This window comes from Prunus persica, chromosome G4 (assembly GCF_000346465.2).
Source record: "Prunus persica cultivar Lovell chromosome G4, Prunus_persica_NCBIv2, whole genome shotgun sequence".
Classification (NCBI taxonomy): domain Eukaryota; kingdom Viridiplantae; phylum Streptophyta; class Magnoliopsida; order Rosales; family Rosaceae; genus Prunus; species Prunus persica.
Genome location: NC_034012.1, coordinates 19,677,628 through 19,744,935, shown reverse-complemented (window position 1 = coordinate 19,744,935; position 67,308 = coordinate 19,677,628). Strand labels below are relative to the sequence as shown.

At 37.8% G+C, this 67,308-nt stretch overlaps 3 protein-coding genes across 4 annotated transcripts; 1 reads left to right on the top strand and 2 right to left on the bottom strand.

The window, feature by feature from the left end:
- LOC18779885 (rho GTPase-activating protein 7) lies at positions 4,296–12,460 on the bottom strand. The gene is made up of 13 exons (XM_020563064.1): positions 12,051–12,460; positions 11,296–11,332; positions 10,008–10,084; positions 8,274–8,344; positions 8,120–8,198; positions 7,864–8,008; positions 7,658–7,777; positions 6,954–7,031; positions 6,699–6,754; positions 6,540–6,609; positions 6,105–6,192; positions 5,078–5,255; positions 4,296–4,821 (listed from the first exon to the last, which is right to left on the bottom strand). Exons 1-13 carry the CDS (start codon positions 12,102–12,104, stop codon positions 4,636–4,638), a joined length of 1,239 nt encoding a protein of 412 aa, XP_020418653.1. The 5' UTR covers positions 12,105–12,460; the 3' UTR covers positions 4,296–4,635.
- Positions 34,610–49,660, bottom strand: LOC18780095 (rho GTPase-activating protein 7). Its single transcript, XM_007213593.2, has 22 exons — positions 49,355–49,660; positions 48,600–48,636; positions 47,278–47,354; positions 45,544–45,614; positions 45,390–45,468; positions 45,134–45,278; positions 44,928–45,047; positions 44,223–44,300; positions 43,968–44,023; positions 43,809–43,878; positions 43,374–43,461; positions 42,281–42,524; positions 40,250–40,471; positions 39,254–39,601; positions 38,039–38,088; positions 37,645–37,705; positions 37,474–37,557; positions 36,616–36,729; positions 36,353–36,522; positions 35,909–35,978; positions 35,389–35,595; positions 34,610–35,132 (listed from the first exon to the last, which is right to left on the bottom strand). Exons 1-22 carry the CDS (start codon positions 49,406–49,408, stop codon positions 34,947–34,949), a joined length of 2,631 nt encoding a protein of 876 aa, XP_007213655.1. The 5' UTR covers positions 49,409–49,660; the 3' UTR covers positions 34,610–34,946.
- LOC18781059 (pentatricopeptide repeat-containing protein At1g62350) lies at positions 58,629–63,684 on the top strand. Of its 2 annotated transcripts, XM_020562582.1 has the most exons (4): positions 58,629–59,252; positions 59,971–60,007; positions 60,539–61,011; positions 62,675–63,684. In XM_020562582.1, exons 3-4 carry the CDS (start codon positions 60,634–60,636, stop codon positions 63,089–63,091), a joined length of 795 nt encoding a protein of 264 aa, XP_020418171.1. In that variant the 5' UTR covers positions 58,629–59,252; positions 59,971–60,007; positions 60,539–60,633; the 3' UTR covers positions 63,092–63,684. The 2 variants fall into 2 exon arrangements, with proteins under 2 accessions (XP_020418171.1, XP_007213347.1); XM_007213285.2 differs by lacking the exon at positions 59,971–60,007.

Here is a 67,308-nt window from a genome sequence, read left to right as displayed (position 1 = left end):
CGCAAAGCACGTGCGGTCTCAAGAATATGACGGTGCTTACGTTCGACAACACCATTTTGTTGGGGTGTGTAGATGCAAGAATGTTGATAAATGGTGCCTTGTTCTTTAAAAAAATCTCGCAATGAAGAAAATTCACCCCCATTATCTACCCTAATTGCTTGGATTGTAGCAGTGAATTGGGTCTGAACCATGGAAAAAAAAGATTTTAGAATCCCTTGTGTTTCATGCTTATGATGCATAAGGAAAACCCAGGTAAAGCGAGAATAATCATCCACTATAGTTAAAAAATAACGACCCCCAGAAAGGGAAGGAACTTTGTGAGGTCCCCAAATATCACAATGAATAAGGGAAAAAGGTCTTGAAGTTGAAATTGAACTAATGCCAAAAGGAAGGCGAGTTTGTTTAGAAAAATGGCAAGCATCACAAACATTATGGAAAGAAAATGAACAATTCAAATGTTTTGCTAAAAATTGTAAACGAGAGGATGAAATATGCCCTAAACGGCGATGCCATAAATCTCCAGGAGTTGTAACCAGGTGACAGGAAGGTTGGATGGTGGATGGTGTTCTGTCAGACGCCAACGCCACAAGGTAGTAGAGCCCATCACGCTCCTTACCCAAACCAATCATCGTCCTCGTCTTCAAATCCTGTAAAATACACCAAGTGGGAAAGAAAATTACTGAGCATTGTAATCCTTTCGTAAGTCGACTTACGGACATCAGATTAACTTTAAATGTAGGCACACATAGCACATCTCGTAAAGAAAAATATGAGTTCAAAGGAAGAGTCCCAGTAGATGCAATTGGCGCTGTTTCTCCACTAGGCATAGTGACTGGCAACATAGAGGAAGTATTCATCCTCTTGGTAAGGAATTTCGAATCTGATGTAATATGATGAGTTGCTCCACTATCAATTATCCAATGTAAATTGGGTAACAATTCAGAAATACCTGAAGAAGCTGAGGCGGTATTGGCTTGTGGTGCAATGTGGGATGGATTAGTGTTGTCACTCATCATCGCATGAATTTTCTTACATTGATCCTCGGATAAAGATGGCATAGCTGTGTGAATCTCCTGCAAGGATGGACCATTGGATGCCACATTATTGGCGGAACTGCTGCTACCTTTCCTGGATTTGTGAAGCCTGTGTCCAGGGGGATAGCCATGTAGCTTGTAGCACTTGTCCACTGTATGGTGATCCTGATCGCAATGGCTGCAGTGAAGAGGTTTGCGCCCAGAAGAATTTGAACGCTTATTGTTTCGAACTGCCATAGCTGCTGGTTCGGTGATTGCTTGGCTGGAACCTAAGTCACGCTGCTTTTCTTCTTGGGTGATCAAAGAATAAGCCTTGCGAACCTTAGGGAGAGGCTGCATAAGAAGTATTTGGCCTCGGATGGCGCTGTAGGACTCATTAAGCCCCATAAGGAATTGCATCAACGAGTTTCGTTCCTCCTGTTCGACATGCTTCTTCATGGCACCGCAAGAACAAGCTGGGACGTCGCTGTAAGAAGACAGCTCGTCCCACAGACTCTTCATCTTGGTATAATAAACAGCAACAGACATCTGCTCCTGTGAGAGGGAAGCTATGGTGCGTTGTATCTCGAAAATACGAGGAGCGTTAAGTTGGGAAAAACGTTCTTTAAGGTCCTCCCAAATCTCTTGTGCGGTGGAGGAGTATAACACGCTTTCTGCAATATCTGGTTCTATCGAATTGAGGCGCCAAGATAAAACCATATCATTGCAACGCTGCCAAACCTCAAAAGTCTCAAGATTAGTTTTCTCCGAAGGGGCTTTGATTGTCCCATTCACGAACCCCAATTTGTTCTTCGCGCTTAGGGAGATGCGCATAGAGCGGCACCATGTCGCATAATTGTTTCCATTAAGGATTTTGGAAACAAGAACCATTCCAGGATGATCAGAATGGTGAATGAAAAAGGGATCGGAAGCATCGTTTTTGCTTCCCGATGCAGCGGATTCTTGGTCTTTGGTCATGGTGGCAGCGTCAAGGAAAGGATGAAAAATTAAGGTTGAAAGGTGACTATTTGACAAGTGCGGCTAGAGCCAAGAGCTAGAGTTTCCTCTGCTCTGATACCATGTAAAATAGGTATGAAAAGATATTTGACCAGAATAAATCTTATTGATCGTTGATGTATGTTTATATAATACATTCCGTAGGTTTTCCCTACAAGTAAGCTAACTAGCTAGGAAAGAATATATACGGGAAATCAAATAATATAACATTCCTATTCTATTATACAATCCCTAAACTGAAGGGTAATCTTTGATTCTCAACAAAATCTCCATGGGAATTTGAACGGGGATGATGATGATGGTTATTGTAAATATGTTGTGGCTGCGGCTTATGAATTCTCGACTCCTGACGGACGCCCTGCTGGGTTTTGAAATTAGACACACGCCTAACGGTTGAATTAGGGTTTTGATGAGTAGTGGCGGCCGGATTAGGGTTAGGGAGGCGAAGAAAATGCATGGCGGCTACTGCTGCTGCCGCTTGCCTAAATTTTTCCTGCTCCTCAGTCAGATAGTTCGCAGGTACGTATGCCGAAAACCTGTTTGGCATGCCTTGGTGCTGATCATCAGACAGATCAAAGGTGGACGGTTGGAAAAAACTATTTGACATAGGTGCTACTACGTTTTTATACAAAACGATATTACGAGAAGGGAGGGAAGGAGAGAATCGAACACAGAACTTCCGGTGCAAAGATAAATTGTTTTGACTATGCGTCTGTATAATGATTAGCTTCGGCATATATGTAGGGGAAAATGGAGGGAGAGACTTGATTTGTAAGTCATAGGCTCAATCTTTTTTTATTTATGGAAGCAAATAATATATATTTATTGGACATATGGGCACGAATCAAGTAAACTGCTAAAATTTATGAATCTGTAGAGGGAAGGAAAAAACTTCCAATTCAATTCGCTCTTCAGAATCTGTAGTTTTGATTGAATTGGTATCCATCCACAAGATTTTATACATACGAATATATTACGGGACTCCAGCACATCATAGATACCAAATTAATAGTCTGAGGGAAGAGTCAAAGAGGCTCTCAAAATTCTTTTATTTATTCCCGGATACTTTTTTTATTTATTAATAAATAATAGTTCCCAAAGAAAAAAACATTAATTTGCTACAGTTGTAAAACAACGAATAATTTTGTATTAATTTTTTGTTTCCTTTTCTATTAGTGAAACTATTCTTAGTAATTTGTAGATTTTGTCTTGAGCCTCAAAACACACCAAAAGTATGAGTTTCTCAGTATAACTTTCTTTGGTTGCGAAAGAAAAAATCCGTGTAATTACTCCAACTACAGACCAACAAACAAAATGAAAACGTTTTTCTTTCTTCACATTATCAATTTCATAAAATATTTAATTTATGTCATTTACAAAACCTGACATACATATAATTCCAAACGTTGAAATTTTTAATTGTCAGAAATTTAAGTGACGGAGATCTAAATTCTGTCATTAATTCTATGCAATTTTCAATTTCTTCATTCAAACGGAGAGTTATTGAGTTGATAAGTTGATTGCTGAATTTATTATTTTGCTATTTTTTGTTCGGGATGCACAAGTCTGACTTCCACATCAGCTCAGAAACCGGTCCCGTGTTTGCCACATAACCTACTTGATGGATCACCAGATAGTCAAACAGTAAAAAGGAAAAATTGTTGCATGTCAAGACCTAGCGGCCAAATTGATGCAACACGAACAATTAAAGGGACATGATGTAGCGGGGTTTATAACTCAAGTAGTTAAGAGTATTTTGAATACAATTCATTTTAAAATGGCCACCAAACTTAGGAGATTTTATGTAAACAGTCCTAACATTAACCAAGCGTCATTTTATGTCCCTTAAAACTTTTTCTACACATGTGACAAGATTGTATTAACTTAGGGGATTTTATGTAAGCAGCCCTAAAATTTCCAACTTTTAGTTAAATTTCGAATTATTATTCCTCCGTTAAGCGTTGTTTTCTGATAAATATTGCATTGAGGATAGTGGGATAGAATGCTAAGAATGTAATTTGCTGCGACATTTTCTTACGTTTTGGGATTTTAAAAGCTTTGTTTTTAGGTGGGGCGCAGTCTAAAGCCCAGATAACTAGTCACAGGTAGTGGAGTATAGAATGGTAAGTCTCAAAATCAAATAAAGGTAATTAAGCAGGTGAGATACAGAAGCTTAAATTATAAACAATATCTTGTTAAACCTTTTAATATCTGAATAATCATAATCAGAAAGAAAATTTCTGTAAATAGAAATAAAGTACGCACTTCTGAAAATGGTTTGCTGACTATAAATATTATTGTTCAATAAGCATACTTCACCTATGGACACAACAGTGCATGGTTTGTTTACAGGGTCCTTGACAACAAAAACCAAACGAGAAAAAATCAATCAACAGACCGAAAAGAACACTTCTCACGAAAATTCCGTTCCACATCTTCACTAGAAAAAGAAAAAAAAAAAAAAAAGGAACTTTGAATATGAAACAAGAATATTAAAGAGTTCCACATGGGATACAACTATATGCAACATTATCAAAGGATATACAAAGAACAGGGCGTCTGACATTCTTCTTCCGACTCATTTGATGAGCATCTTCTCCGCCAATCAATTCCATGGTGGTGATGATGGTCTATACACAGAGTCTTGCAAAGATGTTGTGCCATAATTTAAATCAAGATTATGAAGTTGTTCCATCAACTGAGAGCGTCTTTCCTTGAAGAAATCAAGACGAGTTGTTAATTCTACTAAGGCAGAAGATGCTGTTGATGGATGCTTTGGGTAATCTACCACCTGGAACCATGGTCACAACGTCAAGTCTTTGTAATCGTTTGAATGACAGGAAGCATACAACAAAACGAGAAAAACTAACAAATAATATAGTAATAATTTGCATATAGTGAAACTATACAAGGTAAGATTTCAAAAAACTAAATAGCAATATTCTAATAGACTTTGAGCTCTGGAAAAAAATTGAAAATATGTATCGGGAGAAAAAGTCAGTCACAAACTAGAAACGGCACATTCTTAGCAGAAAAGGAGCACTTGCCTCTGCAGCAAGAAGCTGGGCAGAATTATCTCCATTCACATCAAACTCATCATCCAACTCACATTCACCAGCTAATAGAGGGCGTAAGAGCAAGGGTGCCATGCAAGCAGCAACTGCAGATGGAGTCATCCGATTCTCATGTGAGTGAGATGAGATGGTATGCATCATCTTCAAAATTCTGAAAAGAAAAGAAAGAAAATAGTAAGATGATAGACCGATATGATTGCTCAGTACAACTGGAAACAAAACGTATCAAGGGAAAGATTAATAAGTATAGTCACTCTACAATACAGCATGTTCAAAATCTACAAATTTTATTTTTCCCCAAACTGACAACTTAGCATTCAAGTATAAAACACAGGTTCTAGTGTAAATTTATGGCATTTTTTGGTATTACATGCTTATCAAGGAAGCAAGCAAAATGCAAGTCCCTAAACCCTAAACGTGCTTATTCTTAATAACCTTCCACGGTACAAAGTTCAAATGTAAACAATTGGCCGCAAAAAGATAGGCATAGCATACGAGTAATTCACTCTGAAAGGAGCAGAATTGGTAAATCATTTCTTCCTTTGTTGTCACGCCAGTTACAGAAATACAGTCCTCAATGAGGTGAACATCATTACGAACTACATACCAAAGTACCTTACTAGGGGTCAACCTAAAGGATAGTCTACCGAACCTAATATCAGTATGTTTCATTCGAAAATTCGATGTTCTAAAACAAGTATGAGTAGTTTGTGTAAATTTTACTGATATTTACATCAATATATCCGAACATCCGAATATCAATATTTCAACCGACACTAATACCTTCATCCTTTCTTATAATTATTTTCATGCATCCATTCACTACCAACATGTAAGATATTTCATTCCCACAAAAACTCAAGAATTTTTTATTAAGTTTATAACAGAAAATGAAGAATCTCAAGCAAAATGAGTAGGACTCAAAAGGCCACAAAAATTGTCTACTCAAAAGATGAAATAAGACATCCCATACCATGTAACAGATGGATATATAGGTTACCTCTGTAATAAACGGCGGTTTGGCTCAAGAAATGTCTCCAATATTGAAGAGCGCATTGCATTAATCCGAGCTTCCTTTCGATCAATTTCTAGTCAAACAGAATACAATGGTACAAATTACATACAAAAATAATATATGCTGATCATATACACAAATAAATTCAGAAACTCGAGGAAACTTTAGTGGACTTTAAAATTAATGTGGATACTAGTACAAATCTCTGCATCATGCATAAAGAGTATTAATTAATGCGTCAGATTACTAGACATGAGACTGATGGCCAATCTTTTTTTCTTTTTTTGCAAAGGACAATCAGATAACCTTAGAATGTTGTTATACAGTGTCACAGAACAATTCCAATTATTGAATTCCCAAACATAAAGAAAAACCAGATTACTTAACCTATGAACACGCATGACATTGAGCTAAACTTACTATAAGCTTCTGGCAACGCAGTGCAGCAAGATGCTGGTACTGGAGACGAGGGCAACTCTCTCAGAACATGCTGCAGATCAAACAGCTTGAGTAAATATTGATTTGAACTCATTATTCATATTAGTTAACAAATAGCATCAATTAGTTATGGGAAAGTACCTTGACACAATCACCAATAACATGAGCGTCCTCACCGGGATCAAATTCAGTCTTGCCTTAAAACATGAAAAACAGGTTAGGATAAACTCATTTGGAAATGCATGCTTCACAGAAAGTTGAGCGCATAAGCTAATAGATGGAACATCCAACTGAGGCATATAAAATCTATTCAGTGCTGGCAATACATCAAAGACATTCATAAGCAATCGCCCAATTAAATAAAACAGATACTTCGAACTTTAATAAAACAGATACCTTGTTCATATTCTTGTACCCTACGTTCTACCTCCTCAACATCCGCTGACTGTCGCAAAATTCCTTCAACTTTAGTACCTAGTGGACAAATAACTTACAGAGATTATGAAATTGTATGCTATATTCCTCAAAAATATTCTTTTATTCTATTTTTCTGTATCTCTTCAAGCATAACGAGTTATTTCCCAAAATTGTGTTTCCAAATAGTTAGGCAATTAGAATTAAGAGTTTGTACTGATAGTCTCCACAGTGTGGTAAACAAAGAAATATCTAAACTTCTGCATAACCAATATATGAAAAAAGATATCAATACTGTGCTTTTTGGAAGTAGACCAATTCCCAAAATACCAGACAAGAATAAAGACCAACATATATGTGAACTTTTCTTATTACAGTCGTCTATCCATAGATGGCATCTTTAAAGCACGGGTATTGAGTATCCGATACAGCCATAAACACCTCTACATGTATCAGATACTCCAAATTTCTATCCAGTTGACTTTTTGGAAAATCTGGCTTTTGGATATGGGATGTATGCACTAGAGAAACACAATAAATACGCAAGAGATACAGGATGCACATGGGGAGAGGATCTTTGTAATTTTTTTGTGAAAGGTCTGAGGCAAATTTTAAAATTTTCTGGAGTTAATACAGAATGTAATCGATTTTTTCCTTCAGTTTCAAATTATGTTATCACAACATACCAAACTTTTTGAGGAACCGAAGAGCTTTCTCAAGGAACGAAGGACCTCCATCAATATCTTCTAGCGCAAGCAGAATTGGTCTTCCAACAACCAAAGATTTAACAGGCCTCTTATCCCTCCCTGAAAGCCCAAAATTATGTATAAATACACCAGCTCCAGAGAGATTAAATCATGAAACATTGAATGGGTAAATACTGAAAAGTTACATTGATGGAAGGACCCTTCCATTGTATCATTTGTGTCATTTCGGAAAATCCCATTGTGTCCCATGACAAGGGCAGCACTTGGCGCTTGTGCAAGAGCATGTTCAAGGGCTGTCTTCCACTCATACAAGTCTTCTGATGTCTCAGCCTGGGATTTGGAGAAACACAGAGAATATTACAAATAAATATCAGCAGAAACTATGCAATTATATTATAAATTCAAATAAGACTTGGACAACAAAATCATATCAGCAATCACCTTAAGGGTGAAGGCCCGACCATCACATCCATCAGGAAATAAAACTGTCAGCAGCTTTTTATCTTCTCTAACAACAACACTACAAGAAACCAGTTGCATTTGTTAGATAGATTGCAGATAATAATGAAACAAACAGTTTAGTAGCCATCCATACCTCCCAGAATTGTTCAAGTCAATGCCCCCCAAAGTCAGATTTACTTCACCACCTCTTTGTGGAAGCGCACTCTATGCAAAAGTTAAAACAATCATTTTCATTTCTATTAACAATTAAAACACACTAAATTTGATGTATGAGTTAAAAATAATGTTAATCAGTTAATTACAGCTTGCAAAGTCTCAAAATACTATGCTAGTATTACACTCAGAAAAAGGAAATCATTTAACACAACCGGAATGACAATAAAGAAACGACCATTTCAATGCCTACGGTTGTGGTTAATTCCCGAACAAGCTATCTTTATATAAGCTAGATCCCCCAACTTTTCATTACCTTCCACACAAATTTGGGCACACAGAAAAACCAATAATGTCCTGCCTCTGTTTTCAAAATTTTTGCTTGGAAAATCAGCTAACAGTTTGCAAACAATTCAGTAAACTCTCTTCATTTAGGCTTACTGTATTTCAATAGCGTTTCTGATTTATTATGTGTGAGCCACACATAATAAACCAGAAACACTATTGAAATACCCTTTTAAATTGAAATTATATTCCCAACGTGACATGTTCATTAAGGAATGAAGGGATGCCATTCATTTTAGTGGTTTGTCTTAATAATGTACAAAGAAGACAACAATGCTAAATGAAGAGAATATTTTTTGGTCTGAGTGAATAAATGAAGAGAATATATGCAACTCAAAGTACAAAGGTTGTGATATGAAGGCCGGAATAGGGATCCATCCCATATCATGAGGCAATGGAAGAAGTTCCAATATATCTTGACTTGGTAGAATACTAGTGTCTTTCAAAGATTCAGGGAAGCTTAGTGTGAACCTATTATTTTCCTAACAAATTAATCAACTATCTATATTTGCCAGAAAAAATGTGAGGGGAAAAGTATAGCCAACTGAAGACAGTAAAAATGTCAAAGAAGCGCATTTTCCTGGTAGTCATCCAATGAGGTACTTAATAAACATGGCAGTCAGTGGTTTGTGAAAAAGGGTCTATAATAGACTAACAGTAAGCCTTTTCTCAGGAAGTTGGAATTGCAGTTGGTACTTGAGCATTGAAAGTTAGGCATTTCTGCAAACTGATAAATTGTTAAAGCTGTAAATAGGCAATGAGCATAAAGCTCAAAAATAAAAAATTCAGACTTTCAAAAGCTTAGCCAACCTAGTTGATTCTGGAAATATTCAACACTAATAGCTAGTCTAAACAAGGTGATTGTCAAATCACCATAGGGTGGACCCTGCGCAAATTGTCACTGCATGAGCATGCATTGTGTGCACCACAACATTAGTTAATGCATGTTGGCAAAAGATATGAAATTCAAATTTAGAAGATAAAAGATTATCCTAGTTATGATTTCTTTTATGCCTAAAAACAACTTCAAAAGTCACATAGAATGTACTATTATATCATTCCAAAGGATATCTAACCCAATCTACATTTGTGATGATAAGAATGTTCAGCAAGCAAAGCAATAAAAAAGACACATGTCTACAACCTTAGTCCAATTTCAAAACTCAAAACAGCATTTCCTAAGTTTACCATTTTTAGAGCAAATATAAACATACATGAATCCAGTGACCAGCCAATCTTTTTCAATAAACACAGTCAATTATGAAGAGCAATTCAGAAAATTATTAAAAAGGACACGGGAATCAAAAGGAAACCTAAACATATTAGTATAGTCACAAAGAAGATAAAGAGATTACTGATTGATACTAACAGGATCATTTTTAAACAAAACCAAAGAAGTCCGTGTGAGGATAAACCACCGCTTCTTCCAAGACTTCCAGCCTATGCCTGCAAAGTTAAGGTAAGAACAAAAGATAAAACTAATGAGCGGAGGAAAGGTGATCGTGAGAAAATGATTAAATGCATGATAAGAAAATAGAGATAAAAACATAAATTCAAACTCTAGTTGATAAAACTAAACACTTCAACTGAGTCAACATATAGTTGTGAGGAATAGCTCAAAACCTTAAAGCCATGTTTGTTTGACTGGAATGCTTAATGGGAATAGGAATTTTTTCCATTTCCCTGACTATTATAGAAAGAAATGATTTTTTTAATTTCCATTTCCGATGTTTGGAACAACCCTAGAATCAAGATAAGAGGAAGGTGTAGAATTCTCATTTTATCCTTTACCCATTTAAAAATAAAAATAACATAATAAAGAAGCCCACCCTCAATCTATCCAGGAGCAGCAGTGCCTCTCCTTCTCCACCAAGTGCCACATGGCTCTCCCACCCAACCTATACATACTGCTTCAATGCCCCTTCCACCCCTCCTCTCTTCCACCACCACCTACTGATGCCCCTTGTTTCTATTAAACCTGCCCCAGCCAAGTTACTTATCCATTACCCAACCCAACTTAAAACAACAAGACTTTTTCACTTCTCACACAATTCTAAAGTTGAAGAAACTACTCAATTTTCAATCACACATATATCTAAACACATTTTCTAAATTGCCACGTTTTCACGTTACCTTCAAGTAAGACTTGTTAGCTTTTAATGTAGCACCAGTGTCATTAAGGATAGTTGGTCATACGTAATATTAAGATTGCAGTTTCTTTATTTTCTTTTCTTGTTTTATTACTTTCTTATTTCCTAAGTTTATGTTAGAAAATTACTCTTCGCTATGCCTTCATTGTTATCTTCATTATTTATCATTAAATTATGCAATTCATGAAGATCTTGTTATGGAAAGAGACCAACACATTCCTATAAATCAGCTCAATACAGCTTGAGCTCCTATCAAGCTTGACTTTCTTTTTAGCCAAAACCAAGTTCAAGCTCAATAAAGTATAAAGAAGCCAAGCTCGAGCACTGTGAAGATAGCATTCTGAAGGCAAATTTTCCAGTTCCAGGTAAACTAAATTGTTCGTCTAAGACTACAGTAGTCGCACAAATGCCAAGTGACTGTCACTAAATAAATAAACAAGTTTGGGAAACCCAACGAAAACTGCCTTAAGGAGAAAATAGTAATGGAGAAAGTGAACGTTTACCAACCTTTCGAAGATATGAAAAGTGGGCCACTCTTGAAGACCTGGTAGATCATCTCATGTGTTAGAATTCATGAATAATCACGACCCACAAAGCACTATGTGAAACTAGTTCAAAAATTAAGCACCATAGGAATGGAACGGAACATCCGAAATATTATCAGGTCACATTGATAATTAAGAAACTGTGATTATGATGAACTGGCAGTTAAGAACACATTCGAATGATCAAGAATGAATAAAACATCGAATGTTTCATCGATTCCCTGAAATTTTAGGCAAGTTGAGGTTTTGTTCAAATAAAGGAAACAGCATTGCAGTTACATTCACATAACAAAAATAAAAACATTACAAATACGTGTCAACATTACTTGAACATAGTAGACTGAACTCAGCCTAATACCACTTCAATCATTTCGACAAGTGAAACTGGTACAGATAAGTAGGGGAAACATGCCTTGAATTTCTTTTACCTTTTATTTTCCTTTTTACACTTCCCTCAGCAATCAGAACAAAAAAGGGAAACAAATCAATAAAGTTAACAAATTTCATAACATTTCGGACATTACACCATCTGGGATTTAAACGGAACCAACATCAATAAACCTAGCATTCCCTTTAGTTTTGGTGCCTTCCCACAGAAGCCAACTAAATTAAACTTTTAACAATAGAAAACAAAACAAAAGAAAAATTCCACAACTTTGCATCCAGTTCAACTCGTTTTCCCAATAACCAAGCAAACCAGAGGAGCAAAAACCATACCGAATTAGAACCTCCAGGTCTTGGGCGCTCAAAAGCAGCTAAAGAGGCCGACATTTTGGCCGACGAGCATCGAAATCGCGGTCAGCAATAGCCAACATTTCAGGGTAGGTGAGCTTTAAATCTCTATATTTGTTGGAATTGCTTTGCTTTTTTGTTTTTTTGAAGTTTTAATTTTTAATCAATTAGATTCGGTAGTAGAGTACAGCAGTGGCTTCAGCAGTATTTATTTTTTATGGGTAATGAATAATGAGAGAATGTGTTTGCTTTTCACCTACTTGAAGTTGAAGAAGGAGAGGGGAGGGTGTGGTCTGCAGTCAAGATGAAGTATCAGTGGAGAATTTTGACCAATGGGAACAGTCCAAGCTGCCAAGCTGGCAGTGGGAGAGGATCTAGAGGCCCCCTAGTAATCTGAATTCTGAAGAGTTGCGTTACTTTCACTCGTTCACGGGCCCTGTCTGTGTAAAGAGATTTCAACTGTACATCCACCGGTTTGATAGCTCTACACTCCTGCCAGTTGTGAGACTGATTTAAGGTTTTTTTTGGGCTGAAGACTAGTTTATTTGTTTTTGGTCAACAACTGAAGACTAGTTTATTGGTTTTTTGGTCAACAACTGAAGACTTTTTTTTTATTTTATTTTTTTCACAAAACAGTAGAGATTCACTTGAAAAACAACCCAAGATACAACAGTAAGAACACAACCCCAGAAGGAGGTTCTTGCAATACAGAGATTAAAACAACATAGCCAACTAAGCACAAGTATTACAAGATAGTTAGGAAACAACAATACAACTTGAATGGTCGATTTAAAGGACCCAACTCAAATTCTATTTTGGAATCCGTGTCAAATTCCATGCGTGTCCAACACCTGGTAGGTCTCGAGCATGAATGACCGAAATACCCTTCTTGTCCTAATCCAAAAACTACTTTAGGGTTTGACTTCTACGGAAAAACCGGCAAAGTCTCCCCTGAAAAAGGCTCAAACCCAGAAATCTGTCAGCACAGCAAACTCAATTATTTCCCAAGCATTCAGCAAATTCAACTTTACAAAATTGAACATAATAAACCAATCATAAACTTTCGGCTGCACCTAGGTTAGCCTAGGTTGCCTACATACTCGTACTGAGGGATCAAGCCACATGTAGTTCTTTCTACCATGAATCACAATTAAGATAGTATATAAATAATCAAAGTCAAACCAACGATGAAATCTCAGAATCATTCTTTACCTGGATTTCAACAAGTTATAGAATTGAATCTCATGTCATGAAATTATGTACTTAACTATTCAATTAGTATATCATTGTACATCCAAATACTTACATAACCAAATCTTTTACCAGAAAGTCATACTTGCAATCATCCGCATGATGCATATATCATGTAATCACCCACCAAGGGGTATATGGGTGTTGAGGCCCAAAAAGTCACGACAAGCCAGAAGCATTTCAAGCCTAATATGACATACGAAATTGGAGATAAATTGGTCATGTATTAATTCCAATTATATTTTCAGGAATTAATTCGACAAATAAATATGTACGCAAGCTTTTATACAAATTCCAATGGCATCCATTGTTAGTGTATAAGCATTGAGCTAATTTGAGCTCAGTGTTAATTAGCCTAGTATTTCATAGTGTATTCACTTTGTCTTAGAAATTGACAGGTGTAAGGTTGAGATGCAATATTATGTGTGTGCATCCAGCTAAGGCTAACGGTCATGTACTGTGTGTATGTGCGTGATGGAATAGAAAGAAAAACAGAATACATATCCTTGCTCTCTGACTTAGAGAGCAAGCAGAGCAGTTTTACATTTTTTCTCTCCTTCTATTTTCTCTCACTCCTTTCTCTGCTAAATCAGCTAGAATACTAGCAATCTCTCTCAAAACGTTTACATGGCCTCAGAGCCAGGTTCGATCGATTAAGATCTGGGCGTAAGAATTTGAGCTCCACTCAAGATTGGTTGAGCTCAAGCGAAGTTGCAGAACGTTCGACGAATCGTTTTTCGACTTGTGATTTATTTCATCTGAGCTAAACGATGGTTGGATCTGGAAGTTCTGAAGTAAGAACTCCGATCTTCTCTGGCGAGAATTACGAATTCTGGAGAATCAGAATGACGACAATCTTCAAGTCGCACGGGTTATGGAAACTGGTTGAAAAGGGGATTTCAATCTCAGACTCAATGAAGAAGGTTGAAGGAGGCTCAGAAGAGGAAGTTGATGAGAAAACAGCAGCTGTCTATATGCAAGATGCTAAGGCCCTGGGCATTATTCAGACTGCGGTTTCAGATCAGATTTTCCCACAAATAGCTAATGCTGGAACATCAAAAATGGCTTGGGATTTGTTGTATGGAGAGTACCATGGTGGTGATCAGGTAAGATCTGTAAAATTACAAAATCTAAGGCGTGAATTTGAGTATGCTAGGATGAGAGATGATGAAACCTTATTTGGCTATTTGACTAGGCTAAATGACTTGATAAATCAAATGAAAACATTTGGTGAGATTCTGACTAATGAGAGACTGGTTCAGAAAGTGTTAATTAGCCTTAGCAAGCCATATGACCCTATCTGTCTGGTTATTGAGAATACCAAAAGCTTGGAGACTGTGGAATTGCAGGAAGTTGTAGCTATTTTGAAAAGTCAAGAACAAAGGTTTGATCTACATAATGTGGATACCACTGAAAGGGCATTTGCTTCTTTTTCTGTGAATTCAAAAGGACAACAAAGCAAGAATCACTCTAAGTCTCAAAAGAATTGGAATCCTAAGGGAAAACCATGGGAATCGAAAGGAAAGCCTCAGCAGAACAATTATGCACCAAACCACAGTTTTGGTTCACCACAACAGGCAACTCAAGATGCTGCTAAACCACAGTGCAAGGTGTGCTCCAAATTTCACTTTGGTGAGTGTAGATATAAGGGAAAGCCTAAATGTTTTAACTGTGATAGGTTTGGACATTTGGCTAGGGAATGCACCATAGGAAAGGGTACTCAAAAGGCCAACTGTGTAAATCAAACTGAGGTGACTGGAAATCTCTTTTATGCAAATAGTGTCATTACTGAAGTGCAAATGCATGGAAATTGGTATATTGATAGTGGTTGCAGTAACCACATGACTGGAAATGCTGAGTTACTTGTTGATGTAAGGACAAATGTCCATGGAAAGGTGCAAATGCCTACTGGAAATCTGGTAGATGTTGCAGGCATAGGCTCTTTGGTGATTGAAACTAGTGTTGGCAAGAAATACATTAGAGAAGTCATGTTTCTACCTGGATTAAAGGAAAATTTGTTGAGCGTTGGTCAAATGGATGAACATGGGTACCATTTGTTATTTGGTGGAGGCATGTGCTGCATCTTTGATGGCCCCTCACTTGATAAGCTGGTTATCAAGGTCAAGATGAAAAATAATAGGTGTTATCCTTTATCTTTAATGCAAAATGATCAGATTGCGTTAAGGGCTAGTGTGACTGAATGCACTTGGATCTGGCATAAGAGGTTAGGCCATTTAAATCTCAGAAGTCTCAAACAGTTAAGAGACCAAAGTATGGTTCATGGTCTTCCATATCTGGAAGAAATTAATGGTGTATGTGAGGGATGTCAATTGGGCAAGCAACATAGGGATTGGTTTCCTAAAGGACAAGCTTGGAGAGCAGGAAATCCTCTGGAACTGATACACACAGATCTGTGTGGTCCAATGCAGACTGAATCCATAGCTGGAAATAGGTACTTCATGCTACTCATTGATGATTGCACAAGGATGTCTTGGGTCTATTTTCTAAGGTATAAATCAGAAGCAATAACCTGTTTTAGAAAGTTTAAATCCATGGTAGAAATGCAAAGTGGTCACAAAGTGAAGTGTGTGAGAAGTGATAGAGGAGGTGAATTCACATCTAGTGAATTCAGCAAATTATGTGAAGAAGGTGGCATTCAAAGACAACTAATCACAGCCTATACTCCACAACAAAATGGAGTGGTGGAGAGGAAAAATAGAACTGTGGTGGAAATGGCCAAAGCAATGCTGCATGAGAAGAATATGCCTTACTCTCTATGGGCAGAAGCTGTTCACACAGCTGTGTATCTCTTGAATCATTCACCTACCAAGGCACTGGAAAATATCACTCCATTTGAAGCATATAGTGGCAGAAAACCAGGTATTAGTCATCTCAAAGTGTTTGGATCACTTTGTTATGTCCATGTACCAACAGAAACAAGGCAGAAACTGGATGCTAAGAGTGTAAAGGGGGTTTTTGTTGGATATGCTGTTTGTGAAAAGGGGTACAGGGTATTTGATCCTGTCACTAAGAAGTTGATTTTATCAAGAGATGTTGTGTTTGATGAAAGTATGTCTTGGAACTGGAAAGCACAGACAGATACTCAAGATCAATCTACAACTGAGATTGACCTTAGTCTACATGAAGTAACAGAAGTAGACAACAACTGTGATAGTCCTTGCAGCTCTCCCCAAGCTGAAGAACAAGTCCATGACACTGCTGAGATCACTAAACCTTATGATCATACACCAGTTAAGTGGAGAAGCATAAATGATATTCTGGCACAATGCAATCTCTGCATTGTGGAGCCAGAGAAGTATGAAGAAGCTGCACAAGATCAGTCATGGATAAAAGCAATGGAAGATGAATTATCTATGATTGAGAAAAATGGAACTTGGGAACTTGTGAACAGACCAAGTGACAAACAAGTTATTGGAGTGAAATGGGTGTTCAAGACCAAACTGAATCTAGATGGTTCAGTGCAAAAGAACAAGGCACGATTGGTTGCTAAGGGATATGTGCAGAAACCAGGAATTGACTATAATGAGACTTTTGCTCCAGTTGCTAGATTGGACACAATCAGGACCTTAATTGCTCTTGCTGCACAAAAGAGCTGGAAGTTACATCAACTAGATGTCAAGTCAGCATTCTTGAATGGAAAGCTGCAAGAAGAGGTGTATGTTGAGCAACCTGAGGGATTTGTGATCCAAGGCAAAGAAGATAGAGTTTATAGACTGCACAAGGCTCTTTATGGGTTAAAACAGGCACCTAGAGCCTGGTATGGAGAAATTGACAGTTACTTTGCTGAGTGTGGGTTTAAGAAAAGCTTGAGTGAAGCCACTCTTTATACCAAGACAAGGGGAGAAAATGATATACTAATTGTATCCATCTATGTGGACGATATAGTGTACACAGGAAGCAATCAAGGAATGATGAATGAGTTCAAGAAAGACATGAAAGAGAAGTATGAAATGACAGACTTGGGTCGTCTCCATCACTTTCTAGGAATGGGGGTGATTCAGACAGATTCAAGCATCTTTATTCACCAAAGGAAGTATGCATCTTCTTTGTTGAATAAATTTGGCTTAACTGACTGTAAGCCTGTGTCTACTCCTCTTGTAGCCACAGAAAAGTTGATCAAGGATGATGGAAGTGGTGCTGCTGATGAAGAGAATTATAGAAAGCTTGTAGGAAGCTTACTGTATCTTACTGCTACAAGACCAGATGTGATGTATGCTGCAAGTTTGCTAGCTAGATATATGCATGGTCCTTCTAACAAGCACTATGGAACAGCTAAGAGGGTGCTAAGGTATGTTAAAGGAACATTAGACTATGGTTTGATGTATGAGAAAGGCAAGAAAGCAGTGCTGATGGGATATTGTGACAGTGATTGGGGAGGCTCAATTGAAGATAGCAAAAGCACATCTGGGTATGCATTCTCATTTGGAAGTGGGGTGTTCTCATGGGCTTCGGTTAAACAAAACTGTGTAGCTCTCTCAACTGCTGAAGCAGAATATGTCAGTGCATCAGAGGCTACAACACAAGCAATCTGGCTCAGGTTTGTTTTGGAAGATTTTGGTGAATTACAAGCAGATGCTACTCCTATGAAATGTGATAGCACATCTGCAATTTCCATCACTAAAAATCCAGTGTTTCATCAAAGGACAAAACACATTGACAGACGGTATCATTTCATCAAGGATACTCTACAACAAGGGGTTATTGATTTGGTTTATTGTCCTACTAAAGATCAAGTGGCAGACATCTTTACCAAGGCTTTATCAAAGGAGAGGTTCAACTATCTTAGGGATAAGCTAGGAGTTTTATCAGCTCAAAGCTTAAAGGGGAGTGTTAGTGTATAAGCATTGAGCTAATTTGAGCTCAGTGTTAATTAGCCTAGTATTTCATAGTGTATTCACTTTGTCTTAGAAATTGACAGGTGTAAGGTTGAGATGCAATATTATGTGTGTGCATCCAGCTAAGGCTAACGGTCATGTACTGTGTGTATGTGCGTGATGGAATAGAAAGAAAAACAGAATACATATCCTTGCTCTCTGACTTAGAGAGCAAGCAGAGCAGTTTTACATTTTTTCTCTCCTTCTATTTTCTCTCACTCCTTTCTCTGCTAAATCAGCTAGAATACTAGCAATCTCTCTCAAAACGTTTACATCCATGTCATACCAAAAACCTACTCCTTTAATTCCGATATGTCACTAAGCTCGGTCATAAAAGCCCAAGTCATTGTAACACATGCCCAAGCATTCCAAGCACATGCCAAATTACTCCATGCCACGCTAATACATTTTTCCTATGTCAATCACCTACCAAGCATGAACCCAAGTCATGTGGTTTACGGGGCTTGCACAAGGAATTGTGGTGTGGAAGGTTACGGAGGTCCACAAGACCCACGAAGGCTCTTGGATAATGGAGACTTTGGGCTAGCTACTTAAGAGCACCAAAGTCCAAGCCCATTACTTGGAGTTCTCTAATAAGCTTGGGCACGGTTCGAGTCGGGTCAAATTTTGTGTGACCCGTGGGCCGAACCAAGTAAGACATCGATTCTCAGATTGGGTCGGGTCTAAACTCAAAGCCGAAAATGGGCCAACTCTATAGGCTCCAGTTCGGTTCGTGCTTTTTACTCGGTTTTGGTCTTTAGCCCAATACTAGTTTTTTTAAAGCCCAAATCACTTTCTGGGCAAAATCTGTTTTTTTTTGGGGGTCAAATTACCAAAACCTAATCAGTATTAACAGGCCCAAATCAATTTTTTCAACTCTTTCAAATGCTGAAATCATGCCAATTCAAGTATAATTCATAAAAAAAAAACCCATCTTTCAAATCTAAGTTTCTAAACAACTATTAATCACAAATTCACACAATCATCAACCACGGAAGTAAACCAACTTACAAACCATCACAAAAAAAAAAAAACACACACAAATAATAAAGCAAGATATCCAAATTATAATGATTACAACCCATGACAAAAAATTAAACAATATCCTTCCAAAACATCTGCATCCATCCATCCAAAAGCCTTGACAAAGCAACCTGCATTCATCGGTCAAAATACACTTGTATCAGTCAACAATCAATCACCAAACATATAATTTCTGTAAAAATAGAAATAAATTTTTTGCTTATCTTCAAAACCCTTCCAAGTTTAACAAACGAACTGTGAACATGTCAAAAATCATGAACTACTACTCCTAAACAAGAAACAGATAAACAACAAAATTATATAACCTCATATTAGAGCTTTATAAAAGTAAACATAGGCACCAGAAGAAAAAATATCATATATCTTTAGCTAATGGCCTCTCCACTGTGATGACAAATATGAACAATTTGAAGACCATGAACATCATGTATATTTAATATACAATCCAAAACCTACAACTCTCACATATGCAAAACCAAAACGTAAGATCCACACATACAATCGTAAACCCGATACAAAATTGACACACACACACACACACAAAAAGGCAAAACCTACAGAACAAAATTGACAAAAATCCAAAACGAAAAGTCACCCCCAGCTTCCTTTGTTTCAAGCTGAAACATCAAGAAAACTAACTAATTAGGCACACCACAATTGATCATCACCCATAACTAAAAGTCTCCTAAACTGCAAACTAAGAAAGAAACACAAAACTACATAAATAATAGACCTACCATGGAAGTCAAGTTTTTGTTTTGTTCTTCCAGTTCTGCTTGAGAGAGAGAGAGAGAGTGAGCGATGGTGCGCTTGAGAGAGGTCGTTCTTGAGAGAGAGAGAGCGAGCGATGGCGCACCGTAGCCGTACTCATCGCTGTAGACTTTGTGAGGACAAGAAATCTTGTCTTTTAGAGCTAGGGAGACGATAGAGGTTGAGAGATGGAGAGCGGCAGAAAAATTAATTGAGATGGAGGCTGGCTGCGAGTTAGGTCAAGAGGAGATGTTTATATTAGGTTAGAGTAATCTGGTGCAAGCAAGCATGCAGTACAAGTTCCTTTTAGCCAATAATATCATGCCATGTGTCAAATTTATATATAATTAAATAATAGGAGGTTTGGTTCAGGTGCACCGGTTCAAAAAAATTTGGAACCTAGGGCCGAACCGTTGACTTCGGTTTGGGTCAGGTTCAACGTTGACTTTTTCGATTTGGTAAAAAAAAACCTTATTTTTCAGTTCGGTCGGCTCATTCGGTTCATCGGTTTTTATGCCCACCCTTATTCTCTAATATGGGTGAGCAAATGAGATATTTTTCAAGTACTTCCTTTTACCCATAAGAAATAGTCATTTTTCAATGCCTAACTTTGCTTACTGGAATATCCCAATACTCCCTATTACTCGCTGGAAATAAGACAATTCCAACACTTCCTTTTACCCATGGGAAATAGTCATTTTCCAATGCGTAACTTTACTTGTTGGAAATAAGAATGTCACAATGATCCTTTTTACCCATTGAAAATAGACTAGCTCCAACACTTCCTTTTACCTATTGGAAACTAAAGAGAGCTTTCACCTTTTATAAATTGGGAGGCATTGCCCAGGCTAAACCAACTCCTCTTGGTTGCTGCAAACCTCTCAGCAACCATGAGAACTCACCTTTCTCATAGTTGTTGCAAGCATCCAGTGACCATTGACCTATTCTCTTGGCTGGTGCAAGCTCCCAATAGCCATCACAACCATGTCTCCTACTTTCTCATCCTTGAAATCCTTAATCTTCTCCATAAAGCCTCACCTCAAGAATAAGCCCAAGCTACTCCTTCATCCTCCCACCTCTAGAACTCATAAATCTCTCTAAAATCGTAGTCACAAACACCATAGCATTCATAGTCTTAAGCTTTTCTTTCATCAGCCATGCCCTTTGAAACCTCATTCATTTGACTGCTATAAGTATCTCAACAACCATCACAACCAAATAATCAAACCAACATAGGCATAGCTTCAAACAATAAATTCTCAACACCCAAACTCAAGCATATCAAACACCAAGCCAAGCACAAGCATTCTCATTTGCTAAACTTGTGGGTCTTTAGCTCCCACACTCCAAGCTCTCATACCAAGCTCATATAATCTTAGTTCAGCATCAACAAATCATCTTCACCCATTTTCAAAGCTGCTGAAAAAGTCAACAAAAATGTGCAACTGCTGAAAGAACAACAAAGTACTCCCTTAGGACTTGCTTATCCTTCAGGATGCTTTGGGCCTAGTTCTCACTAACCCGAAAAAAGGGGCAACAAAGACTTGATTCACCACTCTATGGTGGTCCAAGGATCAACAAGCCCGGACAAGCCTTCCGACGAAAAATGACCCCAACAATGGACCTAGAGGTACAGAGAACAACATATTTGAAATAGGGACCGATCGAACGGTTCGAACCTATCGAACCCGAATATCACATAATAGGTGCAATATCCGTTCGACTATCAAACGATAACCAAATCCAAATCCGAGCATACCATCGTGCTCAGGACGATAAGGGAAACAATTTAAAACTCAGTGGACAGCCACACAATGGCCCACGTGCCACCACCAGCCGAAGGTAGCGGTGGGTGTTTGGGTGTCTTGAGAGATTTTCCGGCAACAAAAAATCTTCAAACCACCGGCCAATACCTATGCCAATAGATTCAGACTAACAAGGGGATCAACTTTTGTTCTTAGACCACGACAAAAACTAATCGAAAATAGGCAAAAGCACGATCAAACCGTCGGCTTAATTGGGGGTTAAAAATCAATCTCTCAAACCTCTGAATTTACCTAAACCAAGCATATAAACAGGTAGAGCACGATGGCAGGATGAAGTTTCATACCTGGTTCAACAATTTTGGCAACCAGATTCCTCGAAAAATACTAGAACACTACCGAAAAACCTAACCCTTTTTATCAGCTTCAATTCAAGCTCACCGTCCCCGAAAAGGTTGCAACGGATGAGCTGTCCAACCAAGGTGTTTTGGTCGTCTACTCTTTGAGTCCATTGGTTGACTCTAAGACTGAGGTCTGCTTGACTACGTGGATTAAGATGAGAGAATTGTGTGGAGCCCAATTGCACGCGGGCTAAGGTTTTGTTGGAGGTGTAAGCGGGAATCGGGAATGTCAAGCGAGGTGGCAAAGGAGGGAATGGTCGTATTTGCTCTACAACCGGGCCATAAGTGGCAGCGGCGGCGCCAAGATTGGCTTGATTGTGGCCCAGTCTCAGCTGTGGACCGTGAAGTGGATTTCAAGCTTCAGCTACGGGCCCTAAGGGAGGTTGCCGGCCTTGGTTGAAGGATCATGCGTCGGGCTGACCAATTGATCGTGGATCAGGTGGACCAGGGAATCATTGATCGGGTGGACCAAAGACTCATAGATTAGCCACCAAGACTTGTTTAGATCATTTAAAAGTCTTAATTGAATACCACAAGACTTATTTATCCCAAAATAGTCGTTTAAAATCCAAATTAAATACACCCCCTAAACTAATAAAATGAAATATCACCATTGTATGGATTAGTTCAAACCCAACCAACATCAATTTAGTGACCAACATCAATTCAATAACCAACCAATTTTGTTCAAATAGATACTTGAATCATGCAGAACAATGCCACAAATTATTAAAACAAAATAAAAAATCAAACATTTCCTAACTCTAGTAAGGAGCTGCAAACGAGTCTCGACATGAATGAGTGGCGCATGATAGTTTATTTTTGCCATCACAAAACTCAATAACAAGCACAACAACACTCCAAAAAGTAGAACAATAGACATGATGATTAAGGTTTATTAAATTAAACTACAGTTATTGAATTGTGAGATCGAGTCCACTATTGACTTCTTTTATGTAGCATTCTTCTAGATAGCACCTTCGTGAAACTTGTAAGGCTTCTAATATGTTATCGGTTGTGCAACCTCATTACGTCTAATGTCTGTTATGGTCGAGTTGACTTCCACCAACACAGTACGTTCTCTAAATCCAATGGCTCGTTATTAGTAAAAACCCCCCAATTGGGAAAATCAGAAGTTCAATTAGATCGCTCTACTACAATTAGTAGATCTACCCCATACAAAGCATGAAATTATTATGTTGTGTGGCTTCTAAATTCATGTATGTCTAGCTCCAACATAAGTCGTAAAGGTGGTTCCATATGTCTTCTCAAAGGAACGAGAAAGTAGCGCACAAATTCTTCTACTGAAGGTTGTTCCACTAATACATTGATAATCCGAGTGAGGAGATGCAAATGAGTCCCAACATAAATGAGGGGTGCATGACAGTTTATTTATGCCATCACAAAACTCAACAACACGCACAACAAAGCTCCAAAAAGTAGAACAATAGACATGATGATAAAGGCCCAGCAAGGCTCCTAAAAGTTGGTGAGAGTTGAAATGGAGTCCATTGTCGACTCACCTAATCTCCAAGACCTGAACAAAACACCCATCAAGGCTCCTAAAAGTTGAACAACTGTTGTTCTCTAGAAGAAGGCGTTGTTGATCAACATTTTAATGTTAACAAACCACAATAAAATAGTGTTGTGGATCACAAGCATCACCATATGCTTGGAACTATAAAAGCTTTACGTCTTTAAGCTCATCTCCTTTTATACTTTTGAGGGGAATATGTACTCACAATCATTTACTAAATCTATCGCCATCCAATGAAAGATTTCAAATGAAATTGACATTGGGCCATTTAATGGCCATTTGTGGCAAAACAGAAGTGCCTCACACTTTGCTTACAAGTCCACTTGAAAGGGACTAATGATTTGCTCCAAGATTCATCCTCAATTGTCACTGTGCAAGTCCTACTTGGACCAAGATTCATGAAGTCTTTCAAGTCCCTCACATCACTTTTGGTGCCTGCAACAAATGAAAGCAAAGTGTCTAGGCACTTGTACCCCTTTGTATTCCAAGGGACGAAGACGTGAGTTCACTACTTGCAGCACCAAGCTAAGCAAGTGTACAAAAGTGTCAGCAAAGGTTCGCGAGAACTAAATCAATTGACTGTCAAGAAGGCTCAATAAAATGCTTATGGCATTCGAGTCTATCTGCCTCAATTCTCAAATGCAAGATGGCTACCAAACATGCCCACAAAATCCCAACAAGAAATATGGGAATCAATCACTTGGGAAAGAAGCTATTTAGAAAGGAATGCCAAGCTACTCAACCATACTGTGACGATGACTCCATTCCAAATAAATGATTGGTCATGCTAGGAGCATCGAACTCACTCTCAAAAGATACCAAAGGAGCATCAATATGGATTAACGGGCTTATCAACCACAATAGCCCATTAATCTTAAATCCTCCAAATCATGCATGGATACAAATGCATGTGTTAATGATCAAATTAAATTAATGGGTTCATCAAAATTGCCACTAGTATTCTTTAACATTAACAATAAATAAAAATGGCACAAAACCCTTCCAAATTTTCTCAGGGGGTCCATCTACCCATGCAAACTTTAATGAGATCAAATTCAAATCTCTCAAACACAAATTCTAAATTAGTGGGCCATACTTACCCATTAATTTTCAAATTTTTGAACTACATCGGTTTAATCCCGTCAAGGGTACGTAGGCAATTTGACATCCCAATAGACGCAACCGCAACAAAATCTAAATCCCTAACAAATTCGCCAAAACACTTTCCCAAGTGTTAATGTCAATTTCAGAAAAATTAGTGGGTTAATCAAAATTGCTCATTATTTTTCTTGCACATTGACAATAAGAAAAATGGTACAAAACCATCAAATATTTCATGGGTCATCTTCCCATGCAAATTTTAGTGACATTAATTTCAAATCTCTCAAACACAAATTCTTAATTAATGGGCCACACTTACCCATTAATTTTCAAATCTTAAATCCGAACAGAATCCCTAGTTTATTCTTAACCAAATTCGCCCCCAAACACAATTCCATGTCGAATCCCTGATTTATTCAGCTAAATTCACTCAAACACTTCTCAATACAATTCAAATCAAATTTCTCTCACAATGAGTCATTTATTCATTGCAATTGTTTGAACTACGAGTGGCTTGATTCCCGCAGGGGATACGTAGGCACCTTGAGGTTCGACTTAGGGGCAGCCGCAAAACTAAAGACACACGTTATGTTTCTTTATGATGGAATCAAAGGGTGTTCCCTTGAAGTAAGGGATTGTAATTAAGAGACACTACGTCTTGAATGGGTCGAACCTAAAATAATAAAACCCCATTATTTAATTAGTGGTGGTGAAATTTTGATGGGAGGTTCATATTTTTCTTCAACATGGTGAATGCCAACTTCCCAAGGCTAGACCAACCTATGCCAAGGTTGGACCTGGGTGGCACAGCGAATGTTATGGCAGAAAGAAGGGCAAGGGTGATTTTGGCGGACCGTAAGGCAAAAAGCAAGGCCAAGACGTACCTAGAGGTGGTCAAGGTTCCCGAGACAAAAGTTCTAACCAAGGAAGAACCTCCAAAGGCGATTGTGCTATGCAGTCGATACCAATGCAAGGTAACTCTGAGATGGTTCCGCCAAAACCCAAGGAACCGGCCAAGGGGTTGATTAAGAAGCAAACCAAGGATCAAGTCCAAGTGGGCAGACCTAGGAGTTTCGAAAGGAGTATTATAACAATTCTGGCCGAGAATTACTACCCACATAGCCTAAGAGGTAGGATGGAAGTGAGGTCGAACAAAGGGCCATTACATGAATACCAAGATAGGAACGAGAGGCCACAATATCAGCCTAAGATGAGAAATCAGCATGTGCCATTAAGGTATGAAGAGATTGATCCGTTGAATCCCAGCTGGGATAGAAGCATGCAGATTCCAATGGGCGAGGGAAAAAATCGGGATGTGGCTTATGTATCATGACCTCACCCAGCAGATGGTAATGGTGTTCCAACTTTCAAAATGCCAAACACTAAGGCGAGCCAATGGATAGGAGTAAGGGTCCAAAACTTCCTCTAGTACCTCTGAGCAAAACTCAAACAAGAAGAGCTCATAGGAAATATGCCACCACTTGCAATGAGGAGTTGGAATGGTCGAACAAGAGGTAATCCCAACTTGACCGATTAGTCAAGCTTCGAGAGAAGCTTCGATTGGAGTTGGAATTGGCCAAGGCCGATGCTGTGGCATCTTTGGAGGCAGCGGCGGTCGAGGAGATAAAGTTGCACCGAGAATGGGTGAATGGCCTAGTTGTGGTGACGGCCCCAGAAGTACTGATTTTGGAGTTGGAAACACATTTAACAGGGGCTTTTGAGGCAAACAATTCTAAGGCTGAAGTTTGTAGGCCAACCAAAATGGTGGGAAAGGAACCTTTGAAGGGTGAGAAAACAAGGGTTGCTTGACCGAAAATCAAACGTTTGGTCACCAAGACTCTGATAGTGACCAAGGGGGCTTAGCCCACCGAGGTTAAGAAGAAATGGGAAAACAACCAGAACATGGTCGAAGAAACTAGGGGCAAGCCCCATATGAAAGAAAGTAAGCCAAAGGTGGAGAAAGACCAAGTCATGGTCGAGGCCGAGGCCAACGGGATAGAACAAGAGATCGACTATACGACCGGATGTAGCATTCATTGAATATTCAATTTTGTTTGTCAATCATTGAATATCAAGTAATATGATACATATGCAGGCGCATATTGCTAGTGTCCTCATGAACCATGAAGAGGATGAATTTCATGAATTTCATGCTACATATTCCAATGATGGTAAAGAATCTGTTGATTGTATACACCTAGATTCTGATTCTAAAAGTCTTGATCTCTTGGATCATAATGAGCAAAATTGAAGAGCTCACAAGAAAATTTGGTGACGTTCCAACACTTGGCATGAGTTTTGATAATGAACAGGAGGCATATCAGTATTACAATTCATATGCTATAGGTGTTGGATTTAGTGTGAGAAAACTTAGAGTAAATAAGGATAAGAATGGTGTAATACATAAAAGAGAATTTTGTTGTTCTTGTGAAGGTTTCTATAGAAAAAAGACAACTCCAAAGAAGAAAAGAGAGCAAAGAAGATTTGGATGTAAGGCAATGCTTGGGATCAAACTTAATCGAGATGGAAAATATGTTGTGAAAAACTTTGTAGCTGAACATAATCATGATCTTGTTCCATTATCAAGTTCACATTTGCTAAGGTCACAAAGAACAATAGAGCCTTCTCAAGCAGGATTCATCAATCAAATGCATCATGCAGGTCTAAAGCCATCCCAAATCTTCTCATACATGACAACAGAAGCAAGAGGGCCTCAACATTTAAATTTCATTCAAGCTGACTGCAACAATTTGATTATGAGAAAGCTCACTGAATTTCAAAACAGAGGTGACTCACAATGTTTGCTTGAATATTTCAAGCAAAAGCAAGCTCAAGATAAGTCATTCTTTTATTCTATTCGAACAAACATGGAGAATGAAATATGTGGTTGTTTTTTTTGTGATGGAAAAGCAAGACGTGATTATGCTATATTTGGTGATGTTCTGTGTTTTGATACGACATTCAAAACGAACAACTACAACATGGTGTGTGCTCCGATCATTGGGCTTAATAATCATGGGCAGACATACTTTTTGGATGTGGTTTGCTAGATGGAGAGAGTACTGACGCATGTGAGTGGTTGTTTAAGGTCTTCTTACAATCTAATGAAAGAAAAGAACCAAAAACCATTTTTACCGATCACGCTCAATCAATTGCTGCTGCAATCATCGAAGTATTTCCTAATTGCCATAACAGACTTTGCTTGTGGCATATATATCAGAATGCTGCAAGGAACTTGGGTCATGTTTTTTATGAGTTTCAAGCATTCGCAAAAGATTTTAAAAGTTGTGTATATGATCCAGAGATTGTTGAAGAATTTGAATCAAGTTGGGAAGCTTTACTTGATTATTAGGGATTGAGAGGAAATAGTTGGCTAGAAGGAATATATGCATTGCGTGAGAAATGGAATTTTTGTTCATTATTTACTTTATGTCAATCTAACTATCGTTTAATTGTTTTACAGCGTCTAAGGAAATTAATTTATTCGCACGTGAGATGAGCAGACACTTAAATTTATATACGCATGCGCATGTATATAATTTTTTTTAATTTTTTTAACATTGGCATTCTCAAAGTATATTTTTTATGTATTGATTGGAATTTAATATTTAGGAATCGATTGGAATGTCAACTCAAAATCATTTCAATATGGCATCTATATGCAAAGTCATAGATTTTCAGTATGGATTGCCAACTGTTTCTAGTGTTCAGGGATTCCAAATCACCCACTTGGATACCAAGCTATACATCCAATGTTGTCCAATTACTCACTTGTACATCCACAGGTTTGTTATCTTAATTTATTGAATTCACTACTGTTCACCTGTTTTGTTTTTACTCTTGTGATGGAAGGGCAAAGTTCCTCATTGCCTTGAAAAACATTGACCGGTCAACAAGCCAACTTTCTTTGGTGTGCGAGCGTGCAACTGCTAGCAATAAAAAATCCTAGCAGACTTCTTTGAAACAGATAACTTGCGCCCCAAGTTACTGATTTCTAAACAAGCGATTGTGAATTTGGGTGAGGAATATCTCCCAAGTAAGTTCTTTTCCTGCCTCAGACTGGTGAGGATTTCATAATTTATTACAGTATAAAATTAATAGTTCTGGCCAGAATAGATAATAATAAAGTGGATTGTTTTAGGCATAACTACCTTTTACAAATTTAAGAAGGGAGAAATCAACTCTAGAAAGACAAAAAGATGGTTGGAATCCCAATCCGGGCTGGACTGAGTATGTCTGTGCTGGACTGAGCTGTTAACAACTTCAACTGCTTAGCTTCAGCTGTAAATCGATACCAAAGTTCAATTTTGGCAGAGCTTTAATCTACTTCAAGCCTTGGGAGGCTTTTGACGGGCAAAACTGCGACTTCTTCAGTCTGAAGGGGCAGAAGTGGCTGGACTTGAGGACTTAATAAGCTGGAACTGCACTGTAAAATTTGTTGAGGTTTTCATATTTGTGAAAACTCAAACTCTACTTGTCTTGGCTTTTGCTGAACCAAATTTGTAACGAGAGAAGTCTCGTTTTGAATGACTTATTTCTCTAAGTCTGAACTTTGGAAGTTCTGATCTATAGCTGGCTTCTTTTGTGGCTCAAATGAGCTTTCGGTTGCTCCAGTTTGTTTGAAGGTTCTCAGTGATCAAGTGATCATTTTGAGTTCTTTGCCTTTGGTTGATTTTTGATTGTTTGATTGATTGTTGAATTTTTGTGTGTCTTGCTCTGTTCACCCTCTCTTTATATTTATAAGAAATATTCTTTGAAGTAGGGTTTCTTTCTTTTAATAATGGGCGGCAAATTTCTCAAAAGATCTTTCATTTTTAATGCAAAGAAAGAGGGGTTCTATCAATTCTGGCAGATAAGCTCTCACTAGTCAGTTCCTAAGGCAATCACTTCCCTGTTTTCCTACTTATTTCCCAAATGCGATCTGCTTATCTCTTGAAAATAGTGTCTTTCTTTGGAGCAGATTTTTCTCTGAACAAAAAGGATTTTGATTTTCTAGTTTCAGAGTTGCAGAGAAAATTTTGCAAATGACCTGCGTTCATTTAATTTCCAATCACTTCCTCCATGATAGTTGAATTTGTTGACTTTTCTAAGTCAGGTAGTCACGTGAATTCTGAACATAGGCTTTCCAAAAAAGGTCTTTTGATTTTGCACTCCAGGATTTGAGATCAGAAGCTGGGCCCAATCCAATTGTTCTTTTGATTTTTTATTGAATGGTGGATTGCCACTTAATCTTGACGTTTTTACGACTCTGCCACTTTGTAAAAGACATGAGCTTTTTTTATTTGGTTTTGGGCTTTTTATTTTCAAATCAAAAACTCAGTCCTCCGTTTCTTCTGTTTTGTGGGCCTTTGTGAGAAGTGGGCTGGTGTGTGGTTGCTTTTGGCCCAAACAACTACACTTATAGTTTTCTATATTTTTTTTCTTTTAAGTTTTATTAGTATTACTTTTAATTGTTTGATTAATTTACAGGAAAACATTCAACAAAGACCTGAAGGACCAACTTATCAACTGAGTTTTTCACATCCAACAACATCTTAGACCAAGTTTTTGCAGTGTAGAAAAAGATAGTAGGAACGACATGAATTGTTCTTTTTCGTCTGTCCAATGCTAGGACATAATGCATGACATAACTACCTCTCTATGATTTTCTTTGGAGTATTTTATTTTAAGAAAACCTTTCAGACTTAATATAAAATTATTATAATTTGCCGTTGAACTATGTTTTATGATGTTATTCAAATTTGTTATAGCCAAATTATAATATTGTACTAAATAATGCAAAGCAATCACCAAAGTACAAAAAATAATCAAGCAATATAGAGTACTAAAAAAATAGAAAGAAAAAAAAAAAGCTGCATAGATTTTAACAAATTTGAGGCCGAAAAGTGGATAACAAATTTTATGGTGTTATTCATATTAAAGCAGCATAGATGTTAACAACTTTTACCTCTCTGTGATCATGTTCAATTCGTATTAAAGCACGGGACATAAAGCCAATGGGTATTTAATTTAGAAAAGTGGAAAGTTTGCTAGGTTAGAACAAGGGTAAATCAGGAAAAATCTTATTAAAGCATTGTTTCTCTCTCATAATAATGTCATCAAATAAATAAAAAATAGAGGAAGAGAATCGTCAAGGACTATGTGGCAGCGTCGTCTCGCACAACGCCTGGGTTCCAGTGGCTTGGGCACTACCTGGTTCTCGGAAATCGAAGTCCAAAGGTTTCAGTAGCATCATCGTGCATATGCATAGGGGTAACAATGATCATGACGATGATAAAGTTTCAATAGCTAAAGACGAATTTAGGCGATTATGGGGTGGTGCGCAGTGGGATATTGAGCCATGCACTTGAACTTGTTCCCGGTGGGGTGTGCACTAGGGTTAAATATTAAGTTGGTTGATTTTTTTGTCTTTTTACACTATAATAAAATTTAATATCTTAATGATTTAAGTATTGGGGTAAACACAGAAAAGTGTGGGGTTTAAATAGAAAAACTCTAGAAAAAATTGCAAGCCAAATCCCTCATTAATTATAGAAATGACAAAACCCCAATGAATCTGCATTTGTATTTCGTCATTCACTGGGCTTGGGGAGTGGGTAATTGAGGGTGGAGTGGAGTGGACACTGGATCGAAGGTGGCGTCGAAGATGGTTTGCAAGGGTTGGGGCGGATGGATCTCGGGTTGTTCGTTGAGGGGAGGAGGAGCTGGGGAAGAAAGAGAGAGAGAGGCTGATAGGAGAGAAGAGGGAGGGGCAGGGGAACGGAGGGGGATGATGGATGAACGGAGTGGAAGGAAGGGAAAGGGTTCATAAGGGTAGGAGGGGGAGAGTTGCAGTGAGGAGGAGGGGGAGAATTTCGGTTTTTCTTTTCTTTTTCTAATTTTTTTTTTTAGAATTTTAAATGTTAAACTATTTTTTAAAAATAATTTTTTTAATTTAGATTCACTTGGCATTATCTCATTAGATATGCGGGCACCACATACGTGTCATGTCATCAATTTAATAGAAATTTTGACGGAATCTAACAGCAGAGACCAAATTGATGTGTGATGAGGTGTAACATAAAGGACCAAAGACATTAATTTTGCAAACCTCAGGAACCATTTGTGATAAAAACCCTTGAAATAAAGTTGTGAAGGGGCGGGGGGGTTTGACAATTGTGGTGGGGTGGGGTGGGTTTGGTTGGGAAAGTTGACTATCTGCGTGTTAATGTTTTTTTTATAAAAAAAAAATTATATTATTAGTTTTTATTTACTTTTACAAGAGTTACTAACCTCATGACACACGCTCACACATGCCAATTGACCTTTTTTTTAAAAACGTTAATATATTTTTAAATTTTTATGGGTTTTTTTTAGGGTTAAATACTTTTCTGGTTATTGGATTTTATAAGAAAATTCAATTTGGTCGCTGGAAAAAAAATTTAGCCAAATTTGTCACGAGTAAGAGTTCTTGTAGTAGGATTATGGGGAGGTTGAATTGGATTCATATTTTTATGTCCGACAAAATTAACAAAATTGCTGGCCTGCTGATGCTGCTGCTGAGAAAGCTCTCCAGAAAGTTCCTTCGTTAGTGTCGTCGCTACCGCAGGTTGTGATCTCAAGAGCATGGGATTATAAGTTGATGATGGCAGCCCTATGCCGCTGACTACAAGCCGAAAAGCATGTTCGACTTGTTGTTGCATGGCAAACTGATAATGAGCCTGAGCCTGGGAATACTTTTGTAATGCAGAAGCCGCAGCATACGCATTTTGATTTCGACTTTGGTGATTTTGATTTTGTGACCTGTAAACCATAAAATCTCCATGGGAATTTGAACGGGGATGATGATGATGGTTATTGTAAATATGTTGTGGCTGCGGCTTATGAATTCTCGACTCCTGACGGACGCCCTGCTGGGTTTTGAAATTAGACACACGCCTAACGGTTGAATTAGGGTTTTGATGAGTAGTGGCGGCCGGATTAGGGTTAGGGAGGCGAAGAAAATGCATGGTGGCTACTGCTGCTGCCGCTTGCCTAAATTTTTCCTGCTCCTCAGTCAGATAGTTCGCAGGTACGTATGCCGAAAACCTGTTTGGCATGCCTTGGTGCTGATCATCAGACAGATCAAAGGTGGACGGTTGGAAAAAACTATTTGACATAGGTGCTACTACGTTTTTATACAAAACGATATTACGAGAAGGGAGGGAAGGAGAGAATCGAACACAGAACTTCCGGTGCAAAGATAAATTGTTTTGACTATGCGTCTGTATAATGATTAGCTTCGGCATATATGTAGGGGAAAATGGAGGGAGAGACTTGATTTGTAAGTCATAGGCTCAATCTTTTTTTATTTATGGAAGCAAATAATATATATTTATTGGACATATGGGCACGAATCAAGTAAACTGCTAAAATTTATGAATCTGTAGAGGGAAGGAAAAAACTTCCAATTCAATTCGCTCTTCAGAATCTGTAGTTTTGATTGAATTGGTATCCATCCACAAGATTTTATACATACGAATATATTACGGGACTCCAGCACATCATAGATACCAAATTAATAGTCTGAGGGAAGAGTCAAAGAGGCTCTCAAAATTCTTTTATTTATTCCCGGATACTTTTTTTATTTATTAATAAATAATAGTTCCCAAAGAAAAAAACATTAATTTGCTACAGTTGTAAAACAACGAATAATTTTGTATTAATTTTTTGTTTCCTTTTCTATTAGTGAAACTATTCTTAGTAATTTGTAGATTTTGTCTTGAGCCTCAAAACACACCAAAAGTATGAGTTTCTCAGTATAACTTTCTTTGGTTGCGAAAGAAAAAATCCGTGTAATTACTCCAACTACAGACCAACAAACAAAATGAAAACGTTTTTCTTTCTTCACATTATCAATTTCATAAAATATTTAATTTATGTCATTTACAAAACCTGACATACATATAATTCCAAACGTTGAAATTTTTAATTGTCAGAAATTTAAGTGACGGAGATCTAAATTCTGTCATTAATTCTATGCAATTTTCAATTTCTTCATTCAAACGGAGAGTTATTGAGTTGATAAGTTGATTGCTGAATTTATTATTTTGCTATTTTTTGTTCGGGATGCACAAGTCTGACTTCCACATCAGCTCAGAAACCGGTCCCGTGTTTGCCACATAACCTACTTGATGGATCACCAGATAGTCAAACAGTAAAAAGGAAAAATTGTTGCATGTCAAGACCTAGCGGCCAAATTGATGCAACACGAACAATTAAAGGGACATGATGTAGCGGGGTTTATAACTCAAGTAGTTAAGAGTATTTTGAATACAATTCATTTTAAAATGGCCACCAAACTTAGGAGATTTTATGTAAACAGTCCTAACATTAACCAAGCGTCATTTTATGTCCCTTAAAACTTTTTCTACACATGTGACAAGATTGTATTAACTTAGGGGATTTTATGTAAGCAGCCCTAAAATTTCCAACTTTTAGTTAAATTTCGAATTATTTTTCCTCCGTTAAGCGTTGTTTTCTGATAAATATTGCATTGGGGATAGTGGGATAGAATGCTAAGATTGTAATTTGCTGCGACATTTTCTTACGTTTTGGGATTTTAAAAGCTTGGTTTTTAGGTGGGGCGCAGTCTAAAGCCCAGATAACTAGTCACAGGTAGTGGAGTATAGAATGGTAAGTCTCAAAATCAAATATAGGTAATTAAGCAGGTGAGATACAGAAGCTTAAATTATAAACAATATCTTGTTAAACCTTTTAATATCTGAATAATCATAATCAGAAAGAAAATTTCTGTAAATAGAAATAAAGTACGCACTTCTGAAAATGGTTTGCTGACTATAAATATTATTGTTCAATAAGCATACTTCACCTATGGACACAACAGTGCATGGTTTGTTTACAGGGTCCTTGACAACAAAAACCAAACGAAAAAAAATCAATAAACAGACTGAAAAGAACACTTCTCACGAAAATTCCGTTCCACATCCTCACTAGAAAAAGAAAAGAAAAAAAAAAAAAAGGAACTTTGAATATGAAACAAGAATATTAAAGAGTTCCACATGGGATACAACTATATGCAACATTATCAAAGGATATACAAAGAACAGGGCGTCTGACATTCTTCTTCCGACTCATTTGATGAGCATCTTCTCCGCCAATCAATTCCATGGTGGTGATGATGGTCTATACACAGAGTCTTGCAAAGATGTTGTGCCATAATTTAAATCAAGATTATGAAGTTGTTCCATCAGCTGAGAGCGTCTTTCCTTGAAGAAATCAAGACGAGTTGTTAATTCTACTAAGGCAGAAGATGCTGTTGATGGATGCCTTGGGTAATCTACCACCTGGAACCATGGTCCCAACGTCAAGTCTTTGTAATCGTTTGAATGACAGGAAGCATACAACAAAACGAGCAAAACTAACAAATACTATAGTAATAATTTGCATATAGTGAAACTATACAAGGCAAGATTTCTAAAAACTAAATAGCAATATTCTAATAGACTTTTAGCTCTGGAAAAAAATTGAAAATATGTATCCGGAGAAAAAGTCAGTCACAAACTCGAAATGGCACATTCTTAGCAGAAAAGGAGCACTTGCCTCTGCTGCTCTTGAAGTTGATGGCATGGAAGCAGAATCTACAGCACTAAGATCATCAACAGACAAACTTGTCGATGCATCGGTACTTTTTGATTCGCTCATGCCAGCTGGATCCATGAATTGCTTCCTTGTAGGCTGCCTTGTACCACCGCCAGATGCTAAAATTTGCCCTTTGATATTCCTCCAATCTGCCCCTGACATACTCTCCTGCAGCAAAAAAGTCAAGGAGTGTTAGATAGTTGAGAACATCAACATTGAAAAAAAAAAAGGGAAAACACAAAGAAATCAATAGATTCAAAGGGCAAATAGGTTTTTAGAAAAGCTTAAATAAAAATGTCGGAATGGGAGGCCTCGACCAGCTTTAAAACCACTTTTTGAGGAACATAGGTAGTGTTAGTGTCACCATTTAGAACGAAGAGCAAAAGCCAAGAAAACATTTAGCAAATAAACGAAAAAATAATACAAGTAGGAACAATTCCTAATATAGAGCAGTCATTAACTAAGATAGAAAAACATAAACCTCATTCCTCTGTTTCCTTTCATGATTACAAAAGGCAAGGGTTGCATCAAAATCCTGCTGAAGAAACCTCCTGTAGACAATCAATATTTGTCATTAGTAAGACACCACCAAATTGCAACAAGCATCAAATTTCCATCTTATCATATAATATTGATATTAAAGGTCCTGCAAATGCATTATATGAATTATTTAATCATGTAGCAATCTACTTAGTGTTGCAGACAAATCTAGGGTATATTGCAGCAACTAGATTTTTAACACAGATAAGGTATTAGGTTAATGAAGTTTAAATAGCCTTCAAGGTGGTATATTGTAATTACTGCCTCTGAGAACAGTCCCTTTGACATCAGGAATATTTTCCATGTGACTACCTATGGCAATTGACACTATGAGGAAAAAAAAAGAAGACAGTTCAAAAAGGAAAACATGGTTCTCCACACTTACGGTTGAGGATTATGATTTTGGATATTTTGATAACGGTCACAAGCATCAGATAGAGAACCGTAATGATGCTGTCGTTGCTGATTAAGTTGATGGTGGAGTTCTGCAACTTTCTGCTTCAACCTGGCCACATCTGCTTCTGCAAGGGCTATCTCCTCAAGTTCAGCCCTTGTCTTCACACCAGTTTAGAGTCATAAGAATTTGAATTGCACAAGGATATGGAACAAAAATCAAATAAAAGCAAATTCTTAACGACTTACACAAACCTTAGAATCCATTCCACGTGAACTGGCTAACTGTCCCGAAGACATGCTCAAACCAACCTCCAATGCTGCTCTAAGATCTCGTTCAGCTTGTAGCTGCTCTTGCAATCTTGAAACCTATATCACCATTTGCAGATTAGATGTAAACAAAGAGAGAGTAAAGCAGAGATATCATCTACTCCAAAGAAGCAAAGAGGAAATTACTTTAAGGTATACAAAAGTACGTGTGCTAAAACAGTACCAGTGAATGTTATTAGACCCAACTCCCACATTCACAACCTAGAGTTATTACAAGGGAGATAGTAGCCAGGTTTTAACTTTTAATATCAAATATAACGGCTTTGTATCAAGTGACTTCTTTACTTGGAAAAAATCAAAATGATTAAAAAGAAAAAGAAAAAGAAACTTTGCAGTTTACATTATTAATAGTTTAGTGTGGTCCACGGACATAAGCCAGTCGCTTAAGCAAATGATATCATCAGCACTTTTGCTTGCCTAATTGGCTTTGGAAACTATACACTAGAGGTGTACTGATGAGGTTTACCACATTCTGCGAAAGCCCATTCAGTTCAAGTCCAAAAAAAGGTTATTGTCACTTCTCTTTTGCACTGTTGTAAAGGAAATTTGAAAGTTAACCCTCTTAGTGTCAAACTGAAGATTAAACCCAGAACACCATCAAATGAAGGCTTAAATATATCAACAGGTCCTCTATTATATACCCTCTATCATCTGCTGTGGTCCTTGAATATTATAAAGTTGTTCATTCTAAATTAATGATTGCACAGATAGAGTGTGCATATGATATAAAATAGTGCCTGGGCAAGGAAAAGAAAATCAGTTGGAATGTTTTCATGAACATACGTCTTGTTCCAGTGCCAAGCGCCGCTCATGTAAAGCCTGCTTCCTTCTCTCCAAGCTAGCTTGTAAAATTGCGTTTCCTCTAGCCTACAACAGGAGGTGTCTGATTCAGTTAGTAACAGCACCAGTTGATATGATTTGACATTATTATGACTTAAGCAGAAGTATAGTTACCTCTTTTGCAATCCTGTGCTGCAAGTCATTTTTTGCAATCTCAAGCCTCTGAATAGAAAGCCTAGAAACAGCAAAAAAAATTATTTCACTTACTGAAAACACTAGGAAAATAAATGCAGCACAGACCAGATTTTTACTAGGAGTTCCTTTAAAGCTCCAAACAAAACATGGCATGGATCCAAGAACATATTTAAAGGACTCGTGAGGAAAATGAAATTTGATTAGCAGGTGCTTAAGCATTAAGCATGTTGCTACAACAATAGCTAAGATCTAGAACATCTTCGACCGCTTATTTGAAGACAATGGAAACATTCCATTAAAAGATATATCCTTATAATGAGAAAGATATGCACGCCATACAGCAAAGTGCAAAAATATATGATAATTATCTTACTCTTCCTCTCCAGAAGAATCAACTGATTCCATTGACGGTGTCTTTCTTGCCTGAATAAAAATAAATAAAGAATATCAGATACCACTGGATTTTAAAACACAAACTGTAAAAGCTGGACTGGGATATATGTTCTCATCTCCCCTAAAACAAATCACGTGTTCGCACTTTGCCTCTCTAAACATAAGGCTGCCGGGACACATACTGTTTACCCACAAAAAAAAAAATTACCAGTAGAAATGCCCACTTAAAAAAGAGACGACGACATTCAAAACCAAAGAATTAAAAAAATAAAGCTCAAGCTTCATGATATTGAAAAAAATTAATAATTTGATTCGCTTAATGCCTCTTAAGCCAATGGGACCCACACATCCTATCTCCCTTATTGACCCTGATTCCCGGATCATCCACATATAACCAAGGATGAAAATATCGATATAGACACTCTGATTTATGGAAATATTGGTGAAATATTGATATTGACGGACACTTCAGGAAACTCTAAAAGGGTAGAAACTACATATAAAACTTTAGAAAATATAAATTGATTAAGAATTCCTCAATTAAACATACAAATTTCAGAGTAGCAACAAATTTATGACATTTAAATGAATACATTGAGTAGCACAACCACTAATACATGCATGTTCTTGAAATTTTAACTTTAATGTGCAAAACTTCTTAATTTCATTAAGTATAATCAGATATAAGCATTTTAATGAGTAAATTCATGAACATCTCAACGACATGTTGTCGGTAATATACTTTATTCCCTCTATCAAAATCAATGGCTTCAAAAATGGATATTTCAATGGAAACATCAGTGTATCAATGAATATCTTCAACCTTGCATATAACTACCAGGGCAACCATAAAGAATGAGAGAGCTAGTGTTACAATGAGTAATGGCGATGATAGGGGTGAGAGAAAAGAAGCTAATGCACAGAGTATTTTCAACTTTAGGAGGAGTAGTTTGAAAAATATATTAACAATCAAATGTTCAAAAAAAAAAATTAAATAATCAGGCTTCAAACTCCCTATAAAGTTTCAGGAAAGGTATTTGAACAATTTTCTTATTCTTTCACAAAAAATAAACAGAACAGATATCAACTTAATGTTAAGTACATTATTGGACCTCATTGGCATATCATTAATCTGCTGAATATTCACTGGGTAAGCCCAATAATAACTTTTAAGATAGAGTAGATATCAACTCACATTGCTTCTCCCCCAAAATGCCGAGCGCTTTGCATTATGATTGGATCCTGTAACTTTAGCCACTGCTTTCACATTTCCTGATTCAACTCCAGACACCTGTAAAGGATGCCCTGGATCCATTACTGACAGAATCTCTCCCATTGATCTGTAAGATTCTCCAGCAGGTGATGCGCTTGGTGTTTCCGTCTCACTAATTGAAGTTCCATTTTCTTTTTTCTGTTTGGTTCCACTTTCCATTACTTCAACATTCGGATCTCTGATTGGTTGAGGAACACCTAAATTTGAACTCTCAGCTGAAGCATGATTTCCTTTAGGGGATCCAACATCCAAATCATCACCCCCAAATGCCTGTATGAGTAAATCAACATACATGTCAACCAAAGTTACTATAATTCATGTAGATGAACATTTCAATGGAACGAAGAAAGAATTAAATAAAACATACATAATAAGGAACTTGGATATAACTTAATTGTTTTAGTATGCCTATTAGACTCATTAACACCACAGCTAATCAAGGACCATGGCTATGAAGAAAAAAATGAAGGCGGCAACACTTACAGAAAGTGGATTTTTATTACTATTTCGTCAGAAAATCAACATAATGTGATACTGTGAACTTTCCAAGTGTCTGTACTAGGCTAATGAAACACAACAAAGGATCAAAGCTAACATAAACTTTTGATCGAGTTCATATAAATCATAGTGGATCCCACAGCCATTACTGGAGTCAACACCATCAGAAGGTTGGAAGGCACTATGTATTATTGTCGCATGGAGAAATGGACTCTACAATCATTATGCACAATGAAGGATCAAAATATAAAATAATTACCTTGCACAGGTGTCACACACAGAAATGGACTATAATCATTATGCACAATGAAAGATCAAAATATAAAATAATTACCTTGCACAGGAATAGTGGACTCTATAATCATTTTAATGGAATGACACACACACACTGAGAGAGAGAGAGAGAGAGAGAGAGAGAACCTTATAATCATAGAGGTCACTGCCAGCATAACCACTGCTTTCACTCAATTTTCCACTATGTACACGATCAAGGTCATCATCTGTTTCTGGATCAACTTCATTTTCTGCATCATGGTAACCATTGTCTTTCACATCAAGATTTTCATCGTCAGAAGAATCTTCACTCCCACTATTCTCAATCCGAGAATCAGCTGAAATAGAACACCGTAGTAGATTTTCATCCTGAAACAAGAGCCAACCACCTTACAATTGAAAAAATTGAACAGCTGCTTGAGATTTACAGCATTTTAATAGCATGTAAAGGTAAACCATAAAAAACAGTGTCAACAAAGTTTTCTTTCTTTCATGAATATATTATTTAATTTATATTAAAGTTACTAGAGATGCCACCTAATTAACAAAACTTCCAATGCAGCTCAAAGAAAGCAACCGGGAGGAAAAAGAAAACGGTTGAACAGTTAAAGTAAGATGAAGTAAATAACAGAGCATATTAGTGAGAGGCCGGAAGAGAATTAAGTGCAAAAAGATCTACTACAATATATACTCCCCCTCTCAATGGAAAGAAATTGCATGGCATCAACAAATCCCCAGAAAGTGAAATCTCCTATCATAAACATGGTGGAAATGCAGGAACAGCATAGTCTTAACTCTGGAGCTCAACCCACATGGCCCTATCACTGATAGAACAAAAGTTGCCAGAATCTCAGATAACCAATTATCTCAGACTAGCATAGAGAAACTTTAGACAAAAAGGAAGGCCCAATCAACATGGTCTTGCGCATTTTCAAGAATCTAAAACCACAACACCTTCTTTTTCAGCCAATACACCCCTCAGCCATTTAATTTTAATCGACAACTAGAACCAAATCCAAATTTGTCTATCATCAACTTAAACACTTAAGGCTTGGATATTGGCTCAACCAGACGCTCTGTCAGTGTCGTTGATGAGACCTTAGCTAGATACAATACAGACATGTCACCAAGCTGGTTGGTAATTCATTACTCGCAAATAATGGATTTTCTTCAAGATCAAGCAATTATGCAAGCCTTCACTTATTGATGAAGAATTTATGTAAAACCTTAACCAACAGCATCCGAATAATCCTGAAACACCGCCATGGAAACCAGTATGGAACAGGGGATTTTCTCCATACCTAACTAATAATTTTCTCTTAAATTTCTTCCTCTTTAGATGTTATGACCACCCCCACACACCATCTTGGACTATAAAGACCATACACGAACCCAGCAAAGGCCAAGGTGCCCCCGACAGTCACCACTCAAGACAAAAGCTTTCTCCAATTGGCACACAGACTGCCATATAAGGCTACAACACACTCGATATACAAATGGATCTAACATCCCACATGACTAGAATACACCCTGGCCTTCCACACAAAGGCCACCCTCTTTAGATGTTATGACCACCCCCACACACCATCTTGGACTACAGAGACCATACACAAACCCAGCAAAGGCCAAGGTACCCCCAACAGTCACCACTCAAGACAAAAGCTTTCTCCAATTGGCACACAGACTGCCATATAAGGCTACAACACACTCGATATACAAATGGATCTAACATCCCACATGACTAGAATACACCCTGGCCTTCCACACAAAGGCCACCCTCCTACTAATTTTGCTCAAATTTTGTTTCTTGAAGAACAACTAAATCTGGGTCTTGACCAAAATTTCCTTTATATCTTCACTGAGAAATTTCTAAACCCACCCTACTGTTTGTTCTGATCAAACCCCTCACTGGGACCACTACTAATCTCCTTTATCAGTTCAACCAATCTTATGAACTTATCCTCAGTAAATCCGGGATGCCCCATCCCACAACAAAAGGGATATTAATAGGGGAGGGGATAGCCTGACATGTTTCAACATATATTATGGATAGGTTGTAGTAAATTTTTAAGTTTGGTTAACAATTTGAAACAATGAGGTATCCACCTAACAAGATCGCAAGAACACGGAATGTAATAAACACACTATTCCTGTAAAACTAGATTGAGAGTATCTTACATCAAAAATGTTTTCATATTCCTCCAAAAGAGTTGTAATGATCGCTTGCGCATTATTAGCAGCATTTGCTGCAGCAAGAAGCTGGGCAGAATTATCTCCATTCACATCAAACTCATCATCCAACTCACATTCACCAGCTAATAGAGGGCGTAAGAGCAAGGGTGCCATGCAAGCAGCAACTGCAGATGGAGTCATCCGATTCTCATGTGAGTGAGATGAGATGGTATGCATCATCTTCAAAATTCTGAAAAGAAAAGAAAGAAAATAGTAAGATGATAGACCGATATGATTGCTCAGTACAACTGGAAACAAAACGTATCAAGGGAAAGATCAATAAGTATAGTCACTCTACAATACAGCATGTTCAAAATCTACAAATTTTATTTTTCCCCAAACTGACAACTTAGCATTCAAGTATAAAACACAGGTTCTAGTGTAAATTTATGGCATTTTTTGGTATTACATGCTTATCAAGGAAGCAAGCAAAATGCAAGTCCCTAAACCCTAAACGTGCTTATTCTTAATAACCTTCCACGGTACAAAGTTCAAATGTAAACAATTGGCCGCAAAAAGATAGGCATAGCATACGAGTAATTCACTCTGAAAGGAGCAGAATTGGTAAATCATTTCTTCCTTTGTTGTCACGTCAGTTACAGAAATACAGTCCTCAATGAGGTGAACATCATTACGAACTACATACCAAAGTACCTTACTAGGGGTCAACCTAAAGGATAGTCTACCGAACCTAATATCAGTATGTTTCATTCGAAATTTCGATGTTCTAAAACAAGTATGAGTAGTTTGTGTAAATTTTACTGATATTTACATCAATATATCCGAACATCCGAATATCAATATTTCAACCGACACTAATACCTTCATCCTTTCTTATAATTATTTTCATGCATCCATTCACTACCAACATGTAAGATATTTCATTCCCACAAAAACTCAAGAATTTTTTATTAAGTTTATAACAGAAAATGAAGAATCTCAAGCATAATGAGTAGGACTCAAAAGGCCACAAAAATTGTCTACTCAAAAGATGAAATAAGACATCCCATACCATGTAACAGATGGATATATAGGTTACCTCTGTAATAAACGGCGGTTTGGCTCAGGAAATGTCTCCAATATTGAAGAGCGCATTGCATTAATCCGAGCTTCCTTTCGATCAATTTCTAGTCAAACAGAATACAATGGTACAAATTACATACAAAAATAATATATGCTGATCATATACACAAATAAATTCAGAAACTCGAGGAAACTTTAGTGGACATTAAAATTAATGTGGATACTAGTACAAATCTCTGCATCATGCATAAAGAGTATTAATTAATGCGTCAGATTACTACACATGAGACTGATGGCCAATCTTTTTTTCTTTTTTTGCAAAGGAAAATCAGATAACCTTAGAATGTTGTTATACAGTGTCACAGAACAATTCCAATTATTGAATTCCCAAACATAAAGAAAAACCAGATTACTTAACCTATGAACACGCATGACATTGAGCTAAACTTACTATAAGCTTCTAGCAACGCAGTGCAGCAAGATGCTGGTACTGGAGACGAGGGCAACTCTCTCAGAACATGCTGCAGATCAAACAGCTTGAGTAAATATTGATTTGAACTCATTATTCATATTAGTTAACAAATAGCATCAATTAGTTATGGGAAAGTACCTTGACACAATCACCAATAACATGAGCGTCCTCACCGGGATCAAATTCAGTCTTGCCTTAAAACATGAAAAACAGGTTAGGATAAACTCATTTGGAAATGCATGCTTCACAGAAAGTTGAGCGCATAAGCTAATAGATGGAACATCCAACTGAGGCATATAAAATCTATTCAGTGCTGGCAATACATCAAAGACATTCATAAGCAATCGCCCAATTAAATAAAACAGATACTTCGAACTTTAATAAAACAGATACCTTGTTCATATTCTTGTACCCTACGTTCTACCTCCTCAACATCCGCTGACTGTCGCAAAATTCCTTCAACTTTAGTACCTAGTGGACAAATAACTTACAGAGATTATGAAATTGTATGCTATATTCCTCAAAAATATTCTTTTATTCTATTTTTCTGTATCTCTTCAAGCATAACGAGTTATTTCCCAAAATTGTGTTTCCAAATAATTAGGCAATTAGAATTAAGAGTTTGTACTGATAGTCTCCAAAGTGTGGTAAACAAAGAAATATCTAAACTTCTGCATAACCCATATATGAAAAAAGATATCAATACTGTGCTTTTTGGAAGTAGACCAATTCCCAAAATACCAGACAAGAATAAAGACCAACATATATGTGAACTTTTCTTATTATAGTCGTCTATCCATAGATGGCATCTTTAAAGCACGGGTATTGAGTATCCGATACAGCCATAAACACCTCTACATGTATCAGATACTCCAAATTTCTATCCAGTTGACTTTTTGGAAAATCTGGCCTTTGGATATGGGATGCATGCACTAGAGAAACACAATAAATACGCAAGAGATACAGGATGCACATGGGGAGAGGATTTTTGTAAGTTTGTTTATGAAAGGTCTGAGGCAAATTTTAAAATTTTCTGGAGTTAATACAGAATGTAATCGATTTTTTCCTTCAGTTTCAAATTATGTTATCACAACATACCAAACTTTTCGAGGAACCGAAGAGCTTTCTCAAGGAACGAAGGACCTCCATCAATATCTTCTAGCGCAAGCAGAATTGGTCTTCCAACAACCAAAGATTTAACAGGCCTCTTATCCCTCCCTGAAAGCCCAAAATTATGTATAAATACACCAGCTCCAGAGAGATTAAATTATGAAACATTGAATGGGTAAATACTGAAAAGTTACATTGATGGAAGGACCCTTCCATTGTATCATTTGTGTCATTTCGGAAAATCCCATTGTGTCCCATGACAAGGGCAGCACTTGGCGCTTGTGCAAGAGCATGTTCAAGGGCTGTCTTCCACTCATACAAGTCTTCTGATGTCTCAGCCTGGGATTTGGAGAAACACAGAGAATATTACAAATAAATATCAGCAGAAACTATGCAATTATATTATAAATCCAAATAAGACTTGGACAACAAAATCATATCAGCAATCACCTTAAGGGTGAAGGCCCGACCATCACGTCCATCAGGAAATAAAACTGTCAGCAGCTTTTTATCTTCTCTAACAACAACACTACAAGAAACCAGTTGCATTTGTTAGATAGATTGCAGATAATAATGAAACAAACAGTTTAGTAGCCATCCATACCTCCCAGAATTGTTCAAGTCAATGCCCCCCAAAGTCAGATTTACTTCACCACCTCTTTGTGGAAGCGCACTCTATGCAAAAGTTAAAACAATCATTTTCATTTCTATTAACAATTAAAACACACTAAATTTGATGTATGAGTTAAAAATAATGTTAATCAGTTAATTACAGCTTGCAAAGTCTCAAAATACTATGCTAGTATTACACTCAGAAACAGGAAATCATTTAACACAACCGGAATGACAATAAAGAAACGACCATTTCAATGCCTACGGTTGTGGTTAATTCCCGAACAAGCTATCTTTATATAAGCTAGATCCCCCAACTTTTCATTACCTTCCACACAAATTTGGGCACACAGAAAAACCAATAATGTCCTGACTCTGTTTTCAAAATTTTTGCTTGGAAAATCAGCTAACAGTTTGCAAACAATTCAGTAAACTCTCTTCATTTAGGCTTACTGTATTTCAATAGTGTTTCTGATTTATTATGTGTGAGCCACACATAATAAACCAGAAACACTATTGAAATACCCTTTTAAATTGAAATTATATTCCCAACGTGACATGTTCATTAAGGAATGAAGGGATGCCATTCATTTTAGTGGTTTGTCTTAATAATGTACAAAGAAGACAACAATGCTAAATGAAGAGAATATTTTTTGGTCTGAGTGAATAAATGAAGAGAATATATGCAACTCAAAGTACAAAGGTTGTGATATGAAGGCCGGAATAGGGATCCATCCCATATCATGAGGCAATGGAAGAAGTTCCAATATATCTTGACTTGGTAGAATACTAGTGTCTTTCAAAGATTCAGGGAAGCTTAGTGTGAACCTATTATTTTCCTAACAAATTAATCAACTATCTATATTTGCCAGAAAAAATGTGAGGGGAAAAGTATAGCCAACTGAAGACAGTAAAAATGTCAAAGAAGCGCATTTTCCTGGTAGTCATCCAATGAGGTACTTAATAAACATGGCAGTCAGTGGTTTGTGAAAAAGGGTCTATAATAGACTAACAGTAAGCCTTTTCTCAGGAAGTTGGAATTGCAGTTGGTACTTGAGCATTGAAAGTTAGGCATTTCTGCAAACTGATAAATTGTTAAAGCTGTAAATAAGCAATGAGCATAAAGCTCAAAAATAACAAATTCAGACTTTCAAAAGCTTAGCCAACCTAGTTGATTCTGGAAATATTCAACACTAATAGCTAGTCTAAACAAGGTGATTGTCAAATCACCATAGGGTGGACCCTGCACAAATTGTCACTGCATGAGCATGCATTGTGTGCACCACAACATTAGTTAATGCATGTTGGCAAAAGATATGAAATTCAAATTTAGAAGATAAAAGATGATCCTAGTTATGATTTCTTTTATGCCTAAAAACAACTTCAAAAGTCACATAGAATGTACTATTATATCATTCCAAAGGATATCTAACCAAATCTACATTTGTGATGATAAGAATGTTCAGCAAGCAAAGCAATAAAAAAGACACATGTCTACAACCTTAGTCCAATTTCAAAACTCAAAACAGCATTTCCTAAGTTTACCATTTTTAGAGCAAATATAAACATACATGAATCCAGTGACCAGCCAATCTTTTTCAATAAACACAGTCAATTATGAAGAGCAATTCAGAAAATTATTAAAAAGGACACGGGAATCAAAAGGAAACCTAAACATATTAGTATAGTCACAAAGAAGATAAAGAGATTACTGATTGATACTAACAGGATCATTTTTAAAGAAAACCAAAGAAGTCCGTGTGAGGATAAACCACCGCTTCTTCCAAGACTTCCAGCCTATGCCTGCAAAGTTAAGGTAAGAACAAAAGATAAAACTAATGAGCGGAGGAAAGGCGATCGTGAGAAAATGATTAAATGCATGATAAGAAAATAGAGATAAAAACATAAATTCAAACTCTAGTTGATAAAACTAAACACTTCAACTGAGTCAACATATAGTTGTGAGGAATAGCTCAAAACCTTAAAGCCATGTTTGTTTGACTGGAATGCTTAATGGGAATAGGAATTTTTTCCATTTCCCTGACTATTATAGAAAGAAATGATTTTTTTAATTTCCATTTCCGATGTTTGGAACAACCCTAGAATCAAGATAAGAGGAAGGTGTAGAATTCTCATTTTATCCTTTACCCATTTAAAAATAAAAATAACATAATAAAGAAGCCCACCCTCAATCTATCCAGGAGCAGCAGTGCCTCTCCTTCTCCACCTATATCAAAGCTCTCTCGTCCCTCCAAGTGCCACATGGCTCTCCCACCCAACCTATACATACTGCTTCAATGCCCCTTCCACCCCTCCTCTCTTCCACCACCACCTACTGATGCCCCTTGTTTCTATTAAACCTGCCCCAGCCAAGTTACTTATCCATTACCCAACCCAACTTAAAACAACAAGACTTTTTCACTTCTCACACAATTCTAAAGTTGAAGAAACTACTCAATTTTCAATCACACATATATCTAAACACATTTTCTAAATTGCCGCGGTTTACACGTTTTCACGTTACCTTCAAGTAAGACTTGTTAGCTTTTAATGTAGCACCAGTGTCATTAAGGATAGTTGGTCATACGTAATATTAAGATTGCAGTTTCTTTATTTTCTTTTCTTGTTTTATTACTTTCTTATTTCCTAAGTTTATGTTAGAAAATTACTCTTCGCTATGCCTTAATTGTTATCTTCATTATTTATCATTAAATTATGCAATTCATGAAGATCTTGTTATGGAAAGAGACCAACACATTCCTATAAATCAGCTCAATACAGCTTGAGCTCCTATCAAGCTTGACTTTCTTTTTAGCCAAAACCAAGTTCAAGCTCAATAAAGTATAAAGAAGCCAAGCTCGAGCACTGTGAAGATAGCATTCTGAAGGCAAATTTTCCAGTTCCAGGTAAACTAAATTGTTCGTCTAAGACTACCGTAGTCGCACAAATGCCAAGTGACTGTCACTAAATAAATAAGCAAGTTTGGGAAACCCAACGAAAACTGCCTTAAGGAGAAAATAGTAATGGAGAAAGTGAACGTTTACCAACCTTTCGAAGATATGAAAAGTGGGCCACTCTTGAAGACCTGGTAGATCATCTCATGTGTTAGAATTCATGAATAATCACGACCCACAAAGCACTATGTGAAACTAGTTCAAAAATTAAGCACCATAGGAATGGAACGGAACATCCGAAATATTATCAGGTCACATTGATAATTAAGAAACTGTGATTATGATGAACTGGCAGTTAAGAACACATTCGAATGATCAAGAATGAATAAAACATCGAATGTTTCATCGATTCCCTGAAATTTTAGGCAAGTTGAGGTTTTGTTCAAATAAAGGAAACAGCATTGCAGTTACATTCACATAACAAAAATAAAAACATTACAAATACGTGTCAACATTACTTGAACATAGTAGACTGAACTCAGCCTAATACCACTTCAATCATTTCGACAAGTGAAATTGGTACAGATAAGTAGGGGAAACATGCCTTGAATTTCTTTTACCTTTTATTTTCCTTTTTACACTTCCCTCAGCAATCAGAACAGAAAAGGGAAACAAATCAATAAAGTTAACAAATTTCATAACATTTCGGACATTACACCATCTGGGATTTAAACGGAACCAACATCAATAAACTTAGCATTCCCTTTAGTTTTGGTGCCTTCCCACAGAAGCCAACTAAATTAAACTTTTAACAATAGAAAACAAAACAAAAAAAAAATTCCACAACTTTGCAACCAGTTCAACTCGTTTTCCCAATAACCAAGCAAACCAGAGGAGCAAAAACCATACCGTATTAGAACCTCCAGGTCTTGGGCGCTCAAAAGCAGCTAAAGAGGCCGACATTTTGGCCGACGAGCATCGAAATCGCGGTCAGCAATAGCCAACATTTCAGCGACGCGAATCGTCGGAGCCGCCCATTTAACCGACTCGGCGGAGACGGAGCAGATCGGCGAGCGAGCTGAGATTTCAGCAGCACGATCTGAAAACCCAGCACAAAGAGGAGGGGGAGAGAGAGAGAGAGGCTTCAAGAAGAAGAATGGGTTTTCTAGGGTTTTGAATTTGAAGAGATGGGTGGGAGAGTTTAAAGAAGCAACAACCAGAATTACTGGTGTGTCTGGTTATGGATGTCAAAGAAGAATGTGAAGGAAGCAAAGCAGGCAAAAAAGGTCAGCTTTAAATCTCTATATTTGTTGGAATTGATTTGCTTTTTTGTTTTTTTGAAGTTTTAATTTTTAATCAATTAGATTAGGTAGTAGAGTACAGCAGTGGCTTCAGTAGTATTTATTTTTTATGGGTAATGAATAATGAGAGAATGTGTTTGCTTTTCACCTACTTGAAGTTGAAGAAGGAGAGGGGAGGGTGTGGTCGTGTGCGGTCAAGATGAAGTATCAGTCGAGAATTTTGACCAATGGGAACAGTCCAAGCTGCCAAGCTGGCAGTGGGAGAGGATCTAGAGGCCCCTGGTAATCTGGATTCTGAAGAGTTGCGTTACTTTCACTTGTTCACGGGCCCTGTCCGTGTAAAGAGATTTCAACTGTACATCCACCGGTTTGATAGCTCTACACTCGTGCCAGTTGTGAGACTGATTTAAGGTTTTTTTTGGGCTGAAGACTAGTTTATTTGTTTTTGGTCAACAACTGAAGACTAGTTTATTGGTTTTTTGGTCAACAACTGAAGACTTTTTTTTCTTTTCTTTTTTTTTGTCACGAAACAGTAGAGATTCACTTGAAAAACAACCCCGGATATAACAGTAAGAACACAACCCCCGAAGGAGGTTCTTGCAATATAGAGATTAAAACAACAATACAACTTGAATGGTCGATTGAAAGGACCCAACAAAAATTCTACTTTGGAATCCGTGTCAAATCTCATGCATGTCCAACACCTGGCAGGTATCGAGCACGAATGACCGAAATACTCTTCTTGCCCTAATCCAAAAACTACTTTAGGGTTTGACTTCTACTGAAAAACCGGCAAAGTCTCCCCTGAAAAAGGCTCAAACCCAGAAATCTGTCAACACAGCAAACTCAATTATTTCCCAAGCATTCAGCAAATTCAACTTTACAAAATTGAACATAATAAACCAATCATAAACTTGCGGCTGCACCTAGGTTAGCCTAGGTTGCCTACATACTCTTACTGAGGGATCAAAAAGCCACATGTAGTTCTTTCTACCATGAATCACAATTAAGATAGTATATAAATAATCAAAGTCAAACCAAGGATGAAATCTCATAATCATTCTTTACCTGGATTTCAACAAGTTATAGAATTGAATCTCATATCATGAAATTATGTACTTAACTATTCAATTAGCATATCATGGTACATGCAAATACTTACATAACCAAATCTTTTACCAGAAAGTCATACCTGCAATCATCTGCATGATGCATATATCATATAATCACCTACCAAGGGGTATATGGGTGTTGAGACCCAAAAAGTCACGACAAGCCTGAAGCATTTCAAGCCCAATATGACGTACGAAATTGGAGATAAATTGGTCATGTGTTAATTCCAATTATATTTTCAGGAATTAATTCGACAAAATAAATATGTACGCAAGCTTTTATACAAATTCTAATGGCATCCATGTCATGCCAAAAACCTATTCCTTTAATTCCGATATGTCACTAAGCTCGGTCATAAAAGCTCAAGTCATTGTAACACATGCCCAAGCATTCCAAGCACATGCCAAATTACTCCATGCCACGCTAATACATTTTTCCTATGTCAATCACCTACCAAGCATGAACCCAAGTCATGTGGTTTACGGGGCTTGCACAAGGGATTGTGGTGTGAAAGGTTACAGAGGTCCACAAGACCCACGAAGGCTCTTGGATAATGGAGATTTTGGGTTAACTACTTAGGAGCACCAAAGTCCAAGCCCATTACTTGAAGTTCTCTAATAAGCCTAGGCACAGTTCAAGTCGAGTCAAATTTTGTGCGACCTGTGGGCCGAACCGAGTAAGACATCGGTTCTCAGATCGGGTCGGGTCTAAACTTAAAGCCGAAAATGGGCCGACTCTATAGGCTCCAGTTCGGTTTGTGTTTTTTAGTCGGTTTTGGGCCTTAGCCCAATACTAGTTTTTTTAAAGCCCAAATCACTTTCTGGGCAAAATCTTTTTTTTTTTTTTTGGGGTCAAATTACCAAAACCTAATCAGTATTAACAGGCCCGAATCAATTTTTTCAACTCTTTCAGATGCTGAAATCATGCCAATTCAAGTATAATCCATAAAAAAATCCATCTTTCAAATCTAAGTTTCTAAACAACTATTAATCACAAATTCACACAATCATCAACCATGGAAGTAAACCAACTTACAAACCATCACCAAAAAAAAAAAATACACACAAATAATAAAGCAAGATATCCAAATTATAATGATTACAACCCATGACAAAAAATTAACAAATATCCTTCCAAAACATCTACATCCATCCATCTAAAAGCCTTGACAAAACAACCTGCATTCATCGGTCCAAAATACACTTGTATCAGTCAACAATCAATCACCAAACATATAATTTCTGTAAAAATAGAAATAAATTTTTTGCTTATCTTCAAAACCCTTCCAAGCTTAACAAACGAACTGTGAACATGTCAAAAATCATGAACTACTACTCCTGAACAAGAAACAGATAAACAACAAAATTATATAACCTCATATTAGAGCTTTATAAAAGTAAACATAGGCCCCATAAGAAAAAAATATCATATATCCTTAGCTAATGGCCTCTCCACTGTGATGACAAATATGAACAATTTGAAGACCGTGAACATCACTACGGTGCATGTATATTTAATATACAATCCAAAACCTAAAGCTCTCACATATGCAAAACCAAAACATAAGATCCACACATACAATCGTAAACCCAATACAAAATTGACCAAAAAAAAGGGCAAAACCGACAGAACAAAATTGACAAAAATCCAAAACTAAAAGTCACCCCCAGCTTCCTTTGTTTCTAGCTGAAACATCAAGAAAACTAACTAATTAGGCACACCACAATTGATCATCACCCATAACTAAAAGTCTCCTAAACTGCAAACTAAGAAAGAAACACAAAACTACACAAATAATAGACCTACCATGGAAGTCAAGTTTTTGTTTTGTTCTTCCAGTTCTGCTTGAGAGAGAGAAAGAGTGAGCGATGGTGCGCTTGAGAGAGGTCGTTCTTGAGAGAGAGAGCCAGCAATGGCACACTGTAGCCATACTCATTGCCGTCAACTTCGTGAGGACAAGAAATCTTGTCTTTCAGAGCTAGGGAGACGATAGAGGTTGAGAGATGGAGAGCGGCCGAAAAATTAAGTGAGATGGAGGTTGGCTGCGAGTTAGGTCAAGAGGAGATGTTTATATTAGGTTAGAGTAATCTGGTGCAAGCAAGCATGCGGTACAAGTTCCTTTTAGCCAATAATATCATGCCATGTGTCAAATTTATATATAATTAAATAATAGGCGATTTGGTTCCGGTCCACTGGTTCAAAAAAATTTGGAATCGAGGGCCGGACTGTTGACTTCGGTTCGGGTCAGGTTCAACGTTCACTTTTTCAGTTTGGTCAAAAAAACCTTATTTTTCGGTTCGGTCGGTTCATTCGGTTCATCGATTTTTATGCCCACCCTTATTCTCTAATATGGGTGAGCAAATGAGATATTTTTCAAGCACTTCCTTTTACCCATAGGAAATAGTCATTTTTAAATGCCTAGCTTTGCCTGCTGGAATGTCTTTTACTTGCTGGAAATAAGAATGTCCCAATGATCCCTTTTACCCATTGAAAATAGACTAACTCCAACACTTCCTTTTACCTATTGGAAACTAAAGAGAGCTTTCACCTTTTATAAATTGGGAGGCATTGCCCAGGCAAAACCAACTCCTCTTGGTTGCTGCAAACCTCTCAGCAACCATGAGAACTCACCTTTCTCATAGTTGCTGCAAGCATCCAGTGACCATTGACCTATTCTCTTGGCTGGAGCAAGCTCCCAATAGCCATCACAACCATATCTCTTACTTTCTCATCCTTGAAATCCTTAATCTTCTCTATAAAGCCGCACCTCAAGAATAAGCCCAAGCTACTCATTCATCCTCCCACCTCTAGAACTCATAAATCTCTAAAATCGTAGTCACAAACACCATAGCATTCATAGTCTTAAGCATTTCTTTCATCAGCCATGCTCTTTGAAACCTCATTCATTTGACTGCTATAAGTATCCCAACAACCATCACAGCCAAATAATCAAACCAACATAGTCATAGCTTCAAACAATAAATTCTCAACACCCAAACTCAAGCATATCAAACACCAAGCCAAGCACAAGTATTATGATTTGCTAAACTTGTGGGTCTTTAGCTCCCACACTCCAAGCTCTCATACCAAGCTTATATAATCTTAGTTCAGCATCAACAAATCATCTTCACCTATTTTCAGAGCTGCCGAAAAAGTCAACAAAAACATGCAACTACTGAAAGAACAACAAAGTACTCCCTTATGACTTGCTTATCCTTCGGGATGCTTTGGGCCTAGTTCTCGCTAACCCGGAAAAAGGGGCAACAAAGACTTGATTCACCACTCTATGGCAGTTCAAGGATCAACAAGTCCGGACAAGCCTTCAGAAGAAAAACGACCCCAACAATGGACCTAGAGGTATAGAGAACAACATATTTGAAATAGGGACCGATCGAACAGTTCGAACCTATCGAACCCGAATATTGTATAATAGGTGCAATATCCGTTCGACTGTCAAACGATAACCAAATTCAAATTCGAGCATACCGTCGTGCCCAAGACGACAAGGGAAACAATTTAAACCTCAGTGGACAGCCGCACAATGGCCCATGCGCCACCACTAGCCGACGGTAGCGGTGGGTGTTTGGGTGTCTTGAGAGATTTTCCGGCAACAGAAAATCTTCAAACAACTTGCCAATACCTATGCCAATAGATTCAGACTAACAAAGGGATCAACTTTTGTTCTTAGACCACGACAAAAACTAATCGAAAATAGGCAAAAGCACGATCAAACTGTCGGCTTAATTGGGGGTTAAAAATCAATCTCTCAAACCTCTGAATTTACCCAAACCAAGCATATAAACAGGTAGAGCACGATGACATGATGAAGTTTCATACCTGGTTTGACAATTTTGGCAGCCAGATTTCTCAAAAAATACTAGAACACTACCGAAAAACCTAACCCTTTTTCTCAGCTTCGATTCGAGCTCACCATCCCCGAAAAGGTTGCAACGGATGAGCTGTCCAACTAAGGTGTTTTAGTCGTCTACTCTTTGAGTCCATTGGTTGACTCTAAGACTAAGGTCTGCTTGACTACGTGGATTAAGAAGAGAGAATTGTGTGGAGCCCAATTGCACGCGGGCTAAGGTTTTGTTGGAGGTGTACGCGGGAATCGAGAATGTCAGGCGAGGTGGCAAAGGAGGGAATGGTCGTATTTTCTCCACAACCGGGCCATAAGTGGCCGCGGCGGTGCTAAGATTGGCTTGATGGTGGCCCTGTCTCGGCTGTGGACCGTGAAGTGGCTTTCAAGCTTTAGCTAGGGGCCCTAAGAGCATCTCCACCCATAAGGGCTAAGGCAAGGGTAAGGGCAAGCAAGGGCTGCCACTATTCATGTGAATAGTGGCAGCCTTGCCTTTTTTGGTTCCACCCCAAAAGGCTAGGGCAAGGGCAAGAAAAAAAAGAAAGAATATGCAACAAAATATAAACTTGTTATGTATTTATAGGGAGTGAATAAAATTGTTATGTATTTATAGGGAAAACATCCATAATTTTTTGGTATTTTTTTTAAAAAAATTTTGATTTTGAATTTTTTTTGACTTGCTGACGTCAGCGTGACATCAGCACTGACATCAGAGCCCTCGGGCTAAAGCCTAGGCAAGATCTGCCCTTGGGTTTGCCCTGGCTGGTGGGACCCAAGGCTTGCACGGACTGCAGGTGCTGCACTGGAGGTCCAAAATCGAGGGAATGGGCCTCTTGCCCTGGCTAAAGTCCCTGCGGTGGAGATGCTCTTAGGGAGGTTGTCGACCTTGGTTGAAGGATCATGCGTCGGGTTGATCGATTGATCATGGATCAGGTGGACCAGGGAATCGTTGATCGGGTGGACCAAGGACTCATAGATTGGCCACCAAGACTTGTTTAGATCATTTAAAAGTTTTAATTGAATACCACAAGACTTATTTATCCCAAAATAGTCGTTTAAAATCCAAATTAAATACACCCCCTAAACTAATAAATGAAATATCACCATTTTATGGATTAGTTCAAACCCAGCCAACATCAATTTAGTGACCAACATCAATTCAGTAACCAACCAATTTTGTTCAAATAGATACTTGAATCATGCAGAACAACGCCACAAATTATTAAAACAAAATAAAAAATCAAACATTTCCTAACTCGAGTAAAGAGCTGCAAACGAGTCTTGACATGAAGGAGTGGCGCATGATAGTTTATTTTTGCCATCACAAAACTCAATAACAAGCACAACAACACTCCAAAAAGTAAAACAATAGACATGATGATTAAGGTCTATTAAAGTAAACTGCAGTTATTGAATTGTGAGATCGAGTCCACTGTCGACTTCTTTTATGTAGCATTCTTCTAGATAGCACCTTCATGAAACTTGTAAGGCTTCTAATATGTTATTGGTTGTGCAACCTCATTACGTTTAATGTCTGTTATGGGTCGAGTTGACTTCCACCAACACAATACGTTTTCTAAATCCAATGGCTCGTTATTAGTAAAAACCCCCCAATTCGGAAAATCATAAGTTCAATTACATCACTCTACTGCAGTTAGTGGATCTACCCCATACAAAGCATGTATGTCTAGCTCCAACATAAGTCGTAAAGGTGGTTCCATATGTCTTCTCAAAGGAACGAGAAAGTAGCGCACAAATTCTTCTACTGAAGGTTGTTCCACTAATACATTGATAATCTAAGTAAGGAGATGCAAATGAGTCCCAACATAAATGAGGGGTGCATGATAGTTTATTTATGCCATCACAAAACTCAACAACACGCACAACAAAGCTCCAAAAAGTAGAACAATAGACATGATGATAAAGGCCCATCAAGGCTCCTAAAAGTTGGTGACAGGTGAAATGGAGTCCATTGTCGACTCACCTAATCTCCAAGACCTGAACAAAACACCTATCAAGGCTCCTAAAAGTTGAACAACTGTTGTTTTCTAGAAGAAGGCGTTGTTGATCAATATTTTAATGTTAACAAACCACAACAAAATAGTGTTGTGGATCACAAGCATCACCATATGCTTGGAACTATTAAAGCTTTACGTCTTTAAGCTCATCTCCTTTTATACTTTTGAGGGGAATATGTACTCACAATCATTTACTAAATCTATCGCCATCCAATGAAAGATTTCAAATGAAGTTGACATTGGGCCATTTAGTGGCCATCCCATAGGCTAACAAATGCCCTATATATTCCTCATTAGATGAAGAGAGAAGACACAACATCAGATACAACAAATCTATTTTTGGTCTCGCACTTTTTCATTATTAGACTAGGTTTTACTTTTCAAGCACTGAGTTTAGTAAGTTCTTCGTTTTCTTAGTGTAAGTTTGATTCCTTGCAATTTTCATTACATTGCTTTTAAATCCAGGTTTATTTAAATTGTTTTGTTATTAAATTTCACTTAAGTTTAATTTCAAGTCTAATTTAGTTTATCATTCTTATTTTGTTCTTGCTTTAATTTACATTTATTTTAATTTTGTACTTTACTTTCTTGTCATTTCGTTTAATCAATCGTACATTTTATTTAAATTACATCATTATCACACAAATTTAAAAAAAAAAAAACCAAATAACATACCTACGAAGCCTAACCATCCTTGATCACAAAAATCCCAAGAAGAGGTTCCTTGCTTGCCTGAACAATCGGCTAATTAGAAGTCACAAGTGCAAGCACATTCGTCCAACCCATCCAATCCAAGCCATTCGGTGACTTGATGGTGGCACACCTATATATCTTGAAGAAGAAAGACCAAAAGTTTCTTCCATCAGTCACCACAGCCAAAAAGAGGGAAACAAAAGGCTATACAATCAACCCCCTTCATACACTAGTATGCTGTTGTTTGCAGTGGCGGAGGGAGCTAAGGCCTAGGGTGGGCATGTGCCCCCTCTCAAATTTTCTTTGAGACAATGGTCTTATTAATACAATCAAATTTTAAAGTGATCATTCATTTCTTTATATTTTTCTTCTTTTCCTTTCATTGTCATTGCTACCCCCCTTTTCAAATCTCTCATTGGCATACTTCGACTCTAGACTTTGTAGTGATAAATTATTGTCCAAAATTTTCTTGGTGTGTATCTTTAGTAAAAAAATCATTTCAATTGCTTTTTCACTAATATTGATGATAAGTAGATAGTTAATATAACACGTAAAATAATAAAGTATAGAAATTAAAATTAGGGATATTGTATCAAGTAAAATTAGTTTGATTATCACCCTAAAGAAAAATATATTTCAATATATGAAATGACCCCTCTGTGAAACTTTTCTGGCTCTGCTAGTTCTGTTTGGTTGGGTCGCTTATGCAACTATAGTTCATCCTACCCAAAAATTTGATCCTTGTGCTTAAAAATGTGTTTTCTTGGGCTATTTTTTGGTCAGAATGCCTATAAACTATATAGTTGAGATTTTATTTCTATGAATATCATTCTTCATTCCAATCTTTGCCTTAAATATGACTCGATATGTGGAACCCAATTCTTTTGCAGAGATTACTTATGATCCTAACTGGCACCAAGCCATGCAGTTAGAAATTTACGCTTTAGAGACCAACTACTTGTCACATCATCAAACTAAAACGGAGGAGGTAAATTGCTAGTCTTCAGTTGTTGACCAAAAGCCAAATAAATCAGCCTCACAACTGGCACGAGTGTAGAGAGCTAACAACCGGTGGATGTACAGTTGAAATCTCTTTACACAGACAGGGCCCGTGAACAAGTGAAAGTAACGCAACTCTTGAGAATTCAGATTACTAGGGGGCCTCTAGACCCTCTCCCACTGCCAGCTTGGCAGCTTGGACTGTTCCCATTGGTCAAAATTCTCGACTGATACTTCATCTTGACCGCACACGACCACACCCTCCCCTCTCCTTCTTCAACTTCAAGTAGGTGAAAAGCAAACACATTCTCTCATTATTCATTACCCATAAAAAATAAATACTGCTGAAGCCACTGCTGTACTCTACTACCTAATCTAATTGATTAAAAATTAAAACTTCAAAAAAACAAAAAAGCAATTCCAACAAATATGGAGATTTAAAGCTCACCTTTTTCGCTTCCTTCACATTCTTCTTTGACATCCATAACCAGACACACCAGTAATTCTGGTTGTTGCTTCTTTTAACTCTCCCACCCATTTCTCCAAATTCAAAACCCTAGAAAACCCATTCTTCTTCTTGAAGCGTCTCTCTCTCTCTCTCTCTCTCCCCCTCCTCTTTGTGCTGGGTTTTTAGATCGTGCTGCTGAAATCTCAGCTCGCTCGTCGATCTGCTCCGTCTCCGCCGAGTCGGTTAAATGGGCGGCTCCGACGATTCGCGTCGCTGAAATGTTGGCTGTTGCTGACCGCGATTTCGATGCTCGTCGGCCAAAATGTCGGCCTCTTTAGCTGCTTTTGAGCGCCCAAGACCTGGGGGTTCTAATACGGTACGGTTTTTGCTCCTCTGGTTTGCTTGGTTATTGGGAAAACGAGTTGAATTGGATGCAAAGTTGTGGAATTTTTCTTTTGTTTTGTTTTCTATTGTTTAAAGTTTAATTTAGTTGGCTTCTGTGGGAAGGCACCAAAACTAAAGGGAATGCTAAGTTTCTTGATGTTGGTTCCGTTTAAATCCCAGATGGTGTAATGTCCGAAATGTTATGAAATTTGTTAACTTTATTGATTTGTTTCCCTTTTCTGTTCTGATTGCTGAGGGAAGTGTAAAAAGGAAAATGAAAGGTAAAAGAAATTCAAAGCATGTTTCCCCTACTTATCTGTACCTATTTCACTTGTCAAAATGATTGAAGTGGTATTAGGCTGAGTTGAATCTACTATGTTCAAGTAATGTTGACACGTATTTGTAATGTTTTTATTTTTGTTATGTGAATGTAACTGCAATGCTGTTTCCTTTATTTGAACAAAACCTCAACTTGCCTAAAATTTCAGGGAATCGATGAAACATTCGATGTTTTATTCATTCTTGATCATTCGAATGTGTTCTTAACTGCCAGTTCATCATAATCACAGTTTCTTAATTATCAATGTGACCTGATAATATTTCGGATGTTCCGTTCCATTCCTATGGTGCTTAATTTTTGAACTAGTTTCACATAGTGCTTTGTGGGTCGTGATTATTCATGAATTCTAACACATGAGATGATCTACCAGGTCTTCAAGAGTGGCCCACTTTTCATATCTTCGAAAGGTTGGTAAACGTTCACTTTCTCCATTACTATTTTCTCCTTAAGGCAGTTTTCGTTGGGTTTCCCAAACTTGTTTATATATTTAGTGACAGTCACTTGGCATTTGTGCGACTACGGTAGTCTTAGACGAACAATTTAGTTTACCTGGAACTGGAAAATTTGCCTTCAGAATGCTATCTTCACAGTGCTCGAGCTTGGCTTCTTTATACTTTATTGAGCTTGAACTTGGTTTTGGCTAAAAAGAAAGTCAAGCTTGATAGGAGCTCAAGCTGTATTGAGCCAATTTATAGGAATGCGTTGGTCTCTTTCCATAACAAGATCTTCATAAGGCAGTTTTGGTTAGGTTTCCCAAACTTATTTATTTATTGAGTGACAGTCACCAGGTGTTTGACTAATTTCCCCAGCGAAGCAGCAGGTAGGCACGAGTGTTGCTTGCGTGCATTGCCTATGTTGCCCTTCCTTTGAGTTTGAGTGACATTTGCTTCCAGCCGCTATATCGTGTGTGGTTTGACTTGTGTTGTTTGGCTTGCCAGGGCGATGACTTATGAGGAGAGCAGGAAGAGTGCATTGAGCTCTATTTGATTTTGATTTTGTCCCCCGTCGCCCTTAACGTTTCAACCGGAATCTAATGTTACGCCTGGCTCCCAATCTTGTACGAAGAACCTCATCTACAACCCCTTCACCCTCACCCTCCTCTTTCAATTTCTCAGTATGTTTGTTGCTTCGAAACACTTTCCCTCAATGCCAACAAGGAGACCACCCTTTCCAGAAACGTTATTTTTCTTGGGGGTCGAAGGCGTCGAGCCCTAGCCTCTCCATATGGAGGCGCAGGAAAGAGATGGGGAAGGAGGGTCTTATCGCGGCTAAGGAGCTCAAGAGGCTCCGCTCCCATCCTCTCCGCCTCGACCAGTTCATACGCTCAAACGTGTCCCGCTTGCTCAAGTCCGATCTTATAGCTGTTCTCGCCGAGTTCCAGAGACAAGACCAGGTCTTTCTCTCCATGAAGGTTTGTTTTCTTTTTTATTTTTTCTTCTAAATTTCCTATATGATTAATAGAGGATGGAAATGTTAAATTAATCAGTTGTTAGTTTTCTATTGTTTGGAGAAGGATGTGAGGGTTTCTTTCATAGTTTCGTTGTGTGTTTGTGATTAATCAAGTCTACTATCTATTATCTCGGGCGAGTGGAGATATTCTTCTTGGAATCTAGTGTTTTTGATAAATTTGAATGATTGGGAATCTAGCTAGTTGATACCTTTTTCATTCTTGTAGTTGATCCTGTTCTGTGCAAGGGGGACAATACGGTTGATGGGTCATTGCGTTCTTATTATGATGATTTGTTAGGTTTTAGGAATGCTTTCTTTCCTTTGAAAGAGATTTGGAAGACTTGGTTTACCTGTGAAAGTGGTAATATTTTTATGGGCAGCTGCTCAGAGTAAAATATTTTTATTTCATTATTCTTTCAAATTTAGTCAATTGGATTTCATTTAATATCATCTTCCTTGAGTTTCTATACAAAAAATAAAAATCATCTTCTTTGACTTAAGTGACCCGAGTTTCTGTCTTATTACTACAATCTAGCTGCTATTATGAAGTCTTTTTTAGTTGTTACTTTCCCCTCAGTATCTCAGGAAGAAAGTTTCTGTTCTTATTTTTACACAAGAGAAGTAAAGTCCTTTAAGGTCTTTTTTTAGATTGGTTTGGACTCTACTATTATATGAGTGTATCTTCTTCCATCTTTTTAAGGCGTCCCCCTTCCTAAAATTGTTTTTCTTTTTATCCCAAAGTTGGAGTCACAATTTTCGTCTTTGTGAACCTTGGCACCATAAAAGCATATTAGTTAAATTGGATGTGTGAATCTGGAGCCATCCTTTCATGTCAAGTGCACTTATAATCGTGTACATGTGACCTGGATGTTTGTGATCTATACTTTGTTGTTATAATTTCCATTTGAATGCTGACAAAGACACATAAATCTTAGAAAACAGAGGAAAGAATGGAAGAAGAAAGCAGTAAAAGTTGATGAAGAAGGAAGGTTCTAGTCTGTAGAGGGATATCTTTATACCTGAAACCTGAAATAGAAACCTTAGAAATGGTTGAACCACCTTCATTGCCAGACTTTCTATGACCTTTATAATCACCATACTTTTTGTTGTTGTTTTTAAAAATTATTTCTTGTTGCCATTAGTTTGTTTTCACAAGAAAATTAAGAAAATGGTAAATATTCTGAAGGTAGGAACTTACAGTCGGTTGTGACATGGGGCAAGATCTATAAGTCACATCGTTAATGTAAATTAATCAGCAATTAAACTCTTTTTGGGTGTGGTGGGTCATCTTTGGGAACCTATCATGAGATTTGTGGGCACTATCTAATAGTAAGAAGTATGAAAAGATAAATTATTTGTACATATGTTTGAACCACAGTTGGTCATATTTCTCTTTATTGAGATATCAAAGAAGTTATCCAAGGGTTTTGCCGAGCCTACTCATATGGTTTGGTCACAGGGATTGAGGACATCCCATGGCCACCCGCACCTTGCCACTAGTAGCATCCCTTAGCTTTAATCCAATATTGGACCTTGGACATATAATAGTTCTGAGTACGATCTCTTTAGATTAAAATTTCATTGAATGAGCTTGCTTGCTTTTACTAACACATTATGTTTTTCAGATATATGATGTGGTGCGTAAAGAAATTTGGTATCGACCAGACATGTTCTTTTACAGGGACATGCTTATGATGCTTGGAAGAAACAAAAAGGTAGATGAAGCAAAGCAGGTTTGGGGAGATCTGAAGAGAGAGGAAGTTCTGTTTGATCAGCATACTTTTGGGGATATTATCAGGGCTTTTCTAGATAATGGATTGCCCTCGGAGGCAATGGAGATATATGATGAAATGAGACAATCTCCTGATCCCCCAATCTCACTGCCTTTTAGAGTAATATTGAAGGGGCTTCTTCCATACCCAGAATTGAGGGAGAAGGTGAAAGATGACTTCTTGGAGCTATTTCCTGATATGATCATCTATGACCCACCCGAAGACTTATTTGAAGATCAAGAATGTAAAACAGAAAATGAAGATGATTAGATAGTGCTGCTATACTTATACATGCTCTATATGAGAGAATCCTTTCATTTGCAGAAGCTAAATCCATTGGCATGGCTAGATGCACCCTCAGTTGCCTGTCGAGCACGAAACCAGGAGTTAAGTGGGTCTTTTGCAGCGGTTCATTGTGCAGCAACGAATGGCCCTAGTTCTGGTTCGAAGAATTTGGTGGTGCATGTTTGGGATGTCATATAAAAAAACAGTTGGGCAGAATTAGATATGCGATCCTAGTTTTTTGTTTTCTTTTTGTGGCTTTTGGGTCCATACAGTTTTTGTTTTCCTTTTCAAATCACTACAATTTATGTAAATTAGTTTTCGACTGACCTTGATCACAATTGAGAGCATAGTTTTGGACTAACTTGTTAATAAGGACATATCATACTGTGAATCTAGCAGCGGGGACATGATGTTGGTCATGTTGGATTAGTCGCCTTGAGATTTTGAACTTCTGACGATCTGAAGAATTAATGGTGTCGAAGTTTTGCTTAGCGGTTTACATGATTGGAAAAGCCAAGTCACTCAACCTCATTTGTACCCACTTCCAAACAAGAAACAAAGTTTTGATTAGCGGTTTACATGTCTGCATTCTCTGTTGACTTTAAATTTAATTTTTTGCTTTTTCAACGACTTTAAATTTAATAATTTCTTTATTGGTGCTGTAGTAAAACTTTTCCTACTGGCAAAATCCGGAAAGTCTTTCGGCAAGAAAAAAAAAATCTGGAAACTCGTTGCTTCCTAGGATTCCTTTTTAAGACTTTGGGGTTAAGATAAATACTTCATGAAGAAAGGCAAACTGACAAAGCCAGGAGGACACACTCTGAACCGAGTTACTGAGGATGAATTACTTTCAGAACATAAACAAGGAGAGAGAGAGAGAGACTCAGGTGCTTGCTGCTCAACTTGGGCTTTATTGATCTTAAGCAATCTGGGGGCCACAGAGATTGGTGCGATTGGACCACTATTTCTAGCTTCTAGTTTAACAGGTATTTTTTACTCTATGCAAGTTATTTTTGTACCACCATTTCTCCATCATATTGCTTTTTTTTGTTTTTTGTTTTTGTTAATTATAGTATTATTGATGGAGTTTACTACAATTACTACTTTTTAATTTTATTTTTTTATACAATTGATATTCTACTTTAATCTACGGGAAGGGGAATTCGAACTCGAGTGCAGATTGAAAAGTGCATTAGCCAACTTGGCTAAGCCCATGTCTGCAAATTACTACTAGGGATGGCAACGGATCGGGTAGGGACCGGGTATGACAATACCATCCCCGTCCCCGCTCTCCATCCCCGCCCCCGTCCCTGAACTCATCCCCATTTAATAGGTTTCGGGGAATCCCCGTCTACGTTCTCGTCGGGGGACTATCTCCCATACCTGCCCCAAATCCCCTATTTTTTTCGCATAAAAAATATTTATCATACATTTTAACATTAAGTTTCATATTAAATTATCATTTAACACATCCAAATTAACTATAAAGTTCAACTCAACTATTCAAAATCACATCAATATGAAATTCCAGAGAAAATTAGAAAGAATTAGGAAAGGGAGGTTAACTTAAGGTTAAACATAAATATTATACTTATATATTTATTTATTTAAATACAAACATATATATTTTTGGGTCGGGTTCGGGGATAGGGATGCCAATACCATCCCCTCCCCATACTCGTTGGGGATTTTTCAAGTTCGGGGATCCTCGTACCCAGTGGCGGAGCTAGGATTCTTAGTATGGAGGGGCCAAAATTTCAAAATCACTTCTACTAGGAGGGCCATCACTAATCTAATTGCAATAATTGTATTGCTATATCATATATTTTATAATATATTACAAGTGATTAATAATTAAGTGGGGGGGCCAGGGCCATGTGTCACGGGACGAGTGAGCGGCGCGGCGCGGCGGAAGCGAAACACACATTTCGCCACTCAAAGCACACCCGTGCGGCCCAGGATCCCTTCGAATCCCGGTCAGCCTTCTCCCTTTCATGATTCTCATGACTCTCACAACTCCGCGAGAGGTTTACCTTCAAGTGTCGTCTTCCACTAGACAACGAGTCACACTACCGTGTGACAATACAATCACCCCGCATCCGGCAACGAACCCTTGACGCCCATACATCAAGCGTTGCATAAGACACGTCAACTGCATCGACCACGTCGCATGCTTTCCTCATGTGTCGCTCATGTCCATGTCAAGACATAGCGATCCAACACACCATCGGTTTACCCACACTTCTGTTGGTCATTCCTTTAGCGTCCACAATAGCCCACATCCTCAAGCTATACACGCAAGCTGTTATACTTGCATGTCGCCCAAGCCTTGGCGACATATGTATTCTGAATGTCCCACATAACCATCTATGTATTGCATGGGGTCGCAACCCATGCGTACCGGCATCCGAATATCGTCCTTCAATAATAGACAAGGCCGAACCCAAGCCAAGTCCATCGAGTATTGTCATATGTCTCGCTAGCCGATGGCATAGCGAATGCCATACGTTGACCTCACTCTTTCCAACGATGCGCAATACGAACGGCCCTGCGTGTTCGTACTGTCCTCGAGAATTCCTTTCTCTCGGAGGCACAGATTATCCTTCAACAATCTTATGCCCGCCCTTATGACTATCTCCAATGTCATAAGGATGCTCGCTTAGTGCCACAAGGGTGTAAGCACCAGGGGTGGTGGAGAGCATGACACCATGTCACCCCCTATATAGCATTTTATGCATTTAGCCTTCTGCCAGGAGGGAACATCACCTATGCACGAGGAGTCATAATTGGGCATAACTCCTTCATACGAACTCCGAATGGCGAACCGTCAGTTGCGTTTCCTGCGTCTCGACATCACGAACATTTCGGTATTCTTGGTTCCCTCAGGTTCCTCTCGTAACCTTCGAAAATACCCAAAATACCCTTCACAAGTTCAACTTGGCCAACACCAACCATTCTAGCTCTTAAGCTATCGCCCGTCCACACTTAGACTACTTCATAGGCGCATAGATGTCCCAACGGAGTCACGGTAGCGCTTGTTTAAATGCAACCCGTGACACATGGCAGGCCTGGCTGTAGCTCCGCCCCTGCTCGTACCCGATACCCGTTTGGCCCCGAAATCTCCCCCTGTTAGAGTCGAGGACCTGCCCCCGCTGGGATTTTTGCCATCCCTAATTACTACTATCATTAATTCTATAATTTCAGAATTCTAAAATATATCGTCATAACTGGTAAAATATATGATAATATTGATGGATATATTTTTTTTTTGGGGGGTGGGGGTTAAAATTCTTTTTTGGCCAAACGCTGAAATACACCAAAAGCGCATTACAAATACAAAATCCTTAAGGGTTAGGACAAACGCCCTCTAAGAGCTACACCAAATACGGAGGGATCTAATCATATCATCAAACTTATATGGTACACCTCCACTTAAAGCCAAGCAGGGTCAACTTAATGTCACACAAGGCCATAGACAGTCAGGCTTAATCTCCTCAAATATGTAATAACCAAGTCTAACATCCATAATGCAACTTACAAACTCAAATTCTTCCAAAGAGTAACCACAACCACGCATCAAACTTATTATACCAAAACAAAAACTAAAACCCAACAACAGCCAACCCAAGCCCATGACAATGGCTTGAAAGAAGGCAGACTCGAAAAGAAGACCCATAAAGCCCTAGCCATTGGTGTCGTTGATGTCGCCACTACCGCCGCTATCACAATCAAACCAAGTACCTACAACAAAAACACACAAAAAACAACCTAACAAACCCAAAATCCAAACAGATCTGGCTAGAAAAGCCAGCCTTTTGGCTTAAGTTTAGGTCTTCACTATCCACGTCTTCATGATCCGACCTATATTAGCCCTCATGTCAAGGGTTATTTTTGCAAAAGATTTAGTAAATAAAAGACAAACTGATGAATAGAGGGCATGTTTAGTTTTTAGGAATAAGAAAACTCATGAATCGGGAAATCTAGGAATAGGGAAATTAAGAATTGGAATTGGATCTACTACTCCCTAGTTGACCTGATTCCTAATTTTGAGGGTAATGGATTACAAATTTTTAACGTGGAACAAACATAGTTTTTTTATTCGTTATCTGTTAATAAATACAGTGGAAGTCAGGACTTGAAATAATTTTAATAATATGATAATAAAGTACACAAGATAGGAATTAGAATAATTCCAATACTCA

Bases quoted from the DNA above. Each gene is read 5' to 3' on its own strand.
- LOC18780095 (XM_007213593.2), bottom strand. From the start codon at position 49,408: ATGTCGGCCTCTTTAGCTGCTTTTGAGCGCCCAAGACCTGGAGGTTCT. The intron at 44,024-44,222 runs GTATCTGTTTTA...TCATGTTTTAAG, and splicing joins GGTACAAGAATATGAACAAG to GCAAGACTGAATTTGATCCC. The intron at 40,472-42,280 runs GTAAGATACTCT...CTCTTGTTTCAG, and splicing joins AATATGAAAACATTTTTGAT to GATGAAAATCTACTACGGTG.
- LOC18779885 (XM_020563064.1), bottom strand. From the start codon at position 12,104: ATGTCGGCCTCTTTAGCTGCTTTTGAGCGCCCAAGACCTGGAGGTTCT. The intron at 11,333-12,050 runs GTATGGTTTTTG...ATGATCTACCAG, and splicing joins GACCTGGAGGTTCTAATTCG to GTCTTCAAGAGTGGCCCACT. The intron at 6,755-6,953 runs GTATCTGTTTTA...TCATGTTTTAAG, and splicing joins GGTACAAGAATATGAACAAG to GCAAGACTGAATTTGATCCC.
- LOC18781059 (XM_007213285.2), top strand. From the start codon at position 60,634: ATGTTACGCCTGGCTCCCAATCTTGTACGAAGAACCTCATCTACAACC. The intron at 61,012-62,674 runs GTTTGTTTTCTT...TATGTTTTTCAG, and splicing joins AGGTCTTTCTCTCCATGAAG to ATATATGATGTGGTGCGTAA.